The sequence below is a fragment of the Platichthys flesus genome, chromosome 7, assembly GCF_949316205.1.
Source record: "Platichthys flesus chromosome 7, fPlaFle2.1, whole genome shotgun sequence".
Classification (NCBI taxonomy): domain Eukaryota; kingdom Metazoa; phylum Chordata; class Actinopteri; order Pleuronectiformes; family Pleuronectidae; genus Platichthys; species Platichthys flesus.
In genome coordinates this window covers 16,421,846-16,490,677 of record NC_084951.1, presented here as the reverse complement: position 1 = coordinate 16,490,677, position 68,832 = coordinate 16,421,846, and the positions used below count along the sequence as shown (strand labels likewise).

General features: G+C 41.9%; 7 protein-coding genes and 1 long non-coding RNA gene across 19 annotated transcripts; 6 read left to right on the top strand and 2 right to left on the bottom strand.

The window, feature by feature from the left end:
* Positions 1-14,234: 14,234 nt before the first annotated feature.
* On the top strand, positions 14,235-18,726 carry zgc:174906 (uncharacterized protein LOC571548 homolog). Of its 2 annotated transcripts, none has more exons than XM_062392367.1 (4): positions 14,235-14,370; positions 17,302-17,637; positions 17,740-17,811; positions 17,902-18,726. In XM_062392367.1, exons 2-4 carry the CDS (start codon positions 17,322-17,324, stop codon positions 18,180-18,182), a joined length of 669 nt encoding a protein of 222 aa, XP_062248351.1. In that variant the 5' UTR covers positions 14,235-14,370; positions 17,302-17,321; the 3' UTR covers positions 18,183-18,726. The 2 variants fall into 2 exon arrangements, with proteins under 2 accessions (XP_062248351.1, XP_062248350.1); XM_062392366.1 differs by lacking the exon at positions 14,235-14,370 and adding an exon at positions 16,366-16,500.
* A 620-nt stretch (positions 18,727-19,346) lies between these two features.
* csad (cysteine sulfinic acid decarboxylase) lies at positions 19,347-23,780 on the top strand. Of its 3 annotated transcripts, none has more exons than XM_062392363.1 (14): positions 19,347-19,505; positions 20,259-20,407; positions 20,499-20,625; positions 20,718-20,808; positions 21,087-21,309; positions 21,426-21,505; positions 21,924-21,978; positions 22,112-22,228; positions 22,356-22,420; positions 22,535-22,616; positions 22,705-22,904; positions 23,017-23,068; positions 23,169-23,258; positions 23,379-23,780. In XM_062392363.1, the coding sequence occupies exons 1-14, from the start codon at positions 19,481-19,483 to the stop codon at positions 23,550-23,552; spliced, it is 1,530 nt and encodes a 509-aa protein (XP_062248347.1). In that variant the 5' UTR covers positions 19,347-19,480; the 3' UTR covers positions 23,553-23,780. The 3 variants fall into 3 exon arrangements, with proteins under 3 accessions (XP_062248347.1, XP_062248348.1, XP_062248349.1); XM_062392364.1 differs by having other exon boundaries at positions 19,360-19,505; positions 20,262-20,407; XM_062392365.1 differs by lacking the exons at positions 19,347-19,505; positions 20,259-20,407; positions 20,499-20,625; positions 20,718-20,808; positions 21,426-21,505 and having other exon boundaries at positions 21,168-21,309.
* Positions 23,781-25,100: 1,320 nt separating this feature from the next.
* Positions 25,101-31,752, top strand: znf740b (zinc finger protein 740b). 2 transcript variants are annotated; one of them, XM_062392233.1, is made up of 7 exons: positions 25,104-25,223; positions 27,118-27,269; positions 27,451-27,672; positions 28,071-28,205; positions 28,302-28,431; positions 28,651-28,769; positions 29,119-31,752. In XM_062392233.1, the coding sequence occupies exons 2-7, from the start codon at positions 27,225-27,227 to the stop codon at positions 29,266-29,268; spliced, it is 801 nt and encodes a 266-aa protein (XP_062248217.1). In that variant the 5' UTR covers positions 25,104-25,223; positions 27,118-27,224; the 3' UTR covers positions 29,269-31,752. The 2 variants fall into 2 exon arrangements, with proteins under 2 accessions (XP_062248218.1, XP_062248217.1); XM_062392234.1 differs by lacking the exon at positions 27,118-27,269 and having other exon boundaries at positions 25,101-25,223.
* A 3,653-nt stretch (positions 31,753-35,405) lies between these two features.
* Positions 35,406-36,698, top strand: LOC133956239 (uncharacterized). The gene is made up of 3 exons (XR_009921107.1): positions 35,406-35,484; positions 35,893-35,972; positions 36,073-36,698. It is a non-coding gene; the product is annotated as an uncharacterized LOC133956239 (long non-coding RNA).
* Positions 36,699-43,351: 6,653 nt separating this feature from the next.
* Positions 43,352-47,597, bottom strand: copz1 (COPI coat complex subunit zeta 1). Its single transcript, XM_062392537.1, has 9 exons — positions 47,475-47,597; positions 46,999-47,067; positions 46,200-46,281; positions 46,018-46,109; positions 45,162-45,217; positions 44,974-45,051; positions 44,786-44,837; positions 44,661-44,699; positions 43,352-43,942 (listed from the first exon to the last, which is right to left on the bottom strand). The coding sequence occupies exons 1-9, from the start codon at positions 47,490-47,492 to the stop codon at positions 43,895-43,897; spliced, it is 534 nt and encodes a 177-aa protein (XP_062248521.1). The 5' UTR covers positions 47,493-47,597; the 3' UTR covers positions 43,352-43,894.
* A 5,425-nt stretch (positions 47,598-53,022) lies between these two features.
* Positions 53,023-57,876, top strand: nfe2 (nuclear factor, erythroid 2). 2 transcript variants are annotated; one of them, XM_062391718.1, is made up of 4 exons: positions 53,023-53,221; positions 55,102-55,180; positions 55,284-55,406; positions 56,425-57,876. In XM_062391718.1, exons 2-4 carry the CDS (start codon positions 55,133-55,135, stop codon positions 57,688-57,690), a joined length of 1,437 nt encoding a protein of 478 aa, XP_062247702.1. In that variant the 5' UTR covers positions 53,023-53,221; positions 55,102-55,132; the 3' UTR covers positions 57,691-57,876. The 2 variants fall into 2 exon arrangements, with proteins under 2 accessions (XP_062247702.1, XP_062247703.1); XM_062391719.1 differs by lacking the exon at positions 53,023-53,221 and adding an exon at positions 54,895-54,946.
* hnrnpa1b (heterogeneous nuclear ribonucleoprotein A1b) lies at positions 57,867-62,029 on the bottom strand. 6 transcript variants are annotated; one of them, XR_009921162.1, is made up of 11 exons: positions 61,884-62,029; positions 61,245-61,361; positions 60,558-60,704; positions 60,258-60,468; positions 60,078-60,170; positions 59,930-59,983; positions 59,775-59,843; positions 59,417-59,692; positions 59,275-59,336; positions 58,055-58,118; positions 57,867-57,967 (listed from the first exon to the last, which is right to left on the bottom strand). XR_009921162.1 is itself a non-coding variant. In XM_062391720.1 (10 exons), exons 1-9 carry the CDS (start codon positions 61,896-61,898, stop codon positions 59,284-59,286), a joined length of 1,035 nt encoding a protein of 344 aa, XP_062247704.1. In that variant the 5' UTR covers positions 61,899-62,029; the 3' UTR covers positions 58,801-59,107; positions 59,275-59,283. The 6 variants fall into 6 exon arrangements, 4 of the variants coding, with proteins under 4 accessions (XP_062247704.1, XP_062247707.1, XP_062247706.1 ...); XR_009921163.1 differs by having other exon boundaries at positions 59,429-59,692; XM_062391720.1 differs by lacking the exons at positions 57,867-57,967; positions 58,055-58,118 and adding an exon at positions 58,801-59,107.
* An 866-nt stretch (positions 62,030-62,895) lies between these two features.
* Positions 62,896-66,960, top strand: cbx5 (chromobox homolog 5 (HP1 alpha homolog, Drosophila)). 2 transcript variants are annotated; one of them, XM_062392227.1, is made up of 5 exons: positions 62,896-63,053; positions 63,571-63,756; positions 64,210-64,462; positions 65,026-65,126; positions 65,999-66,960. In XM_062392227.1, exons 2-5 carry the CDS (start codon positions 63,626-63,628, stop codon positions 66,138-66,140), a joined length of 627 nt encoding a protein of 208 aa, XP_062248211.1. In that variant the 5' UTR covers positions 62,896-63,053; positions 63,571-63,625; the 3' UTR covers positions 66,141-66,960. The 2 variants fall into 2 exon arrangements, with proteins under 2 accessions (XP_062248211.1, XP_062248212.1); XM_062392228.1 differs by having other exon boundaries at positions 62,899-63,060.
* Positions 66,961-68,832: the final 1,872 nt, after the last annotated feature.

Genomic DNA, 68,832 nt, shown 5'->3' with positions numbered 1-68,832 from the left:
ACGAGTGGCAACGCAGAGGGAGGAAGCCTGGAGATGGATGGAGACACAGACAGAGAAGGAGGGGACAGAAGAGGGGACGTCCATGCACTCCTCTCTATAGAGTTCCTCGCAACAAACAGCTTCAGCCCAGCCCTCCGTGAGCTAAAGTCAGACGATAGACCCAACACATACAAAAGCACTTATGAACATGAAGATCTGTGGCGCACGTGCCAACTCACATACATACACAAGACAAAGTGACACACACACAAGTGCCAAATTCCGAAGGAGACAGGGTATCGTTGGGGTGTTGCCACGCCCTACACCCAGAATCCCATTCTCATCAACACACCTCATCAATGGAGACTAATCATTAAGACTGATTAGGAGACATCTCAGTGTGAAAGGACCCCCACACAACCCATTTATCATTACATGCACACAGGCACACACACACACACGGATGCAGCCACACACGCACACACTCTAACACGTACACACACAAATATACACACTCGGGCTTCATCCATCACCCCCTGTGGCTGGTCTATCTGAGGTCTTTGTGATTAGTTGTCCTGCCTGGCTGAATTATGATGTTAATAAGTCACCATTAGTTCCCGTATCCACACCCACTTCACACATGTGACTGAGTGTGCATGCACGCACATACACACACACACACACACACATAAACACCCAAATCATTCAGCTCTAACTTCTATTTGGTCTGGCCAACACACATACCCATTCAGAGAATTACAAAAGCGTTCACCCTGTTGACTTTTTAAATTGTTTCTTGTTCAACAAAAATCTTCTGAAAAATAAATGAAATTGATTTTAGGTAGCAGGCTAAATGTGAAACTGAGGCAGTGTTAGTCATCATCAACATTGAGACTCACGGCATTAGTTTGTAAAACATTATATTTGTTACTTCAAAGACCTTTTCCGAGGCAGACTTTTGCACAGGAAAAGCACTGTTGTCATAGATAACATATCAGCTATTTATAGGTTAGCCAGTTTCAGTGCTGTTGTATTGTGAATGCTGGCTCGCTGGCATGCTTTACTTGGACACCTAATGTAACTGAGACATTGCACATGATATTAGTGACACCTGTTTGTTCTTTGTATGACAATTCAAAATGTTTATCATGAATGACCACCCAGCAGTCCACATGATATGGCGTACATGAGTGCAGACATTACAGTTGATGCAGGGTTAGGGTTAATTTTCCAGACATAAGGCAAAGCAAATAAAGAACTATGCCGCTGTTCATAGAACTGAAACAACAGTGGGGAGTTTTTTTGCTCGACATATTATCCAAATTATGTGCAGTCAGTGTGATTTGAATTAGCTCTATGCACCTGCCACAGAGAGAAGATCTCCAGCATTTAGGTTTGATGATGAAAGGTTGCCAACATAACTCAAATACGCAAATCCAAAGCTGAGGGTCTAGAGAGTTATTCAATATCAGCCAGAACACCAAGCATCAGTGCAACAGTGGCCAAGGTCAAATCACTGCGACTCGTCTGCAGGTAAAATACACTTTTCATAGCCACCGCTCACATCAAGTTTTAGCTTCGGCAAATGGCATATACCTGCCAACACAAACCTCAGTGAAATAACTTGGAGAACAACGAACAGTTTTTAAAACCTTGTAGGCTGTAGTCTCCTATTCCTATGGCCTCCAGCTTTGCAAATCCATTAGACTTTGTCACAAATGTCATGACTACCTAGCTCACAGTAGTCATGACATAGGGAAGACAGACACCGTCGGGTAACGTTTTAACAATACTTCAAGTTTATTAACAAAAATAGACACAAAAGACAGGTGCAGGCCGCCTTCCCGCGTCAGGCCAGGGCAGAGCAGGAAAAGAGCAACTCTTTTAGGTTCCGGGACACCGTTTATATAGTGATGGCCACCACTGGTGGCCCTCACCTGGAGCCCCGCCTCTCAGTAACCACAGCCTGCAATCTCCAGCTCCTCCTACATGTTGAACGGAGAAAACAGGAGACATGCACACATAGAAACCACAGAGCCTAGTGTCAAAGCCGGGGCGTCACAACATCAACAGAAATGATGACCAAACAATATATTAAGATGAAAGAATTATTCATGATAAACCTTGAAGTTAACTGTAGTATTACAGTTTTATAATCGGATCAGCCAGGGTTGCTGTTGCGGGATCCACAATTTAGTTGGATGCAGTGAAAGCAACTTTTGGGTTGATTTCAGCCACAGGTTATATTTCCATGCATGTACTGTAAGTACACAATGTATTCATAAAATATGTGAAAGATTAGAAGACAATTGCCTAGAGTCAAACTTTATGTCAGGCTGGGTGATGTAACGATAAAGATAATTAACGTAAAAATAACTTTTTTTTTATAGAAATATAAGACGACGTCAATAGAGCTCATTCTATCCATGTTTTGACGGACAACGCGAACAGCTAATGATGATGAGAATAGCACCGAGCAGAATCATCCATGTGACTGGAATAGAGTCCGCAACCGTGAACACCAGTACGTCAGGATTGGGAAAGAAATAAGAGAAATTGACGACAGAAAATGTTAACGAAAAGTCGTGCGACAGCGTTACTGAAGAAGACAACCCAACGGACACAGCCCAAGTCTCAAGAGACAAGGACATTGTTGTAAAGAAGGGTCCAAGGAATTCGGTAGTGTGGCGATATTTTGGTTATTTAAAGTCCTACGAGAAGCAGAGTAGCGTGCACTGCAAATTGTTTCGAAAGAATGTTCCCAAAAAGACAAGTAATAACCCTTATCTCTTTTACAATCTGGAGCAGAAATGACAGAAATTGTGATTTGATATGAAAAAGATTTTCTTCCATATTGCCCGGCAGTAACTCAACGTCAGAACTACACAAAACTGAAGTATAGATCCAAATCAAATGTAACAGTCCGACTGTATGGCACCGACACAACTGTGAAACACTTGAAAATCTTTTGTTTCAACAAACACTAAAAGAAACCAGGCCAACACTGGAAGTCAGAATACAACCCACACAATCCCAGGGTTTTTCTGTAAGACAGAGAAATTCACAAACATTTAGACCTGATGATGGCAAAGTAACATCCTCATTCAGATGTTTACATAAAAAACATTTTGAATATACTTGCTGCAAAAACCAAGGCTATATAGTGGAACCCTTTTCTGATATGAATACAGCTAATGAGAGCACTGCAGTAAAAGTTGAACTGTGGCCACAGCCTGATCACAACAAACCCATCAGCAGATTAAACACAACCTCCACAGAGGTCACACCAAACACTGCACAGGCACAGAGGCCGACACACAAACACGCAACATCATGAAGTAACTTTCGCTCACAGTTTGCAGAGCTGTATTCATCGTTCTTGTGTTGTGGCAGGATTGTAGAAGTACTCCACGTTGGGTTCACCCCTCACCATTATGACCTTAAATTCAAAGTTATTGAAATCAATACAAAGAGTTGGATTCAACCACTTCAAAAATAATTTGTTAAATCTTTTAAAAGCTGAAAAATATCACTGGTACATTTATTTCCTTCACGCCTCATCACTTACCTGCTAGCTGAGCAGTTAGCTTAGCTAGCAGGTGTGAGCTAGCAGATGTTAGCTAGCAGGTGTTAGCTAGCAGTTGGTTCATTTTAGCTAAACAGATTTAGAGAATACAGATTATACAGAAATAATACATTTCAGGCACATCAGATTCACCCAATCTGAACAAAGGGCTTCTCAGTTTGTCTCAAAAGACAATAATTATCATTATTATTATATGTATTATTATAAGTAGTAGTATTATTATTGAAAAGCAGCCTACCCTATCTTTCAATGTTTAAGAAAGTGAAAGGAAATTCCTGGATCAGCTTTTAGATCTGAGTCTGCACCAAAAGTGGCCCATTCCACATCCTTCCACCAAGTCTTAATGGTAAAAATAAATATGTGTGTGACTTTGCTTTCTAGAAAGACAAACAATGACAAACAATTATTCAATCACAGATGAAAACCCAACATTGTTGGTGGAGATAATAGATAAACAATCATTTGTAACATATAAAACCTACAAATAAAAGTTTTATGAAGGGATTCAAAAGGAACAAGATAGTTACTCTGTCTAAGTTTGATGGGGAGTGAATCCCATAATGTGAGGACTCAGGCAGCAATGGCATTTTTAACTGATTCATTTATTCATCTGTCCAGATGCTTCCCTGTTTGATACAAAGCTTCAGCCTTCTACTTCTACTACTTCTCACCACAGTTAAAACAATAATCATCATCTTCATTGTCATATCTTTGTTTATTTCCAATTAAAATATTCATAATTTGCAACAGCAAGCTCTGGCTAAGTCTCTATCTGAGAGAGACGGAGAGACAGATAAGCCAGGAATAATAGATCTGGCCATTGATGGCAGAAAAACACAAAGATATGGCCACGGTCTTGGGGCTGAATAATTGATAAGGATGGGTCAATGGTGATATGTATCACTGTTGTTTGATAAGCTATAGCAGCATGTGAAGATAGCCCCAGAGAAAAGCTATAGGCAAGGGTAGACTATTGATTGGCATATATCTTATAGAAGGTTACCCTGATGACAACTTAATGTGTGTCGGAACAAATGTACAGAAAAATTGTATTCATCAGAATTAATCGATAGGGGTTTCTCTTACGCCTCATTCAGTTTAATCAAAATGTTTATCTCAAACCTGGTTGAAGTGAATCTTGTTTGGAGTCATGTTAGTAAAGGAAAATTACTTTCCTGAGATTTTGTCGTTTCTGTGCAGGGAGACCGTTCGGTTGCACATCAATTCATTGGTAATGCTCTGGCTAAGCCTGGCTCTATTTTTCTGTAAATGATACAAATAATAAACTGTATTTCATAAAAAAATGTATATGTTTAGTCCAGGGTCATTGAAGTTGTGTTTCCATTTGTATCCAATTTTTAAGTCTTAAGAGTATCTAAACTTTTCTCCCAGGTTTTGTGTATAAGTACAAGGAGCCTATTTGAGCAGATTGACTGGATAAACAACAACAATTCATTCTTGCTCAACAAAACACCACATGAAGTGAATCCAACATATTGCTTTTTAAGCAAACATTCTTATCATCTCTTTTGCTTTAAGTTACCCAAGGGTCATTAGCCTGCAAAGTAATGCATCAGAACCACTACATACAGTGCATGAGTTGTGAGAGGCACTTTCCATGCAGAGCTGTAGGAGGGGACCATCTGCTCTTGAGTTCCACCATAATGACCAGCTTATGAAAGCTCAGGCCTAAAACTTGGCTCAATGTATGTAGCAGCAGACAATGAACCATCTGCCATCTGGGAATCATAAGTCCGCTCACCAACGCACATATTCACTCTGTCGGAAATTAACTGAAGAGTTCATCAAACGACCATGCAACATACTGGGGAAGGCGTGCACTCCGGACACATCTATTGCCTTTGGTTCATACGTTTGGCACCAAAAAGAGGAAACCAAAGTCACTGTTTGACACGCACGACATTGAAAATAGCTGCATGGCTGTTTTTCTAATCTGACATCAGACGAACCCTGACTTTATTCTGCCTCTATGTTTTTTCACACTCTCTCTCTCATCAGGAAGTTTCGACTCATCATAGCGTGAACCTGTTTGAGTTTGAGCAAGGTGCTGAAAAAGTTTTTTTAAAGCCGTGAAGCCCTAGCTAAAATAGCTGTGTCACTGTAAAGTAAGCTAGGATCAGATCATTGTGCTCTGATACAGTGTTTGTAAGTTCAGCAGACCTTGTTGCGTGTGCATGCATGTTCAAACAAACACACACACACACACACACACACACACACACACACACACACACACACTCACACACACACACACTGCACTCTAGATAAAACGTTATGCTGCTTCAGTTTCTCTCTGGCACACAGAATTAGCTGAGGTTAATGTGTGCACCTCAGCTTGGAGAGAAAATGGACAGCAGTGTGCATGGCTGTGTGTGTGTGTGTGTGTGGAGGAGCACAGAGGGGTTGACCATTCTCTCCTCCTCTGTAACTTCATTAAAGAAATATAAAATGGCAGGCCATTAGGGCAAACGCATTCAGCAGCCTCTTATTGAGAGATGCTTTTAGGACAATCTAATCCACCACAAATTGTATGGCACTCCGACACTCCACACACACTCACACACACGCAAACACACATCTTTAATCTTCCAAATATGACTGAAGCTCTGTTAGCTCAGCGAGGGCTGTAGGAGGAGGAGATGGGAGGCACCGCTTTTCCACAGTGATAAAGTGGCACCTCAAACGTGGCCGTCTGTTCACCCTGCCTTCTTATTAAACAAAAAGAGAGAACGAGGGAGCAAGAGAGCAACAGAGATTGCAGGTCAGAAAAAAATTTGAATCTCACTCTCATATTTTTCCCCTCCCTAGCCTCTCCTATCCGGCGGCCTCCGTGCTCTCGCCCCTGTCTTCTTGATGCACGCTTCCATCCCTCTCCTCCTCTTCGGTGTGAGTTATTAGAGATGAGAGGAAGTCATTCTCTGTGTGTGGTTATTAGTATCGATCTGAGCGCCGTTCAACAGCCCTTTCCCGATGATTTCCTCTCGTTTGCCCTCCCTCCCTTTCTCACTTTATATGCTTTAATAGCCCTCCCCCCCTCCCCCTCCCCCTCCCCCTCGGCTAGAGCACCACTCCACTTGACCCCGCCCCACCCATCCATCACGGCTCTCTCGCTGCTGCACAGTGTAGTACTTTGTTGGCTGTGTCTGACTGATTTACCGGATATTGTGGACTAAATACTTTCACATACACTGGCGTGCACACTCATGCACGTACCAACTAACTGACCACAAAAACAATGCATTTACACTCAAGCTTAGGAATGAGAATTTTATTATTGACCGATAAAGACTACACACAGGCACACACACACAAATTATTGAGACAATTACTATTTACATGGAGGCATGTTATACTGGTTGGCTGATGCTAAGGCTGTTGTTTAGACACTTATAGTAAACCGAATGACATTTGGGGGATTGACAGATAAATACAATGAATCAGAAGAAGAAGAATTGCACTGTAACCCCTTGAGATACAGATACACTTTATTAGTCCCACACACGACATGCAAGGGAGGAAAATTTGTTTTCTGCAATGACCCCTCTGGTGTACACAGGAGGACACACAGAGCAGTGGGCAGCCATGCACGGTGCCCCGGGGAGCAGGTGTTAGCGGAATAAGGTGCCTTGCTCAGTGGCACTTAGACAGTGGGCTGGGGTAGGCACTTTGACAGTGTGGAACAGATCCAGGTGTTGTCCGTCCAGGTATGTTGCTCTTGTTGTCACTCCGTGGATTCGAACCAGAGACCACCGTCGGATTTTGGGATTTTTTCCCATAGTCGCACTTTCTGCCACTAGTCCACCGTCTCTCTGCTGATTTACTTAATGAAATGATGTCATCTTTTATCAGACTTTAGGATCCTGTGCATTTGAACGAACACACACACCCACACACACACATGCATGTATACGTACAAACACTCATATTGTAGACACAACGCGTGCTACTCATTTGTAGGTGCACTGGTGAAAAGCTCACGATCCGGTCCTCTTTATTATTTATGGGGCATTTAAATAACACAGGTTGAGAGGCATGTGTATTATTCATGGTATTAATATCACTTCTCAGCCCGCACAGTCCACACAGTGTGTATGCACACATGTGAGCCGAGACAAAGTCAGACACAGATTAAACATAAATTCTGTGTGTATATTCGGTCCTTGCATCAGCGGTTTACCTCCTTTCACTACTGGTAACCAGCTAACTGCGGCCACTAGACAATTCACTGTGGACGAGAGTCATTAAACACTATCAATTTATATCTGTTTCACCAGTGTTAAATTGTAACTCTAACCTCAACCTTTAGCCAGAGTGTTAATCCTGCCGCCATTGCGACATGTCATTAGGCTTTAGCATATTTAGTGCTATTGGCATGTCTGTCCTCTGTGACCATGTCTAATAGTCCTGGCAGCCATCAGTAATGAAGACACACTACACAGTTCCTAATGGCTTGTGGAAGGGATGTAAACAAGGTCAAAAGTAAAACCAGACAGAGCTTGTTACAATGATACAGAGGCTGAAAGAAAACCGACGCACAGCAGCAGTGACAACGTTATTTGTAAGAAGCAACTAAATTGCAGCGTGAGGCTTTTTCTAAGGGGAAATCATTTTTGCGAGTGTGTGTTGTCTCCGGCTCAACTTGGCCTGTCCTCTGGTGTCGAGAGAACACAGTGATTGTCTCTCCCAATCTATGTGCTGCTCAGGAGGACCAGGAGGACACGCTTTAAAAAAGGAACAACCGTAGAACTCGTAAATAGAGGGCAGCTTCTGAGGGGCACAAACAAGGACAGTCACTCTAAGAGAAAAAACTCTGACACAGTCCCAACCAGGCAGGGACTGACAGAGAATACTTCCATGAATGGTCTGCATTGAAAATGTTCCCTGTGCTAGTGGTATGGAAATGCCACAGTTTGAAGTATGTATAGTGAGAGTTCAGTCATGTAACAGATGATTCAGGGCTTAACTCTCAGGGTGGCAGATCACATCAAATCATGTGACTGGTTCAAGACGTCACAGTGTAAAAACAAAACCACCTGGAGTCCGGTTTCAACTTCTCTCGAAAGTGCTGAGGTACAACTCTATGATAGCTTTGTCTGGTTGTGATAAGCAAAAGGAAAATATGAGATATAATTTAATAAATGCAACAAATACCACAAAGAAAAAATATATATATGATTACACCTGCACATTTGCCACATATATTGTAAAATTTTCAGCTGTTAAAATGCATTGCGGAGCATATTTGGAGTTTCTGGTGTTAAAAATAAATTTCATGGAGCAGATTTTGTTCCGGGGTCCAATATGGTGATATACTCTGTCTAAATGACATTTAATTATCTGTCCGTATTGGCCAATTTTGTGCTGCAACAAAACACTGGCATGGTTACATTTGTATGTGTTATATAAACATAAAATCAAATGTATAAAAAATGGCCAAAATGGTCCCGAAGGGTTGAAGGGAATTTGGATTAATTTACTTGACCGAAAAGGAATAGTTCGAGAGATGTGTGAGGAGTCTGTGGTAATAAAACCCCATTAAGGCGTCATTATGTTCTGAGGGTTAGTTACAATATGATTTGTTTAACTTAAAAGTGTTAATGCCTTCAGTCAGATGATTGAGCACAAAATGTCTAAACATATAAAAGGTGATGAGACCAAGAGGGGGGAAATTAGAAAAATAGGCATGGACATAGTCTGATGGTCAAAATCTAAACTGTTTAAACGTAATCATTAGTGCAACTAGGTCAAAGGAAATCTGCTTGATATGGGCAGCATTAGAGGCTGCAAAATTTAGAGTAAATTCTCATTAAAAGAAAAAACATGGACCTAGCATAGGAAATTGTAAGGGGTCAGATATTACAACACACACACTCACATGCAGTCTGTTCAAATGACCCACTGGTGTGAATATCAATATCCAGAGACACATGCAACCAATCATCAAGATCTCTAGTGCATCCATGTTTAGCTGCGATGAGGAATCTGATGACAAACCTTCACACCAGCCTCTTGTGTTCACGGCAGCAAACCAGAGCAAATTGCTGGGTTACTCATCCGTCTCTCTCGTTTGTACTTGTTCTCACTCTCACCATCTCTCTCCCCCTCTCCGTGAGTGATATTCAGTTGCAGGTTAATCCGCCCTGGATATTAATTACAGTCTCCATTAACATTTAATAAATACTTCCCAGGTGGGCTTGCTGCTGAGTGAATTGAGAGCCTTATCAAATATTAGGCCTTTAATTGGCCTTTCACTCCAATGAATGGCTTTTTAATTAGCTTGCAGTTATCATCCCCTCACCGACCGCGGGGCCAGGCTGATCAGCAAGCACAGATGTGCCAGTTTTGCTGAGTGAGGGCATCTTAATGACCTGAGGTAGGCCACTCGTTGCATACTATATTCCTGCGGCCAGGGGAGGGACAGAGCAATCTGTGGGCTGCAGGCCGCAGCCAGACATTAAGTGATTGTCTGCTAATAGCATGGAGATCTGTGGGGATGCAAAGGTTACAGTTTTTCAATATGAAAGAGATATGGGTGGATGTAAGTGCAGTCATAAAACGGACACTCACATACCCCAGGCTAATATAACTGTAAGTAATGCCAATCACACACAGGCATTTATGCGAAGCACACGTTCAGAGCTTCAAGGACAGTTTCACAATTTTTCCAACCCATGTGCATTAAATAGTTTGTTTATTCCTTTTTATACTATCCATCTGTTGACAGATATAGTAAAATAAATCCACAATCTTTGCTCTGTGTAAAAATAATTTGCACAGAACAGCTGCAGCAGTTGAAACATGTTTTGATGCGAGTGAAGTCGTCAACCCCACAGTTGATGAGAGGAGAAGCAGGAAACCGCCCTGAACTGGTCTCCAGCACAGAGCTGAGGAATAGACAGACAAACACTCACCCTGGCTGCAGACCAGTCTACCTGACCTGCATGGATCTGCACTTTGTGGGAGAACAGGCAAAACAAGACACAAGTAACTGTTCAACAGCATCTTATGAATTCTACATGTATTCAAGAGTGAATGTAGAAATAAATGGAATAAAATCAACTATATTTAATGTTCAACAGTAACGTCTTTACCTGAGACAAAGTAATTGCTTTTAAACACACCTAAAGGAATCAAATTAAGAGTACTTGCCAAGTGAAGTATATTCCCTAAAGCAACAGACTACGGAGGTGGCCTCTTTCAAATCCATCTCAGGTGTTTCTTCACCATTGAGGCTGCTGCAGGAGGCGGGATCTAAGGTTACCTACCTGCTCTGTTTTGAGGTGTGGACCAATCCCCTCTTGTCATTGATTGCTTTCAAAATATATAAACAATGTCACAATGTAACTCCATGCATTGTAAAAATGTACATGAGTAGAAAGTACAGACATTTGCTGATATATATGTAGTGGCGTAAAAGTGAGAAGTCGCAAAGAGGAATCTAATCAAGTACAGATACATGAAAACTACGAATACAGATATTCACAGACAGATCCACAGATATTGGATTTTGTCATAAAACACCTGCAATCAGCAAACTCATCAAGAAATAGCTGCATCAGCAGTCAAAAATCAATACTGTTCGACTGCGAAAGTGAGGAGGTTCGATAGAAAAAATGTATACAAATATATATCAAACAATTCTTACACCACATTACATTACACCACACTTGTGTTCCTGCTGCATCCTTTTTGCAAAGCTCTCAAGCAAAGCGTTCAGCAATTGAATCAGTGAGGAGACTTCCACCCGCTGGGGATGTGATGTGTGATGCAACTCTCCAATGTGAATCACTGCCATATCCGGACTACCACCAATTATACACACACATTCACCCGGGTGCAAACACACACATATTCACACCAATATGCAGTGGAAACTCAGCAGGAGAGAGTGACGGCTGTCACAGACACTCAAAATCACACAGACACTGTCTCAGGTCTTTGGATGTACGCAGGACACTTTCCCCCAGACACAAAATCACACATGCGTAAATCAGTCAGAGTCAGGAGTCTCTCTGCTGTCTCCGACTGCTTCTATGAGCATGTGAGGAGCAAGATGATGTTAAAAAGCACAGGGAGGGAAACACACCCAGCACATATCCAGGGGACGTCTTTAACCCAGTCAGGATTTGCTGCTTTCCCACCACTAATAGGATTATTGGAATGTATTATCTGCACCAGAGTTGAGTGTACCCACTTTACACTGTAAGTTTAAACCAATGGGCCCTAAATGCATCAGCAGATGTTGGTTCAAACAGAGTCCAGAGTCACTGCAGTTCATCCACAGAGGAGCCTGAGTTTCGAGGAGCACCGACCAAACCCCAGAGCCGCCCGAGTTTGGGCCCATTTAGCCAACAGGTTTCTTCAGGGAGCTCAGGAGACCTGTCTCACCCTCTTTCCCTGGAGGGATCTTGTGTCATCTCATGTACAAAAACAGAGACACTCTTGGGTTGAGGGAGGTCTGAGCTGTATGGCTCCAACTATCCAATGTGCACACTTGAGGTTTAGAATGATAAGAGCTCCCTCTAGAGGTGCTCCTCACACTGCAGTTTGCTCACTCACATCTGTTTGCTCTCCTCCCTCATGGATTCACTTAGTTCCTTTTGTTTTCTGTTGTACCGATGTAGATTTTCCCTGTTACAGGGATTATGGCTTGAGGGATACTGTGAGCAGGGTCTCAGCGCAACACAGGCCGACAACCTAATATAATTACAGCAGGCGTGAAAAGCTGACTTCAGCTGACACCTGCCCCTCTTGGGGTCCGGTGACTTCAACTGTGATGATCTCATGCAATGAGAGCATCAGTTTGTGCAGTGACCCCTTTCGCTCTTCACCTCACCTTCTGCCCTCCTTTAAAAAGAGACACACACACACACGCACACATACACACACACACAAACTAACACACACACAGTCTCCCTTTTCCCCTGCACTCATCCATTTTCTCTGGCAGTTCCTCCCTGGCTTTAATGCAGTCTGAGAATGTGTCTGCTCCGTCAGTCAGACTCACTGTCTTTTCCACTCATTAGACTTAAAGGAAGGAAAATGTCTTTGTGTTTGCCACTTTTCAGTAACCAGTGTGCTGAGTGCACAGGGACACACACACACACACACGCACAGATACACACACACAGACTCACACATTAATTATTTACACATCTATCAGCATTAATGCACCAGTCAATTACATTACGGGCTGAACCTATAAGTTCTCTGCAAACTGTGTTTTTCCCATAATGAACAGCTTCATATACCGTATATATATTTGATCTGAGAGAATAATGACTTGCTGAAAGATATTGACTCGTCGTCTTGCCCTTGTATCAAATGAAATCCTTCCGAGTTCTAAAACTAAACATTACAACATCTCGCATGGCATTACTCAGGTGCTGTGAGCTGAGCCACACTCAAATCTCTCTTTGTGCTTATGTTCTTTCATTCACTTTTCTCTTCTTCTTCTTTCATAATAGCAAATCCAACCTCTATATGTAGGAAACCGAATGTTACCCGCCAACAACAGGTTGCTCTCCGCTGAGAACATTGGAGCGCCGGCCCTTTCTTTTGCCCTCTCCCTCAATCCCCTTCCCGGTGTCTGTCTCTTCAGCGGTGTCCCTCTCTCTCCCCCCCTCTCTCTCTGTTCTGCTGCCCTTCTCCCGTGGTCTTTTCTCCCTCACTCTGGTATTTCATATATAATGCATGTTAAACAAACAGACATGTCAGAGCCACTCAAATGCATGGACGTCCCCTCGCCGCTGCTCCATCCACCCTTGGTAGGAGGGTCACGTCTCAGAGGCCCTCATGTGACGCCAAGGCCCAGATGAACCTTGTGGTCGTCTGCATCGGACACAGGCCGTGCTTCGTACAGTGGGGGAATCGATGTTGCTCCTTTACTCAAAAATCCATACTGGTTCCGAGAATTAAACTTTTGTGCGGAATGCAAGTCAAAATTTCATGGAAGCATAAATCAAGCAGTGGTTTTCGAAGCTGTTTTTCAAGTGGATGCATGTTCAAAACTATTTCATCAGGGATTTTACATCAAAATGGGTTGTGTTTATGCTCATTTTCAATTATATATACAGTTAATTCCAAACTTCCTGTGGCTGAGGGTGAAGATTTGTCAGAAACTGTCAGTGTTACCTCAGCCAAGGAAGTTGTGTTTTGCCCCATGTCCGCTGGTTTGATTGTGCCCAAAAACTACAGAAAGGATTTTCCTGAAACTTGGTGGAAGAATGGGACATGGAAGAACCAATGAAAAGGACCCATTTAATTTTGCCATGGAACTGGATTGGACTCAGGAATTTTGTATCACTTTCTTTAACATTGTAAAATGGGGCGTTTTTTTTTTATCAATTTCCCTGGGAATAGTTCCAGGATCGTGATAAGAAATAAACTCTGGCATATTTAGGAGACTGACTTCTATTAGCGTGTGCAATTTCATTTGGCTTGGTGCGGGATGCTGTACTTAGGGCCATTCTAGTTTTACATGTAAATTGAATTCCTCTGTTGGGGATATGCTACATCTTTAGCTCCCTCACTCTCTCTCTCATAAACACACACATACACACTCCCACACAATCCAAATTTTCCAGGTGCAAAGGTCTGTGCAAAACCAGACCACGCTCTTACAGAAACTGCATTATTTTCCAAGAGAACTGCGGAGCGTTCGATGCTGTGCAACATCCACCAGCGGCGTGCACGTACAAATGGAGTTTGCCACTTGACAGAGAGTGTGATGGGGCCGGAAAAGCATGGGGCTACGAGTGGGATCATGCTCAATCGCTGGCAAAGTGAGCTCATTTTCCTTTTCCATACAGAATATGCACCACTTGTGTTGCAGTGATATAATGCAAAATGACAAAAGAGCACACTTCACAGGCGCACTATCCAGCAGTCGTACTTGAAAGCTCCCACAATGTCAACATGTGTGAAATGTCCTTAGATCAGTCGATCACTGCATTTCATCTTTGTGGAAGACTTTCACAATGAGTCTCCTCAGGATCAAATAATCATATAATGCAAATCCATCGCATAATAAAGTCATTAGAAGTACATAGAGGTGGATGAATTGTGCCCACCTGCGTAAGAATAAATAATATGAATAAATGATGCTTCTCTCCACTCTTTCTACCCACTGTAGGCAGAGGGAAAACTGGATTTACTCAGGCAGCTAATGCACACAGTGACTCAGAGTTTATACTGTGTGTGGATGAAATGTGCTGAAGAGGCTTTTCCTCTCACAGAAAGCAAAATATCTTTCCAGGAATAAGATATTGATTAGTCATTTCCCTGAGCTGAAGCTGAGTAAACAGGCTAAGCAGACATGTGACCGGCGCTTGTTGATAATTGTTGTCCGGTCAGAGGGCATTTCTCTGGAATAATAAAAACACACACACGTCATGTTTGGTATTCGTGTCATTGAATCTTTTTTGCAGAAAAAAAACAATCAAATAATTATTCCCATTTTTAAAGCATTCTACTTCCCGGGTATGAAAAGCCACACATCCCTTGACATTGACAATAATGTTTGAGCTGCTTGTTTGGAAAAGGATGCACCAAGGCTGGAAACAAAACATTTTGTTTTTAAGTATCTAAATGAACAACAAATGAAAAACAAATATTATCAGTTTTTAAAGAGCTTCAAAAAGAAACCAGTTGGGTTATGTAACATCCAATGACTCCGTGGAGTGTAATTAAAAAAGGAACCAGAATGAGTGTTGTATTGCTTATCCAGCTTGTGAGGTGGAACAGTGTTTGTTCGCAATCTCAAACAAGACCATGTTGATGAGTTGATCGGTTCTCTGTCAGCGGCTGAGTGAGTTAAAACTAATTATTATGGTTCATAAGATTTTTATAATTTCTCTGACTTTTATCCTAAGACTATGTTTGAATGCATTGCTGTAACTTGCAGTGGCCTATATGCCATGGAAATTATTCTTCTTCTTGGTGGAGCTAACTAGTAAGTTTAACTTTTTGCCATAGATCTTCTTGTTTTGAGAAGTGTAAACATTTCTTGGGGGTTCATTAGGAGACTGTGGCAGGAAAAACTAGAATATGGCCGGGCGCCACAGTCTGAATAAGTAATAGGAAACACTGCTTTGACATGACGAGATAGGGCATTAGCCTTGGCGGAGGTACAGTATATACTCTCAGGCATACATGCTTGAATGGAATGGCTCAAGATATGGAAATACAACAGCGCTGATCAACTCTGTCTTCTGCACCTGGCCACAAACTCTCACTCTATCAAACGTTATGTTCTGTTTGACAATATGACTGGGAGAGTAACCCCTCCCTGGCAATCCTTTGTGTATATCTATTTTTATTTAATATGTTAGTATTCTGTTCAGTTTATATCATATTTACTTCATAATGCTGTATTCTTACTGTACAGTATATGTATTAGTCACACAAATTAGTTAATTATATTATCATTATTATTTATTTATGTAATTATATCGTAGTTCACATTAGTTCACATGTTGTAGCTGCTGAACTTGTACCACTGGATTTTTGCATTGTTCAGTGATTAAGAAAAATTATTTACCATTTTAATTAACCGTCTCATCATATTTTATATTTTCAAAACTTTGAATAAAAGATCTCTGACACGCTTCATCGCGTGATGACGGAGTGCAGTGTGTAGTTAGTACCACCAGATGTCACTTAATCCTCACAAGAAGGGCAGATGGCTGCAGTGAAATCCTCCACCCACTAAATGGCAGCACACAAATAAAATGCTTCTTATAACAAACACGTTCCATGCATTTTTTTTTTTTCTGTGCTGTTTGAAAAGAAAACAAAGACGAAAACACAGCAGAGTTGAAAAGGAAATAAAGTCTGTGATCCACCATAAAAACACGGGAGATACCTTGAAATAGCGCGTGTTTTTCCACTGACTCCAGCTGTTCCAGTGAATGGTGAGAGTCTCATGAGGAGACATCGTGTTTGTTACATGAAGAAGTGTAGAGAGAGAGGAGAAAGAGAGAGAGAGAGAGAGAGAGAGAGAGAGAGAGAGAGAGAGCGCAACTTGGAGCAGGACAGATGTGAACGTGCAGCAAACCAGGAAGTGCTTTTTTGTTATAAGAATAGTTTTAATGAACTTAAACCTTATTCTGCTTATTGGTCCATCTTTTCACTTATTTGAAAAAAACCTTATGCTCAAACGTTGAAGTGGTTCTAGGGGCCTCTGGGAGCCTTTTGACTCACTATACGTATTAGTTTGGAGGGCTGATCATTCATACAATAAAAAAAACTTATCACAATATAAATCTTTACGATATGAAAATAACGTAAGTCCAACTGATAGATAGATATCATATCATACAGACTATGCTTTGACCTCTTTGCATTCTGTAATGTAAGGTACTCGGTGGAGCTGCAGTTAAATCTACTGTTAAACTTTCTTGCATCAAGATGTCCAATTGTATATTTTGGCAGAGAGGCCGATAAAGGAGGTTATTTAGTCTATAACATCAATATGCCAGTAGCTGTACCTTATTCTTTTCTAATTTAACTTTAATAGTCTTGCAAATTGCTTCATGCTCTCCGGAGGGACATTCATTTTGAAGGTTTTACCTCCAATAAATATAAGAATTTTATTATATTTTATGGCTGCAAAAGCTCTTCAGGAATCTATGTCTGTATATCTTAATGGAAAATAACTGAGTTCAGAATACAAATAGATTATATCTTACAATTTTTCCTTTTCTTCTTCTCAGGAGCTGATTTAAGTTGAGTCATGGTTGAAGAACCAGCAGCAGAAATGCAGCTACTGAGGAGCCTGAAGGCCAAGCTCATTGACATTCTGAGCAGCGACGCCGACTTTGTGCTGCAGCATGCACACTCCCGCGGCCTGCTGTCTGAACCTGGCTACCAGCGGGTGAAAGCGTGCCGTGTACCGGGTGAGAAGGTGACGGACCTGCTGGATCACATCCTCCAGAGAGGGCCTGAAGCAGCACGGGGACTCCTGGAGCTACTGAAGGACCAGGACCTGCAGGAAACCTTCCCACTGCTCTGTTTTGCTAAGGATCTGCGAGTCACTACAGTGCCATCAGGTAGTAACAGAATCTGCTCAATATATCTGAAGCAATCTTATTATTATATACTGTTAGATTAATATGATGACAATCAAATGTGTTCTCTGTTCACTTAACAAGAAGCAACAAGGAAGAAAAGGCAATCACCTGAAACAGAGGAGATCATTCCAGTCAAAAGGATCTGCAGCAAACGTGAGTCACACAACCCTCAAAGCTTTTCCCTTTAATGCACTGTTACATCATCACTGACTTTTCTTTTTCTGCCTGTGTCTTGTTGCACAGGCTCTCGCTTGGTGACAGAGAAGCAGCTGATGACCGTGGCCCGTGCCATCGGCAGATCTTGGCGAGAGATCGGCAGACTGGCTCTGGACATCCCCTCTGTGAAGCTGGAGCAGATTGAGGAGGACAAATCCCAGCACGTGGAGCGAGTGTTCGCCATGCTGGGGCACTGGCGCACCTGCCAGCGGGAAGAAGCCACCGCGGCTCGCCTGCACTCCCTGCTCAGTCAGGAGGACTGGGCCCTGCCACCGGAGAGAATCGAATTTCTGCTGGAGACTGTCTGATACCTTCACTGTCTGTGTGCAACCTGCTGAGACTGAAACACTTTCAAAGTGGAAGGTTTTTGCTGGAAAATCTGTTTTATTATTCAGCAAATAGACAGTTGGTTCCATATTAGTTACCATACAACACCTTTTTTATGCAGTGAATTTCCCAACATTTAAATGGATCATTTACTTTTAATGACATTTCAGTTTGATATGAAATGTTCCTTTTCTTTTCTGAAATGTGTTTTAAAAGGTGTGTTTTTAATGCCTGCAGCAGGGATTTTCATTCTCCTTTCAGTCAATGAAATACAAAAAAAAGCACTGAGCATGGATCAATTAATTCTATTGTATACAGGCTATCTCAGCTCATTACATTTACATTTTTACATTTTTCATTAAGCTGACGCTTTTATCCAAAGCGACTTACAATAAGTGCATTCAACCATGAGGGTACAAACCCAGAACAACAAGAATCAAGAGAGTAACATTTCTTCCAAAAAAGGCAAAACTGCCAAGTGCTATAAGATCTCATCATTTGATAAACATTCTACATGGATCTGAACTTGTCTTTTGAGTATCATTTAAACATTATCATATATCATAAACATTTCATATTGTATGTAAAACACTTTGAGCTGCATTTCTTGTATAATAGGTGCAATACAAGTACAGTTTAGTATTATTATTATATATAATGACAACATTGTCTTAATAGCACATTCTGAGCATGTGAACTGTCTCTCTGAGAGTATTTCTACTAAGTGACAGAAACTCATACAGTTCAGGGAGAGGCGGTGGTCTAGTGGCAGAAACTTGGACTATGGGCAGAAAAGGTCTCTGGTTCGTCTCTGGTTCGACTCCACGGAGAAACAACAAAAGACGAACCTGGATTGATCTGTCCAAAAATCCAAGAGAATTCTCCCTACCCTGTCTAGTGCCCCTGAGCAAGGCACCTTACATGGCTGCTCACTGCTCTGTGTGTCCTGCACCAGATGGGTTAAATGCAGAGGATAAATTTACCTACCATTGCATGAGTGTGTTGTGCATGTGTTTGGTATAAATAAACGTATCTTAATCTTAATCTACAGTAAGTCAGAGGTTATATTCATATCTTATGTGTTTTCTGCTGCACCTTCACTTCGTTTCATATCACATTAATGAACTAGATGTAGGACAAAGGTCCACCCCCCACCCCCCACCCCCTCCTGGTCCTCACACTCTGTACATTATTTATCTGTGCCCATTTCCTGTGCTCTGCCCTGTCAGTGCGGATTAACGAAGGAACAGACGCTCAGCAGCTTCTTAAATCTGCGAATATGTCCGACACGTTTCCCTCCTCGTGTGAGTACACGGTGCTTTGCCGCTTCTAACCCGGTTTACCCTGCAGTCAATGGGTTTCTTTTGCTGGTGTCGGATTCATGTGAAACTGCCACGGACACGCAGTGCAATGGATTGTGATGTGTTCAGGGACACCTTGTGCAAACTACGTGCAAAAAGGACGACCACAAAACAAGAATGGCTACTGATACTTGTTAAAGATAATTAAGATGAAATTATTAAATTGAAGGGTTACAATTTTAATTATCATTCAATTGCATGTTCACAAATATAATAATAACAACCATAATAATAATGGCTATTTTATGGCATAATATTACATAAATGTTAGGTTAATAGAGTATGATGTCTAATTCATTGGCAGTTGTTCGAGCTGTAGATTTAAAAATGTCCCTGTAAGGTGGTGCTTCCTAAAGGCCTAATTATAGTCCTCCTACTGCAACCGCAAAAGGCCATGCAGCTGCATCGACGGACTCGTTTTGGTTTATGCTTAACTCACCTGTTGCGCATGTTGCAACGCAATTCACCGCCAGAACACTAGCCGTGGTTTTTAAATGTACAGATTTAAATGAATGTTGATGGGTTTGATCTTGATAACAAAAATAAAAGAAAGTAAATTCATCTTTTAAAGGTCATATGAAATTTTAGGTGGATATCTTTGTAGTGGATGGTATGATCACACCTACTAATAATAACTATAATAATGTACTATTGAATAAACGTGAGCGTAAGTTGTTTATGTGTGTTTCATCACAGCAGCAGAGAAGCCGACCAAGGAACCAGACAACCTCCACGACCTGAGTGAGCCTCTCATCGACCACACAGAGGGACAACTGTTCCTGAATGAAACCCTCAAGATTATTATAGAGGAGGTGCTCAGCAAGGGCACAGACGTCAGGGAGAAGGTCTCGAGCTAATCCTACAAATTCACAGTACACTGTCAGATTACTGTGACAATTTGGGACAAAAACTCACAAATCATTTCCCCTCGGGCAGGTCTGTGAGTGGAAGGAGCCGGAGCAGCTGGCTCTGCTGCTGGACCTGGAGCTGAGGGCCGCGGGGGAGCCACAGGACCGGCTCCTACAGAGAGTCAAAGATGTCGCCAAGTACAGCGTCAAGACAAGTGAGACTGCAGGAGACGGTGGAAACAGTTCAACAGCTTGACCTTTATTCACCGGAGTTGCTCTGTCTTTCTTTTTCTTTTGCTCATTTCAGGTCACCCACGTTTTATGAACCAGCTGTTCGGTGGAGTGGACTACCATTCCCTGGCTGGACAGTTTCTCACTGAGTCGCTCAACACTAACCTGTAAGAATCAATAAAGCATAGAAGCACATGATCATACAGGGGATGAGATGCAACACTCTGATGGTAGTTTCATGTTAATCTGTTTTATAGTTTTTGTGTAATCTTACTTACAAACAAACCTAAAAGAAAACCTTAAGTTTATTGCTTGACTGATTGTAGCTTATTGGTTGCGACTGTAGGGTGTTTATTAAAATCTGTGGTAATTTTTGTGTAGCTTAAGTATTTAATATAAAAAATACAACCTTAAGATGATAAGACATCTTCTGTTTCCTCTGAAGTTTCACCTATGAGGTGGCCCCTGTGTTTGTGCTGATGGAGACTGAGGTTCTGAGGGGGCTGCGTCAGCTGGTGGGCTGGACCGAAGGGGACGGTATTTTCTGTCCCGGGGGGTCGACCTCTAACATGTACGCCATGAACCTCGCACGCTACCGATTCTTCCCAGAGATCAAAACTCAGGGGCTGTGGGCTGTCCCCCGACTCACCGTCTTCACATCTGCAGAGGTCAGAACGCAGCACTCAATCTCAGGGAGTGAGATTAAAGATAGAAAATGAAGCAGTTTTTGTGTTGAATTTACCATTATATGACAAAGTAAATTCCTATTTTTTTTGTGACCCAGAGCCATTACTCTGTGAAGAAGGGGGCTGGGTTTCTGGGTTTGGGGACAGACAACGTAATTTTGGTGAAGGTGGACGATGGGTAATGTATTGCTCATTGTAAGAGATGAGACAATTGATATATTTATACATATCTTGATAAATTTTATACATATTTGATAATCAGTTGATAATTTAAAATGCCAACACTTTCAGATTTTTAATTCTCAAATGTAATTTCTCCATTTTACAGCATTGTAAAATTGAATATCTTTGGGTTTTTGCCTGTTGGTCAGATAAAATTTGCAATTTGAAGACATAACCTGGGGTTCAACAATATTCCACTGTTTTCCTCCCACTTTGTAGACTACACCGTTAAAACAAAATAAACAAAATTAAAAACAATGATAACAAAATTTCTAAATGGCTTGATAGCGTTGGTAATACCCATATTAAAGGTGCCCCTGTTGATCCTTAATGATACCTTTGGTCTTGTTTCTCTTATCTTTCATACACTGCAGAGGTCGAATGATTCCAAGTGACCTGGAGGAAAAGATAACACTGGCAAAGTCTCAAGTATGTCCTCACATATATCAAATACGACCTGTTGTTCATTAAACATCCATAAAGTTTGTGCTTTTCGTTAATCCTACAAACCAGAAATCACAGGATACAGAATCACTATTCACTTTACATCTGTTTCCAACAGGGTGCAGTACCATTCCTTGTGAGCTGCACTGCAGGCACCACAGTTCAGGGAGCCTTTGACCCTCTGGACCACATTGCTGATGTCTGTGAGAAACACAAGCTCTGGCTGCACGTAGACGTGAGTCCCCCCCGGTGGAACATAAAATCCATGTCTAATGACAAGCTGTGGTTTTGTGAAAGCTTGTCTTGTATTCATTAAAATTGAAGAGCATGCAGAGGTTTGTTTGTTTTGTCATTTGTTTCAGGCCGCCTGGGGAGGGAGCGTGCTCTTCTCCAAGCAACACAGAAGTCTGATGAAAGGTGTCGACAGGTATTAATATGCAGGGAGATGCATTTTACATTATGAGGAAGGCAACAATTTCCCTTTAAGTTAGGAAAAATGTGGTCATACAATATGTTACCTTGTGTGTGTTTGTGTGATAAGAGCAAACTCCGTGGCCTGGAATCCACACAAGATGCTGGTGGCTGGCCTGCAGTGCTCCGCCCTGCTGTTAAGGGACACAACGGTTTGGCTGCAGAACCCCCTGATCCACATCATGATATTTGAATGGTTTTTATTCATCTGACCGTCGTTAATCTGCTCCTGTTCCTCAGAATTTGTTGAAGCAGTGCCACTCTGCAGGCGCCACATACCTCTTCCAGCCAGACAAGTTCTACGATATCAATCTGGACGTCGGGGATAAGTCTCTGCAGTGCAGCCGCAAGGTGGACTGCCTGAAGCTGTGGTTGATGTGGAAAGCTGTTGGCTCCGATGGTTTGGCCGAGCGTGTAGACAAAGCTTTTTTCCACGTAAGGTAAATATCCGTGCAGCTGTACCTCAACATACAAGCCTCGAGTTGAGTATCAAAATCTCATCTTCAAGAGGGGTATTAAAGTATGTGTGTATGTAAACGTGTTCTCCTGCAGTTACCTGGCGGAGCAGATGAAGAAAAGAGAAGGGTTCCATCTTGTGGGTGAGGTAAGAAAATATATCTCGGCAGGTATATTAAGAAACAGAATTTTCCTTTATCGGGGGCAAAATGAAGATTTGACTTGTCTGAATTTGTCTCCATTAAAAGCCTGAGTTCGTGAACGTGTGCTTCTGGTACATACCGCCCAGTCTGAGAGGGAAGGAAGGAGATGCCGATTATCCGGACAGGCTCGCAAAAGTAAATTTATCTTCTTAATTATTTTTGGGAAAAAACTCCAAATGGTGGCCTCAGTGTTTGTTTTTTTTGTCCACAAGGTTTTTACTTGTGCTCTTTGTTTGTTTGTTTTTTAAATAAAAGGTGGCTCCCGTCGTCAAGGAACGCATGGTGAAACTGGGCACGATGATGATCGGCTACCAGCCTCTGGCAAACAGAGTCAACTTTTTCCGTGCCGTCGTCTTCTCGCCCCTAATTTCTCAGAGAGACATGGATTTCTTTCTCGATGAAATTGAGAGACTGGGAAACGATATGTGACAGAGAAACACAATTTATCAGATTTGAACCCCCTTTTTCCATCTGATCTCATTTCTCATTTTAAACAGCTGTAGTATGAGCTATGAGTTCTGAAAGTCATAGAACAAAGTATTAACAATGAAAGAATCTAATTATAGATAAATAAGAGTCCTACTCCTTCCTAGCAAATGTTTGTGACTTGTATTTTAATTTTTTTTTTAATTGAATTAAACAACTTTTCTGAAATCAGTTTTCTTGAGACTTCTTTACGGGAGCAGTAAAGTACCAGCGTGATAACCAAATCAAAAATGATCGAATATAACAATTCAGTCCATATCTGCTATTGTTCACTTCCGAGTTTTCTCTTGATGTCTGTCTCTGTCCTCCATCTGTTCTTACAATCGATTCTACTCTGCAAACATTTCCTCACGAAAATGAACCTGTTCCTCATTAACTATCGCTAATTGTTCACCATTAACTTGTACAAGAATTAGTACAGATGTTCTTTTCCCATTATTCTTTAACATTGTCCAGACCTCTTTTAATTGGATTTCCCCTCATGTGCTTGAGCTGAATTACCTCCATGTATTTCTCTTTGTTGATTTAATAACTTCCTTAGCCTCATGTGTCTCTGGCTTTGATAAGCGATAACATTGTATTTAGATTCTCTAAATCTAAAGCTGCACCTATCTTTTCACCCAGGCATTCATTATTACTTTGATGCATGATAATATGTTCTACATTGTCCTCTGACACACTTTGGTTTGAGTTCTCCACATTATTATGTTACATGGATTGTGACCATAAACTATTTTTATTACTTTATTGCCGCCTTTGATGATTTATCTTTACCTTTAACAGTCAAATGAGCAGGCACCAAACACACTTTACCCACCCTTTGATCTCTTAAAGTCACAATGTGCTTCTCTGCATTTTGTGAAATATGGCTCTTTCATTATCATATGCTAAACATCTAACATTATTTTTTTATTATTTATTGTACAATATCCCCTCAACTGTCAGCATGTAAAGTATTTATAATAATATCAACTGCAACATTACATTTATTATCATGTGTAATACATACTTCTCATTTGTCACTTTCAAAATATATTTTCAGCTACTTTTCACATTTGCTCCACCACATTTCCAAACAGAAAAGAGGATGTCCCCGCCGAGATCATTGCATTAGGATATAGACTAAACACTGCTACTACTTTAATTTTAAGTAACTTTTAAAGCAAGTACTAACTTTGACTAAAGTAGAAAAGATAATGTGCTACTCTTACTTTTACATTAGCACAGTGCTTTGTTTATTTATTTGTACTTTTACTTCAATAAAATGTTTAAAGTTCTTCATGCAGCACTAGGAAAAATATCACTGTCACCCATCAGGCTTCACACTCCTCCACAGCAGGTGGCGCTACGTACATGTACACTGGCTTTGAAATCCGCCAGTAAACTCATTATCAGACAAAAGAAGAAGAAGAAGACCCCCCCCCCCCCTCCCTCACGATCATGGCCGCGAATGTGGGTCAGCGCGCTCACGTCACGTGACTACCAGTCCGCCCATTCAGCGCTCTCCCCCGTGGAGCACTTCCGGTGCTGTTTCCTGTCAGTGTTTGTAAACTGAGAAAAAAAAATTGGAAGTGCGACAAGAAACAATAACCGAGAAACTGTGAGAACCGGGAGGTGAGTGGCGCAGCTTCTAACATGGTCGGCTGGCGGCTCCGAGCGGGTTCTTATAATCCAGTGGCCGGGTGTTTGTATCATGTTTGGCCGGGGAGAGGGGGTGATTTGTGCTCGGCGCTGAGCCCGCACGCCCTGGCCGCCTGGCTGTTGTTGTGTTGTCCGGGCGGGGGGTGGGGGTGGGGGTCCACTCGCACAAGAGTTGTCCCTAAACCCAACCAGCTAGCTAGCTAGCTAGTTAGCCTTTTCTGTTTGCCCCAGCAGAGACTCTCCTCATACTGCACACTGTTAAACCAAGATCCGTGTCTGGGTACGTGCTCCTCCATGTGCACATCGGATTCAGCTCATCTGGTCGTGAAGGGCCACTATCAAAGAGGGTATTAGATCGTTTATTTTACCACGTTCGCTAACGAGAGCTGAAGTTATCATCGAACACGTTACTGCGGTTTAAAATATGTTTACGTGCAGGAGCAGAAACTACATGGTTCCCAATGAGCAGGGCTCACAATCCAAACCATCTTCATCTTTAAGATACTTGGTTTGATGAAATCAAAGTTATCCCAATGAATCAGTGTTTTTCAGTGTAATCAATGGTGTAAATAGATCCACACAGTTCTGTACAAAGCTGATGTGCTCACCTTTAAAACAGCACCAGTTATCTTTTCAGTTTCTGTAAGTTACGTTGCAGGATGATGCAGCATCGATTAGGAAATTCGTCATCTGCGACTTCAGGCTTTCTAAATGTCTTTCTGAAAATCCCAGATTACACTTTAGGACATTGAGCCATGTATTTATGTCTCTAGCTGTATGTTTAGGGTTTCTATGAAATCAACTGCTTTACAGAGCCATTGATGTAGCCACCACTAAGATTTTGGCCAGTCTCCTAAACTTCCAAGATAAACCCCTAATTCCCCCTTAAATGTTGTTGTTGTTTTAAATCTCAGCATCAGACGAAGTTGAAGCCCCTGGAAATATGATAACGAGTGTTTATCATCTTATGAAATCATATGTTTACATGATCTTGAAAGTTTCCAGGTCACTGGTTGTCGGTTTGTGTTTTTTTACCATATTGGTTTGCACACATTACTGATATACTGAGTTTTCTGTGAAGTTGTGTTAACAGATATATTTTATTATTAAATTCCTATTTTGATGTAAATACAAAATTCGAATAATTAGTTGCGAGTAGGTGTTTATACAACTTGAATTGAACAAAGGACATTTTTATCCCAGGTTCTTATAACTAGTTCAGTAGCTAGTTGAAAACCCAGGAAGTCAAACATTTATATTTCAAAAACAGGTTTTTGAACTATTTTAGACGCCCCAATAATCCATCAGTTGATTTGTGCCGTGAAACTTAACATGGCCACAAATAACCTGACTCACCCAGATGTTGAATCAGTCAAGCCAGAACAAAGCATTGAGGCATCTGTTAATTGGGTTTATTATTATATTTAACTATCACAAGACCAACTGTAACTTCAAATCACTTTGTAACATATCAACATTGCCTGTATTTTATTTTTAGATACCTAAAACAATACGGTATGAAACAACCGAAAATCTATTGCGTTTTATTTTATATTCACTGCTCTCAAACAAAACCAAACTTTAGACCCTTTTCTTTTGCACTTTTCATTATCCCTTCAAATATGAAGCATATGTTTGATGTTTTTTTAAAATTATCTTGATTTTGTTCATAAGATTTTTCTTCTTCTACCTGACTGATGGTGACACGTGCCGTGCACCAAACCACTGAGGCTGCCTATAGATATTAATGCAGGACCTAAATGTCTGTTTCAGATTTGGTCCTTTGTTAAATCAAAATATCTTGGTCTGGTTGTCCAGCTTTGAATGTAAAACCTTTAGCCTTATGTTGTCATGCCTCTACTTTCAGGCTTTGGCCCCTGATGATTTGGGTGGGTGTGGTCTTCTGTCACCCCTCATCCTGAGTGAAGCCCCCTCTGTTACCCCCCCAAACACACACGCATTCAAACCAAGGCGATGACACACCATTCCAACAACTCTGTCCGAGACCATATGAAATGGGTCAGTGGAAGTCTTCATCTCTAGAATCACCATCATGGTTTTAGTGTGTCCTGACGGCAGTTCGTTTGTCTTTTGGTCCCATTTCTCAATTCACCCTCGTTCTCCCCAACTCCTTGTCTCTGAGAGGAGTGCAATGGACCCGTCTATTCTGCCCTGACACGATGTTTGTTTGTGTTGACAGGCTGGGTTGCTGGGTTGTGAGGCGGTGCTCTCCAGCATGGCCCTGATGCAAGCCAACAGTATCCCAGGGCAGAAGAAGATGATGTCAAACTTGGGCCAGGGACACAGGGCCAGCAACGAGAGCCAGCAGAGCCACTCACACCACCACGGACACCAGGCTCACCACGGACAACCACACCACAGCCACATGGGCCATCCCTCAGGCGGGAGCTGTCCTCCCCTGGTGAGAGAGATACCAGATTAGGCTCTATGCTCAACACAGAAGCTTCTTTATGTAGAGGGATGAAAGTGGACATGGTTTCTTAGAAACTCTTTCAATAACCAAATTTCAGTTGGTAATATCCCTAGAAAATCTTAAAACTTGAGGTAGTTCTAATTCTGTGATGGACTCAATAAGACATATACATGTATCTTGTATGTGACTATATGTGATTAATTAATCCCTCCATTTAACATTTTCAAGTGCTATTTAGACTTAAATAAATGATTTATAACATACAAATGCAGTTGTAAGCATATATGAAGACATTTTAAGTTAATAAATGTCCAATAATTGTACTGTAACCTGTTCGATGCTGTGCAACTGACTGGTAACTATTTATGTTTTGTTTTCCTCTAAAGCTAATCCGAAAGGACGGTGATTATCACTCATCAAAGCTGATGGACGCAAAGGACATGCAGGCAAACCAGAATATGCAACCCAAGAAGAAGCACAAAAAATCTGGGTTATCCCACAAAGTTAAAGAGAAAGTGGAGGTAAGGATGGTTTCAAAGCTACACATCTCACTATACCTGCAGGGATGTTCTTGTGAGGTTTAGCTCAGATCTAACTCTGTTTGTGTCTGTTGGTAGCATTTACTTCCTGCAGTGAGTATGGATGACGACAGTTCCTTGAAAGTGCAGAAGAACTTCATCTGTGACCACTGCTATGGAGCGTACCGTAGCAGCTACCACCTCAAGCGACACATACTCACACATACAGGTGAGATCTCACAGCTCACTTCAGTGACACCTTTCTCTTGTATGTAGATGTAGGAAACATGGTGAAATAATTAGAGGTACACAATATAAACAAAGAAACTCATAAAATCTCTAGTAAATCAATTTAATAACTGCATTTGAATAAGCTGGTGATGAAAATATCCTGTGAAATATGCTATTGATAAATACTGACAGATGTGCCACCTGTGCTTCTTCTCAGGGGAAAAGCCATATGCTTGTGATGCATGTGATATGCGGTTCATTCAGCGCTACCACCTGGACAGGCACAAGAGAGTGCACAGCGGAGAGAAGCCGTACCAGTGTGATCGCTGTCATCAGGTGAGTCATTCCTTCTTTTATCATAGCCAGTATGTCGTAAGCTGTGCAGCAAAGGAAATGTTAGCTCGTGCTCTGTCGGGTGAACTAGTGGGAGCCCCATATTCTCAATTTAATGCCTAAGCTGTCCAATCAATAAAGGCAAAATGGCCAAAAGTTTTATATTTTTTAAAGTGTTGACCTACACTGCCTTCAGCCTTTCTCTAAGGCCACAATGTGCAACTTCTTAACTTCACATGTGCCTTAGGCTTCTGCATTTTAGAGTGCAACTAACAAATACATCAGTTTTTATAGTGTCAGTATTGATCTGCTGCTTTGACTGAAACACACTTGTTTCTTCATCTGGCCTCAGACCTTCTCACGGACAGACAGGCTGCTGAGGCACCGGCGGCTCTGCACAGCCGGAGTGAGCAAAGAAGAAAACCAGTACTCGCAGGACGCATCTGCCCACCCGGCCTCCTGGAGCCCGCTACAGCCTTCCAACAACCGCCTAACTGTCTGACCCCCAGACCCTCCCCCCACAGAGACAGTACATAACAGCCGCCTGAAACTCAGTCAGGTCGAATGTTGGAGCCCGACTGTTCTGTAACCTGAAAACAGCCCGGCCTGAATCTTTAGTTTGCTTACATCAGCTCATGCATTGAGTTTGATTGTGGATTTTTGTACTTTTTTTAATCTACTGTTACAGTCACAATACACATAAAAAGGGGGACAATTAATTCACAATCTCGGACAACAGTTAATGGTGTTTTGGCAATAACTTACTGACAAAGGCAAACATCTGCTTATATCTAAAAGTTTTTTTTGTTTTGCTGCCAAGACATTCTGAATAATTTGGACTGCATGGACCGTAAGTGCATCACCCAGCGCCTCCTATGTGTCCTGCTGTCCTGCAATCAGCCCCGGAGCTGCCTGTAACTACACATGGACAGTTCACTGAGGGACGCAGACACAGAACCATATTGCTTTTTAACTCCTGCTCATTTTATGTTGATGAGGTTTAGACTCATCTACCAGCCTCTGCTAACAAGCAGGAACATCACAGTTGTGGTCGATGCTGCGTCGAGGAAACAGTTCTCCTCCTGTCCCATGCTTCTGAACACCGGCATTATACAACACTAAAGACAGGTTATTTATGATGCTCCGGAAATGTTCATTTTCAATGGATTTTGGTGTCAGTTAAGTTGTGTAGGGACTTCTGGCACGTGTTCACTACTGTACCTTGTTTGAAAGAGGTAATAACCGAGCTGTGGCAGGTGACACGATTGAAACCGGGAGCCTGTTCAGACCTGGTGTAAACATCCGTCCTGAGTGATCTGGTCACATTGTTAAGTCCAATACGTCCTGAGATCTGATCACTTAAACCGGGTTCAGAGGTGGTCAAGGGCACACGTGGCTCCAAATGCATCCCGGGCCACATATTCAGGACCGCCTGCTCACCTGACGTCTCTGGCCCGCCGCCACAGTTTCACTAAAATGAATCAAAAGTATTTTTATGCTTCTCAGTGTCCATACGTTGATTTGTCTGTGGCCACGTCACAATATCAACAATGATCGACACATAAAGATTGATACTTTTTTCCCCACTGGGTACAATCTGTCTTAACAACTGAATGAGATCCGTTCGGTCCCTCCTGACCCTCTGTCAATAAACCTCTCTTGATCGCTTGTGCTGACACACACACATAGTGACTTAAACATTTGCTTGTGATTATTTGCATTCAAAAGTCGGAAGTGAAATCCGATCACAAGTGGTCACAGGAGCTTTCAAGAACATTCTTTTGAACATTCAGCCTAATGCTGCCCAATTGTGATCTGATTTCTCAGGACGGATGTTACCACTGGGTCTCAACAGGACCACAGTAGAAGATTTACAGGTTTTGTAGGAATAGCCCTGATTGTTTATTGGACTTTTTTTAATATTGTTAGCTGGATGTAGGAACCACCTGTCTGTGGCACACTCAATTTACTGTAAATTCAATATGTCTCTTTTCCTAGAAACCACTGTCAGTCTTATATTTCCCCCACTCTGCCTCAGATTCCTCTGACTCTGAAAGACTACCATCCTTTCATAGTGTTTCTGATAAGTGAGCCTGGGTCAGCATATTGTCGGTAATCCCTGAGATTTACCTGAGAGCCCATGAAATCTCATCAAAAAATAATTTTATTTTACTGTTTGCACACATCTGGATCAAAACTATCCCTAGACCCCAAATACTTATTCTCTGGAGTTCAGCAGTTTAATTCAGCTCTCGTGAAATTGCCAGTTCGTGCAGCTTAAAGTATAATTTGGCTCATCTGCAGATTTCCAGAGCTGATCTCCGTCTTGACCTCAGCGAATGTGATGTGAATACAGTGCCATGTCATTTCATCCCCACTCTGACCGTGAGCATCTTCAGTGAAGATGATAATTGTGGCTCGGCGGACTACAAGGTCTACATGGTGTTTTCTATGATGATAACCTACATTGTATTACTGTAAGTTCTGGCTCTATGTAGGATCAAATCAGTTTGTAAACACTGGACTGAAGATAGTAGTTCAGTAGTGAAGAAGAGAGGAGTAACATTTGTTTTCTGTTTAGACTAAGCCTGTTTTAAAGTAGACTGGTAGTTCTGTTGCTTTCAGACTTTTAGAACGTGGGGAAGGAGACTGACTTGTCTACTGTTTATGAAGTTAATATATATTTAAATTGTATTAGGGGTAGAAAATAGTATGTATGGGACCTACACTCCAAAAACAAATCAAAAGTATTTACAAAGTTATAAACCTTAGTCTGATGATTTCTTGTGGCAACTGAAAAGGCAGTAGCGAGTTATTGTTCATCTTGTTAGCTGGAGTAAAGTAAGAGCCGACACTCTTACCAATTTTAGAATAGCAGCCATGGCTGTCACCATATTTCTTTTACATTTTTCTTTTGCATGTATTTGTTGGATGAACTTGTACATATATATTTTGTTCTGGTAAACGTTTTTCTTTTAAAATGCCAGCATCAGTTTCTTTTTGTCATTTCAGGGGTGTGAAGTAAAGACTCAGTCAATCAAAACTGTAGTGAATTGAGTTTTAGGCCCCAAGTCTCAATAAAGCTGTTACATTTTTTTCAACAAGTGCAAGCTGCTCACGTATTGTACGCCGGATTTCCAGCTCTCGCTCGTTCTCTAGAAAGTAAGAACTGCAGTTTAATCGCAGAATATTCCCATATATCAACATAAAGAATTATTTGTTATAGTGCCTGGCTTCGGTTTTACAAGAAGACACTGAAGACTGTGTAATGCACCAATCATGTCAGCAGGTGGCAACCATGACCATATGAGGGTCTACAGGTTCTCTGTATAATAGAAATGAAAATTATGATATTCTTTATATATTTCTCTAAGATGGTGTTGATCAAGATTATGACTATAATCTAAAAAAACTGATAGTACACAGAAACGTCACTACACAATTACATGCTATTGAGAATCGTCTCACCTTTAATTAGCACAATAGTTTTGTGCCTTTAGCAGGACTACAAAGAGACTCATCCACCACAAGAGGGAGGTGTGTGCCAGGGTACTGTGTGTGTACAACCTTTCTTGAAGTAGTAAGAGTAGAGTGTAGTTGAACTGTGTTCTGGAGTTACCACCATCTCTGTTTAGTTCATGTTAAAGCTCTGACGGATGATCAAAACACTTAATGCACAAAGCTATCACTGATATCATACTTTGGAATTTGAAAACAGATCATCCACACAAGATGGACGTCTTGGGACTCGCAAAGAAATACAAACATTCAGGTAAAAGTAGTCCCACTCAAAACACATTGAGAGGAGATGATATAACACACAACAGTCAGTCAGTCCTGTATAAAGATGATCAGTTCAAATGTTGCTGTTAAGAAGTGATATTGGCAAAGTGGGCAATCAAACAGACATAACCGTCTGTGTGATCTCCACATTCTTCAGCCAGGAGGAAAGAATTTCTTCAAGTCTGCTTCCCGGTCTTTCTGCCTGTGAGGGTATTGCAACATCAGTCGTATGTTAGGAGGTTCAGATCATACCCTTTAGCACCTTCCTCTTTGCTATTGACCAGTTCTTTAATTAAAGCATTAGGAAAGGTAGGATGAGATCAGCCTGAAGGCTGCTGGGAGTGTGCGTTTTCCCCCATGGGAGACATCCTCTCCCTCCGCAGCCTGATTTACAGCACCCACAGGCCCCTGGCACTTAACAATGGACCTACTTAAGTGAGGTAGATGGGGAGGAGATCAGAGAGGGGAAGATAACACTCCATCTTCATACACAAAGTGCTGAAAATCTGGGTTCGAAATCATCTCTGCGAGACAGACTGATCATGGAGTCAGTCCAGAGGTAAAGTGTAGGAGTGCTGCCTTGTACTGAGGATGGCTCACTCCATCAGGGAGGCGAGCGCGCTCTAAGACTGATAGCCAATTCTCTACATGCACACCTCTCCTGTCAGAGGGAGGAAAAAAATAGGTCCTCCGAACAGAACTCTCCCCCCAAACAACCAGTAAATCTCCGCTGACTGTGCACACTGTTGCTCTGTCAACATCTGGGTGGTTCAGAGGTTTACCAAAACAAGCGCTCGGCTGCAGAAACATTCTGTCTCCTACAAATGTTTGGATGGCCCCTGATCAAATACATCACAGGCTCCCGGCGAGTGATTGAAACCCTCCCAACAATGGCTCCTGCTATCTCCCTCTCCCCGAGGTGTGGGAGAGCCTTTTCATCTCAGGGTTTGATTAATACAGGAATCACTGGTTGGTTGGAAGCAGCGATCTGCCCCCCCCCCCCCCCCCCGGAACATCCATCATGCACCCTGACAGCCAACCTCTCTGTGTTAATTAGCAGTGATATTTAAGCTGTCTGAGGTGTTCCATGGCCGTCAGCCTGCTGCTGCTGCTGCTGCTGCTGCTGCTGCTGCTGCTGCTGCTGCTGCTCATCATTAGAATTTCAATTCCGGGTTCCTCTGATTCGCACGTGATCTCAAACGGTCACTTAAAGAACATGTTCCCTGACAGTGGACATCAGGATATGAGCCCACAAATGATGCTTTTTCTTTGAGTTGAAACCGAAATTGAAAAAATCAGCTCGAGAGCAAATCTGACAAGAAATGACTTACCTCTGAACGCAAACCCTGCTGGTGCGCTCACTACTCATTTACATGCATTTTAATGTAAACCCAACTGTGGCTGCATGTTGTAAAAACTTCAATTTGACTTATCACACTTGCTCCATAATTATTTGACATTACGTGAAAGAATTTGCCATCAATTTCAGTGTCCTGTCAAACAGAACTGGAGACAGTGTGAATGCATTAGTTATTAATGATTGCCAAATATTATAATATTCTCTAATACTGGGGGCTATTATTCAGAAATAAATTATGCACGTGAGAAGAATCCAGCTCTGCGCTATAACCAAAAGGTGTCATGTGTTAATATGAGAACTTCAGTGGTGCAGAGTTACAGGAGGGCTGCGTATGCAGCCAAGGGACAGCCATTTTACAGGGGATGGACAAAATGGCCTCCAAAGCGCACACAAGAAATTTGTGTTCATACGATGCTGGTGTTGACAAAATGTAGAAACCACGTGGAGGTTCCAGAGGAGTCGTCTGCCTGCCTCACAGCACGTCTCTGATGGGAACTGCTCTGTCACATCGTGCTTCCACCCGTCCCACACTCGCACGTCTGCCACTGCTTTCTAATTAGTGTAACTCCACCAGATTAATTAGCCTGCGCGCATCATTCCCAGAACTCAAACGCTAACGCTGAGGAGGAGAGCCGTCAGCCACTGACTGGAACCAGGGGAAAAGAAAAGTTTGGCCTACTTACATGATTTGATATGTTACAAATCATGAATATTCATGTATTAAAATGAACCCCCAGTAAAGTATACAACCTGACTTTCTGAAAATGCAATTTGGCTTCATGAAGTGAATTCTGAGAGAGAAAGGAACAGTGAGTAGCAGACTGGCACTCAGTAGACACATACCTCCGCCATGGTCCCCTTAAGTTCAGTCATGCTGCAACAAATTGAACACACTCTGGATACCAGTTCCCTAAATGTCAGTTGCTTTCCATTAAAATCCAAAAATGATCACCTTTAGATTGAAAAGTAGGTGACCCAAAATGCCTGGATCCTCCTCTTTGTCCCAAGCCAAAATTGTGTTGTTTTATGACCACTGTCCCATCTGTTTACCAAGTTTTGTGGAAATCCTTTCTGTCGTTTTTGCGAAATCCTGCCGATAAACCAACAAAACACTTCCTCACCTCCAGAGGTAAAAATGAATAACGTGGTCTAAACTTTTTGAACATGTGACCAGTGGTGCCTCATACAAGTTATGTCCTACATGTCAATGGAGGAATAAATAACATTAGAACCATTGGTTGAATTATTTGGCTGCTTCAGTTTCAAGGTCCCCTGGGTATTGTGCACGTTGTTACGACCGTGGGTGTGTATATTTGATACTCTTCTGTTCCTCCTCCTAGAATGTGAGCAGTCTTCTTTGAGTGTGTGTGTGCATGATTGATAGCAGGTTGGACTGATTGGCGTGAGCCACCTGATTGCTGCTCCAGGATTGGCCAGAGTGAAGAGAGGAGCCTACTTGAAGCACTGACTCTCTCCACCGATTCAACAACTTCCAACTGGGACCAGTGTCTGGCGGAAGTATTGTTTAGTTGTGCAATATGGAACAATCCACTGTCTGAGTTTGTTGCTATGTATGTAAGTAGAAAACTGTGTGTGGTAGCCCTGTAGGAGGGAGAAGCCATTTTCTTTCACCCTTTTTTCTCCTGTGTTTCCTGGTTTAGGAGTTAGGTAAGCTTTTGTCTTTTTGTTCACATTTTTTGGTTTGTAGCAGGAAGGTAGGGAGTTAGATTGTTTTGTGTGTTGTGTTGGCCTTCTCTCCCTCTGAAGCGAAAATAAAAAGCTACCCTTAAATGGAAATACCTGGTGACACTTGCCTGCTTGGGAGTGGGAAGAATGGGGAGAAGCACCACATGTCACGTCTCTGTTTCCCCTAGACCAGGGGCGTAACAACGTAAGCTCACTAAGTCACTTTGTCGTGGTTCACTGGGACACTACAGGAGCTGCCTGCCTTTGTGACACCTGCGCATTTCCTCCTATGACAAGTCCGACTGTCTGCTGTTACACAAACGTCTGATGTGCAGCATCACACAGGACAACCAGGGTGTGCGGACTGGAAGACAAATGTGAGTGTCGACAGGAAATTAGCAACTTTGTGCAGTCAAGGGCGTCTGTAGCTTCTGATCTTATCTCACTCCAGTGACAATAACTCTTTTTAATTCACAGAATTTCTCTGCCGCCACTTGAAAAATGTCAGCGCTAACAAAGAGCCGACAGACAGAGGAGGCCCAGAGGCTGCGGAGCGTGGAGGGAGAGCTGCCTAATCTGCCATCTACACCTCTGCTAAGGGTCTCCAGCATGCAGGCATTTACAAAGATCAAGTTCAGTTGTTCCGCACCTTGTTGCTGAGATTTATCTGGCCCGGGAGTCATCCACATTCCCCTTGACAGGACGGACACTGCGGCGCCCTGCCAACTGTGTAAAAGTCACTTTCCAACCGAGGTGCGTTTAGCCTCGACAGATACATTAACATGCGTTGGCCTCATGCCACCCTATTAATCTGCAGCTTGTTGGATCACATGTGGACTGAGCTGCTTCTCCCGGGGAACAACCCAACCAGCCGTGATGCGGGTCCCTGAGTGTAAGCGCCACCTCAGACTTCCCCCCTATGAGCTTATTGGCTCTCCTCTAACAGATGTCATCTCATGGGGCGATCTGACATCTGTGATAGTCTTTTAAAAAGGGGCAACAGCAGAGTGGAAGGTTTTCTTTAACTTCATAAACTGCTCTCTTATCATGTATGATAGTCAAAGAAAGGGTTTTATTTAGTTCAGGAGGATTCTTCACCATCAGCTGCTCTGACACCAAAGTGTTATTCACAGTTTGAATAACCAACTGTGTTATTCACAGTTTGTTATTCACAGTTTTCACATATTGACTTTTCACTGTTGTCAAAAGTCAATATTTAACTGGTCAACAGATTCTCTCTTGAATCTCTTTGTTTGGAAAAGTTTACGTGTTTTGGGGAAACAAACCCGATTTGAGCCACATTTTAAGAAACTAAAATTACACTGAGTAGAGAGCACATCACGGCCAAGGCCCAACAGTCCCATTAAATTCAATAAAGCATAACAAATTTCCCACACTCATAGATATCAGTTTCCTATATATGTCTGATTTATTTTATTTCGAGTTTCATGACCTGGGAAAACCGAACAAACAACCTCACAATGTTAGAAAAAAAAGTGAATCCTGGATCCAGCCCTTTGTCCAGATCCCAAAAATCGAAGAGGTCCTTTCTTCCAATCGTTCTGCCATCTTTCACGGAAATCCATTCATATTTCTTTGCGTAATCCTCCTGACAAACAAATAGAGCGGGCAGAGGTGAAAGCAGTTGGCTCAATTTTCAGCCACACTAGTGACACGGCGCTTGGGACGGTAATATCAGTCGGTCAGCTGGTCCACCGCTTCCATCCAGACTGATATATCTCCACCTCTATTTGACAGACTGCCATGGAATCTCTGCAGAGACATTCAAGTAGCCCAAAGATTGAATCCCGCTGACTCTGGCGATCCCCGGATTTTTCCTTCAACACCACCCGCAGGTCAGGGTTTTCACTTAGCCTGTAAAATTTCTCAGGATCTCAGGATTGATCGGCACAGAATTTGGCACAGATATTCATGTTGATACTCTATCCCACTGACCCTGGTGATCCTCTGACTTGTATTCCAAGGCCCAAGTTAGGGTTGTGACATTTCTGGTTTTTAAATGAAATGTCTCAACAGCTAATGGATGGATTACCATGACACTTCATACAGATGTTCATTCCCCCCCCCCCCCCCCCCCCTGTGCTCCTAGAATGAATAATTTTAATTTTGGTGATCCCATGTAATTGTGAGTGTCAGAGAGTCACACGACCACAAGCATGGCGGCATATTCTTAGTCTTATTAAAGCCATGTCAACATTTAAACATAACAAAGAGACCAGGAGCTGAGTATGTTTTCTTTTCAGTTTTAGATCATCACAGTCTCAAAGGTGAAATTTCAGATTTGCTTGATACTGCACTGAAGACTTATTTATGAGGGAAGCCACAACCTTCTGTTCCCTGGACAAGAAACACACTGAGGGAGATATGAAAATAAAAATAATTTCATCTCCAGTATGAGAGAATATCAACTTTCAGTGACCTTAAAAAACCTGCTGAGTTGGTAAAATACAACAAAATCATGTTTGGCCAGTTCAAAAGAAGTCAGAATCACATGTACAGAAAAGACCTGATGTAATCAGTTACCTCTATGCAGGGATATTTGGCTCATCGTCTTCTAACGCGCCGCAGAACCATCCATCTTCCCCTCCGAGTTCAGGGGGATCGTCTCTCTTTCAGATGTAATACCTGTTTTCTTTCTCTTACATGGCACACTGTCAGAGGGCACGCTGCGTAACCCCGAATTATCAAGTTCACCAGAAGGTCTCTAGTCAAATTATGCAATCTCGCTTGACAAGGCAAGTCCAGGGCTTTCCTCTGCCTCTTCATTTTCAGACAATTTTCCACTTGAGCAGACGACCTCAGGTGTGAAGTGAAAGAGTAAAGAGAGGGACTTGATCTCCCGGGGAAGCGGCGCCTGGATTCACCGGAGGGTTGATAGGCAGGGCAGGGGCAGCCGTGCTATTTACCCTTAAGAGATTTCCATGGGTCAAGGCTGTTACAGGGCCGCTCTCTCGCTCCTCCTGATCCTGTCAGGATAGACTGTCAGGCTGATGAAGAGATAGGCCGCAGATGGATGATGGTGTTGCACGAACACGGGTGCTGCAGCGAGCAGATACACGAGTCAGACCCCAAAGTGACTTTGGAAGATTGCTGCTGGGGATCCGCTTTCATTTATCTTTTTCGAATTTAAATCAGGGGGACGTGTAAGACAGCTTGGACTAATGCACATGCACATTGAGGCAGAACAACCCAAACAGATCATGGTGGATGCGTGCAGATGTGAACAATCACACAAGCTTTCCATGTGTCTCGCTCGGCAACACAACTCAAATGCTCCCTTTGGTGTTGACAGAGTATTTTCTGAAGTATTCAAAGCATTTTTTTTTTTTTTACAGATACCTAGCATTTTATCCTATCACACATTTCTCCATTTTCCCCCTGTGCGCACAAGAAGGTCTTTTCTCCTCTCATGACGTCAGGACTATTATACTCCTGTGCCACCTCCCTTCAGGGATAAGATTTTACGATTGCAACCTGACACCGTTTCTGTGTCCTATAAGCGACAGAGCTGTAACTCACTTCAAAGGCAGGAGGCATCAAATCACAGTGCAGCCGTAAATTCACCTGTCAAGCCCCGGCCAATGGGGAGGCGGCATTAAATCTCTGCTGTCACGCTGGCGGCCAATGGAAAGACGATGGCAGTAAATCTGTCAGGCCAGCGTCTGTTAACCGGTGTTGTGGTGTGGTTGGGGGAATCCACTGGGAGGGAGGGGAGAAAGTGAGAAAGAATAGATGACACAGGGAGGAGGGGACAAAACCGAGGGTTCAGAGTTATGCCACAGAAAATGCTTTTCTATACATTCTTTAGCTGCTGTGACGGAAAAAAGCATAAACACAAACTGTGTTCAAAAAAGCTGCGAGGCATGCAGAGGAATTTTCTCGTGCAAAGCAAGACTAAACACGGCCTGAAGAAAGAGGAGGAATAGATGTAGTGGTGCAGTGGGAGTGGAACAACACCAACAGCAACCCTCATAAAAGCTTTACAGCAGCCAGGGCTGTGTCTGATCTCGACTCTGCAGTGAAAATGACTCAGGGCCCTACTTTAGTGCTCTTTTGCATCACTGCAAAGCCAGAACTTTAGTGTTGACAGCAGTAACCGAGTAACCTCTCGACTGTCATGACACTGCAGCGACAGGCGGCCCGGCCAGACGCTGCCCTCAGGACTGCAGCCAGTCTGTGAGGGGTTTCTGAGGAGAGGGGGGGGCGGCCAGGGTCCAGTTGAGACCATTCACTAACCAGATGTGACCCAGTTGTGCAGCCTCAGAGGGTGATGGAGTTCCCCCTGCGGCACAGCAAACCCGAGCAACTCGGTCCCAGGATTTTTGTTTTGCCACCTCACCATAAAGAAACACAATATGGCCCTGCTGCGCGTAACCAGCACCAGCTTTGAGCAGGGAGTATTTTCACATCCAGAGTTCCTCCTCGATCACTCTTCCAAAGTATGCTTTCAGTAAAGAGTAATGCACTGCACTGGTTCAGGAGAACTGTGGGGAAAACAGCAGAGGGAAAACACATCAGGTAGAATATTTCCTCGATTAACAACGCCCTTGGTGGTGCACTTTCATTATCCTATCAAAGTTGAACATTTTCATGTGATAAATCTTACAGGTATCATAAAATAACTGGACCTGCAAAGGCAATGCTATTCCAACCGCAAGAAAAAAAGCTTTCCCTTAACAAAGCCCACAATTTTCTCACCAACCTGTAACGACGTCCAATAAACCAGCCACATTTGTGGTGACGTTTTTATCTTACATCAACAAAAAAATTAAGCATTAGCATCAGAATTTACAGTCATCTTATGTGATTACTATGAATACTCAACCCCCCTCCCCCCCTCCTCTCTCTCTCTTCAGAAACATAAACAGTGGGCTGAATTATGGCAAAGGCAGGCGAGAGTGTGGTGGTGGAGGTGTTGTTTTTGGCTGGCTTTCCCTGGAGTGGCCATGATTCTCCATTCTATGGGAATCCATAAACAGACCCAGAGAGGGCAACTGGGGCCATAAACCACATCATGCTGCCGAGATGCTGCCGAGGCGAAGGGAGGCAGGCCCGGACCCATACCATCCTCTCTCAGCATGCACACACACAGCCCACATGCACCTCCAGCAGACTTTAACGACGTATTTTTAAAGGCTGTGTTTACAATGATTCTGAAGATATGGCTGTTTCCTTCATTTTTACTGCTTCAAGAGCTTATTGTGCTAAGTGTTAATGTCCTTTGATTTCCTTTGATATCAGCCTAGTTTCCCACAAATTACGATAATCTTAGATAGATCGTAGTACTGGGTGGAAATCTGAGCGCGCTGGAGATAAAAATGGCCCTTGTTAATTTTAATACACTAGGTCATTAAACATCATGCGGGTCTTGCCCTTTGTCCCGCTCCGACAAAGTAATGGCACTTTCTCTAATATGTTTACTGTATTGGATCCAACATACTGTCATTGTTTTCCCCAGCGTTGTTTCTCTTCAGAGGGGCAAGGCATCGGATGGGTACTCAGGCCCATTGACTATGACATAAAGACTCTGCAGGCTTACAGATGATGATAATTTATTGACTCTAATTCTCACACACACACACACACACACACACACACACACACACACACACACACACACACACACACACACACACACACACAAGCGACTCTTTCACTATATGCATCGATCAATTACAAGGCTCTGGCCCACACGTCTCTGACAATTTTACTGCGTGTTATGTACAGCCTATCAAGCCATGGCGTTTCAAACTGTTATACTCATTCCTGTATAATTAATATAAATTACCTTGCTGGTTTTTATGATGGTGCAACTGTAATTAGCGGATGAAAGAAAGTCACTGGGCTGCCGATGGCGCCGCGGGGCTATCTAGATGAAGAGTGAAGGTCCGGACAGGCACGTTGGGTGGAATCTTTTTTAACCCTCTCTCTTCCCCCACCCTTGCTGGGATCTAATCACATTTACTGCGGTCTACATGTGAAAACCTTGTCCTCTTTGACCTTCATGTTTCTCCCAACCCCCCCCCCCCCTCGCTGAAACCACACACTGAGACCGGAGACGTCCTCATTATACCAGTAAACTGAGTCCATTTATAGAGATTACCTTTGCCTTCCTTACTGCTCTTTCTCCAGTAAAACACAGAGAGCAAGGAGCATCGACACAGCCTCCATTCATGCTATCTCTGCAGCCATAAAGACAGAGATCCAAGGGCTGAATCAAACTGGAGAGAAGCCAAGACAATAGGGCCACAGGGCAGAGCCAGTAACACTTTCATAGACTACACTGCTCATTGTATATGTAACAGAAACACATGTATCCAGGTACATATATACACATTGTTTCCTTGATTGGTATCAAATTTAACTCCCAGCACTTAGCTATGATTGATACATAAATGCATATTTTAAAAATGCCACTTCATTTTTGCATTTGTAATTTATAGTGTGGCCTGGAGTTATTTAGATTTAATCATTATGAGTTACTGAAATCAATACATTCCTTGAACCCACAATACCTGTAATGTATTCTCCTTTAACAGAAGTTCTCTGCACACAGCGTATAGTGTGCACACAAGAGATTAAATATAACAGTATTTTTGTTGTTTTTATTCCTAAGTGTCTCAAGACCGCCATGACTGCATATCACACTGCGACAGCCATTTTCCCACAAGATTTAACCGATTGTTTGCCAGTGGAAGGTATGAAATTTCCCACAGGGCGAATAAATGGCCTGCATTCCGACATAACCGCTAATGTGTGCGATCTTTTTCCACAAACAGCTCCAGGCCATCGTCATCTCTACATCAAGAGCGCTCAGTTCGTCTCGTTCACTTTGATGTGTGAGCCAAAGGACGTGGTCAGGTACAGTTGAATGAAAGACATTTAAAAAAAAAAAATAGGGCAAACTTAATAAATATGCAGAATGGTGAAAAATGCAGCAAACGGTGCGTTAACGACTCTTAACCCTGGCCAACGGACATGTCAGAGCACGGCATGTTCATTGGGAGGAAGAGTCTGGATTGTAAGGACAGGGAACCTAAGAGAAATGAGCTGTAACAAGACCTGCTACCTAATATGGTTCAAATTAGCTATGGCTGGATCTGTCTGTAGCACAACCAACACAAATCTACCCACAAAAAAAAAAACACCTCTGAGTGATCAACATGAGCACATACAGGGAAACCTAACTTGAACAATGCAAATATATCCCCTCTCCTTTAATATGCATCAGGTACTGACATGATGTAGGGCCTATTCTCCCATCCATTTCTCTCTGGAGTGTATCCTTCATTTGCATTAAAATGAGTGCATGACATTTGTGTGTGAAGGTGGGGGGTGCAGGCGGGGGTGCGCACAATTCACGACGCACACAGTGGCGAGAAGAAATGAATTAAGTATGACTCCATAAAACTTATCTGCATGTGACAGCACAAATTATTGTGTGGTCTCCTGATCATAGCTGCACGAATGGGTACCCCCCCTCATTGTCTGAATGTATTTGCCTATCTCAGCCTTGGCACTTTGCTATAAACACCAGGAGATGGCGCCCTCGCTCTACCTCCTGCTGGCTCTCCCTGAGGTTTTGAAGAACAAAGAGTAAACAGCTTGGCAGCTCTGAAATTAGGAAAAACCATTGCATCAAAACCCGCTAAACTTGATTTAGGTATAAAAGCATCACATGCGCTGTGTGAGAATGATGGAGAAACCGTTCAACATATCACAGATGATCGAGTGCCAGTGTCAACAAACATTTATTAATAATATCTGATGACGGAAGATCTCCGGAGAAAGTCAATGCAGAACAACCTGTGATCAGTGGTTTGACAACTCGTTAAGAACAATATTCATGTGCATTGAGAGACGGAGATAAAGACTTGATACCGACTGCAGTGATCTGCAGGAGGTGACAGATGGATATCAAATCGGATACAGTTCTTGTTCTGAGGGATACAAGGAATGTCGTGGCAGAGTTTTACAGCATAAAACACTGGATTAAGAAGGTCCCAGGTTCTGTAATTAAAAAACAAATACAACAAAACAGGCCAGCCCTGAAACTGGAATGTACACCATATTTTATCATCAAGTGGATTATGTCATAGAATGCACGAAGAAAATAAAGGAATTGGAACATTTTAGTTTATAAACCCTCAGTTCAGGGAGTGTGACTGGATCTGCCAGTGGTACTCCTCACAGCTTTGAATGAAGAAGTGGAACAAAGGAAAAAGATCAGTGCCATGAAGACTGGGCTGAACAGCGGCTCACTGGTAGACTGGTCACTCTATCGTAGAAGCGACCACTTGATCTGTTCTTTGGCAGACTGAAGAACCTGTGGAGAAAAAACTCAAGTCAGACCAAGAAGATCACACAAAAAAACTAAACAATTAAGTATAAGACTAGAATGGCAGTCAGGAGAACAACCCCCCCCCCTGCCAGGGTGGTCAAGCTGTACCAGTTCTGACACACTCATAGATTTAAGTAATTAGTGTCGATTAAATCAAATGAAAAACAAGTTGCATCTTGTTGAGGTAAAAGCAAAGAATTGGGCGGAAAAAAAGTTTCAAATACTTATAAAAAAAAGTGAACAAAGACGGATGAACTGGTGATGGAAAATGAAGAGAAATATGATGGGCCTAATTAATCATCTTAATTCATCGAATGAAAGCTGAATCATAACCATAAAGCACGGGGATTGGGGACGGCTATTAATCAGAGCCAGAGGAGGGATGGCGGTAGCCAGTCTCAGGCCTCTTAAATGACAACATTAATCATGAGGAGCTCACACACAAAAGCAGGCTCCTGTGAGGAGTTAAGCTCAGGAGTCCCTGTTAGCTTCCTACTTCTCTACCACTAAATAATGAGCTATCATGTACACTGTCATGTATGCAAGAGAAGGCAATGTATGTGAACCGATGGGCCAGTGACAGAGTAGGGGTGAACAAGACTGATGGGATAGGTTCTGAAGTAAAGCGTTTCAATGGTCAATAAACCAATAGAGCTTCTACATGTTATAGAAGAGAGAAGATCAAGGCAGCCCGTTTTCTTACCTGTGTGACCGTCTGCTCCGTCAAAGGCACATCATCCCCCTGTAGGAACATTTGTTTCGTTATGTTACAGCAGACAAAACTAGATTTAAACATTGCGAAATATCTCAGAGAGGAGCTGATCTTACTCTGAGAGCCACGCGGTGCACAACTTGTTGCGGGTCACTCTCCAGGATCACCCTGCAGGAGGCAGCAAAGAGTCAGACCAACAGATCGTGAACCCAGAGAAATAGAAGACGCTGCATTAATACCGCAGTTCGTTTAACATGAGATGACTTTGCTTTACAGGTTCTCCAGCTGCTTCTTTCTGACTTACCCTCCGTCCACAATCTCGTCCACAGCCAGGAAGAGTCCCTCCATATTCTCCAACAATGCCCTCCTCTCAACATTTTTCCTACAGAGAAAGACAAAAACATACTGTAAACGCTAAGCTGAACTTTCTTAACGATAAGAGATTTGTAGAAGAAAAGCTTTTTGACATTAATAACAGCTGCCAGAACGTACCTCAACATCTGACTGAGCGAATCAAAGAGGCAATTTAGAACAGCCATGAGCATGAGCTGCGGAGAATAAAACAATTGATGAGAATCTGTTCGTGACTAATGGATCCACAATCAAGTGTCAGTATAAACTTGAAAAAATGAAAAATTACTTTTTAATGGTGCTCAACATTCTTGCAAAACCATTTAAAAGTACAACAAACTTTGTATTTTTATGTGGAGACGCAGAGATAAATATAGTGCAAAAAGAACACCTCAGTTTATAAAGGATCAAATCAACTATATTTTTTTAAAGTTTATGTTATGTACTTGTTCTATTTTAGATTAAATAATGTATTTTTCCAGCGCCAGAAAAATTGCACATGGTGTCACAAAGCTGAATACACTGCATATGAATAATTGAGCCGCTAAAACTGATGCAGAGCTTAACAGATAAAATACTTGCTGGATAAATCATTGCCAACACCTTCAGTTTAACTGCTGTATTCTGTGGGTATTTGTATGGAAATACTATAAAGAGCAAAGTTTCCTCCGGAGCCACATCGCTTATATTATTTGACTTCATAAATAACACCACTGAGGAAATGAGGAAGTACAAATTAAAAAGGCATTCAAATTCAAAGTTAAATGCACAGCAGGCAACAAAATTAATTTGTTATCTTCAGACCAAGCTTCAGTTGGTGAAAAGTAAAAACAAACACACAAATTACTAGAAAATGTACACAACAGTGTTAAATAAATATGAATCATGAAGAACCAGAATAACTTGTCCAGGTCCGTATGCGATTCAATACTCTTATTGGGCTTTAAATGTGCTTGTTGATCTCATATGACCATGAAAATCCTAACATTTTATTTACCTCATTTTCATGTGAGCTTCCAATCACATAAAAGAAGAGGTCTATGTTGCTCTTGTACACAACAGTAAGACCCTCGAGTAAAGCTATCTCACCTGAGGGCACACAAAAACCAACATGTTATGTAATTGGACATGTAATGAGGAAAGCAAAGCGTAATGATGTCTGATTTGAACACATCTTACTGTCTGTCCTGTGTGTTTTGTTGAATATGTTCTTCTCAAACGCCTTCTGCTCCTTCACTGTTGGGTATGTGTCATCATAATACTGCAGGAAGATTGAAAATGAAACCGTTATGACATTCAAACCCATGAAACAAACCTCACATCAACCTTTCAACTAGTTTCAACTAAGATCAGAAGATGAGGCTGGTGAGATTTTGTATTTTTTCATAAACTGAACAAATCAAATAAGAGCACATTAGTCTGTGTATCTGTACTTTCGGACTTCCCCGGCTGATCTCTGGTACTTTTTTTTTTACTTCATAATATACTCAACCAATAAGGTACACACTCTGCTTTTGTTAGAAAATTGATTCAGCTGTTTGTCTGATTGTCTATTGAGCAGCCGAAGCTATTATGTGGGACTGAATTGAAATAAACTATATGACTTAATAGTTTTATAAAGATGACGGAGGACAGGTCAATGGCGGATTTGGGCCTTTTTGTGAGATTTGACCTCAACAAGTATACAGAGTATTGCAAGACTTAGTGGAAGCAATCATTTTACACCCATTTTTTGTTGTAGTCAGTGTAAATATGTGTACAATCCCAGTAAATACAACCTTCTACCAAACTATAAACAGATACATTATTCCTTTCTAATAACTGCTGTTGTCTGTGTTACTATTAACATATACATAACAAACATCTGAGACATATCTGCCCTTTAACACAGCCCCAGACTAATGAAACAATGTTGAGTCTAACTCACAGGATCAGTAAAGATTGAAGATGATGTTATTTACATCTGTCTGACTCGTACCTTGGCATACAGCCTGTCTCCGTCGTTGTCCAGGATCAGAACTGCTTTCACGGTGTATAAGGACGGTTCCTGTTGAAGGTGGCCGACACAGACAATCTCATGTTAGTGACATTAAGTTCACTGATTGGTGCCTTCAGTCAAACATATGGTGTCACAAGCTGGGAAAGAACAGGCAGCGGGGACATTAATACAACAAACACGATTCAGTCGCTCTTCAGTGACACACTCGGGATTATTATGCATTTGAAAAGGAAGACGTGACACTTCCACATCATCAATAAACGCACGTACACGGAGCTAGCTATCCCGAGGCTAACAAGTTAGCCAACACAGCCAACAACAGTTAGCTCGAGAGCTAAACTAGCACATTTCAGCTGAGGAACAATTCTTAACGAACCGATCTAGTGAAGCGGTTATAAACATAACACCTGGTTGAAACGCACACTGTGTTTAATGGATACAGGCGTTAGCATTACCAGTATGGGAGAATCCATCTTGATAGCTTGGTTAGCAGTCCAGATAGCGAGCTACCAGCGGCCTACGTCATACGTACAGTCAATCAGGCTGTTTCCGATTGGCTGACACAGTCGTTAACGTGGTGCGTTCAGGGCAAAGAGCACACAATATCACTTCCGGGGGAGGACAAAAATAAAGTATCATTATGATTATGATTATTATTATTATCATCTGGGATAATAGTTATACAATATATGTAATACTTCCCCCTCCCTCCATCTTCTGACGTTACTAATGATGTGAGAAAGCTGCATATTAGAGTGAAAAATGAAAATTCACTCATTATTTACTCAGCACTATGTCAACGGAAGAGTGAGCAAAGGGTTTCAGTCCATAAATCGTGTTAGGAGTTAACAGCGTTGCTGAAAAACAATTCAATTGAAGTAAATGATGACAGATTGTTCAAACAGAAAAAAATCTTTATCACCACAGCTAGTAAAGGTGAAGTTTATTTAATATACTTTCTTGGTCTGGGTAGTTTAATCTTTAATGATACATCATACTCTTTTTGTTGCTTAGATTCCACATTAACAAATGATAAACTTTATTCATATAGCACATTTAAAAACACAGTTACAAGGTGCTTTACAAGTTAAACATGAGGAATTGAAGGCAGACAATATGAAACTGTTAAAAAGAAAAGAACAAGATACAATTTACAAAGTATTTTTGAAAATCACACAGCAATAGAGCACAGATAAAGAAATAAAACATGTCACAGATGAGAAAAGAGTAAAAACAGAATGAAACAAAGCATTATAAAACTATTTAAATAGTCAGTAAGATCAGATCTAGGAGATAGCACACCTATAAACATGTGTATTTAGGAGAGATTTAACAGAGGCTCCAGAAGAGGAGTTTGACATATGGATGTCATCAGGGAGATTGTTCCAAGCCCTGACAGAAAAGAACCCGGAACCTTTGGTCCTGAGCCCGAACTGTGGAATGGTGATTAGGTCCTACAACTATCTACCATAAATGCAGTGATATGTAGTTTAGTTGAAGTAAAAAAGAAGTACAGAAATTAACATACTTTACTTGATCTGATGTACTTTGCTACTATCTCCCACTGTTTCCTTATGTAAAACCAGGGTCTAAGAAGAAGGTATGTCTAAGGGCTGTACAGAAATTAAAGATCCTTTGCGATTTGTGATATTGGGCTACAATCACATACTTAAGGCAGATAACTGAGGTTCAGTTTAGAGTTGAGAGTCTGCTAAGGGACCTGCAGTTCAGCCATTGTGATGAATAATCCTACATTTGGTGATTTACTGTAAGGTGGCTGCAGTTCCTTGCGTGGGGACTGCTTGGTAACAAAGGATCTGTCATTTACGAGCCGTCCCATCTTTCTTTTACTCATCAACATCTTTTTTCAGGATCCTCCCACAGTTAACCAACTCCAATTATATTTCTTCCCACTTCTGGGAAGCCTTTGGAAACCCGGGCTGACGGGGATTTCCCTCTATCTCCCTCCACACAGTGACATCACGGTCTGACCTTACTGTAAGATATTTTTTGAGCTCAGGTTTCAGATGACACTGGAATATATACAGTTTTGAAAAGAAACGGTGTGCAGCTATTAATTCAACTGAATGGCCAAGCGACCCAAACTGTTTTGACACGCATTCGTAGCAGGACTGTAGGCGACTGTGAAATGTTGCAATACTACGCTATGTTTGCACAATTCAGCCACGAAGATTTCAAGATTACCCCGAGTGGAGAGGAAACAGTATATTGCCCTGGACGAGCTCATACTTCAGGTCATCAGTTTCTCAGATGTAACTGTCTTCATGCCACCTCATGCTAGAGGCCAGACATGTCGATACCCTTTTGTGTCTCCAAAAACAAATCACAGCCTTGATGATGGGGATGACTGGCAGAGATGGTGATGAATACAAGTTGAATGATGATGAATGAACGTAGATGATGATTGAACATAAAAAAAGTCGAAGCTTAACTTAGCTGAATGTGCACATGCTTGCAAACGTCATGCACAACTTCATGAACCCTCACGAATACATGAAGTATGAAGCATAAACTGACTTTTGTCCTGATGAATCTATGTAATAATTCCTCGTATTGATTCTCTGTTAAAGCTCAACAATATCTTCTATTTGTGTCCGCTACTCTCAAAGATTAAAAGGTTGAAAGTAATGAATACAAATAATAAATAACAAAGCAATAGTTATTAAATATGTTATTAATCTTTTTAATCTTTGAGAGTAAGAGACAGACAGAAAGAAGTGTCGTGCGAGAGCAGGGGCAGCTCCCCTCTCTCCGCAGCTAATGCAGCGACCACAGCAGTTAGCAGTTCCCTTCCTCAGAACCAAGTGGTGCTTTTATCAGCGTTAAGCAGAGCTTCCGTCAGCCAACATCCTCCTTCCTTCTCTGTCTGTACCACTAACCAGCCTGGATCTTCATTGTCAAGAACACACTGTCATAATTGCGTGTAAATAATCCCCCATGCATGTACACACAACCACCCAATGTTAATAATAAGAAAATAAGAATCTGCTTAATTTGCTCATTTGTTCCAACACCGGTTGTCATGTGAATGTGAGAATATGGAAATGAATGGGCGAATACAAATGTTATTTAAAGAATATATCACACTGTTGTTGCAAAATATCTTATCTTAACATCTTGAGATAAGCGTTATTGAGACACTTAGAAGAATGATGCGGCAAATTCAGGTTCCTCATTTGCTCTGTTTCAGGTGGCGATAACGTGTGGCCGTCATGGTTTTAGAAGGAACAGCGATGGAAACGTTTCTAAACCAGACAGAGAGGTGATTCAAGTTAATTCTATCTACAGCTCATATGAAACAAACATTAATGTACACGTTTGAATATGCATCATCAACATCATCTAAAAATATGTGATACAGGATATCAGTATTCCTAAACTCGTTCCACTGTGTTTATGCATATTATCGTTTTTATATTCCTGTTATTTTATATGCTGATCTTATTGAATAAAAACACTTTAACATTCAAGTTTACAAGTATCTAATCATTAATATGAGAACAAAAAATAATACTCCAAATGCACTCTCTATTTTTTCTCTGCTTTCCCAGAAACCAACTCCAAAATATCCCCTCTTTTGAGACCACAACCCAAGACACACACACTCATTTTGTTTAGTAGTGAGGTGGTTTTTCCGCTGAAGTCTGATATAGCTTTCGGGATGTTAAGACAAAAAAACAAAAATTTTACATTCCTCCATCTTTAATGAACAAGTGAGATGTCATGGAAACAGCAGGATGAATAAATGAGGTGGGTTACAAAAAAAAAACATGTTTCGCCATTAATTTCAGACGAGATTAAAATGTAATGTTCATTAGGAACATTTAAACCTATGTGAGTCAACAGGGGCAGTGGCCTGCCAGAAAGTCTATTTTTGAAGAGGAGTTGTTCGTGGTGCTGAGGTGCATGACGAGGAAAGACTGACAGCCCGGAGAGGTCCAGGCAAGCTGCAGCGAACACATGTCAAAGACTAATTGAGGCAAACAAACACAAACACGGAACGTGGGCGTTGACCTGGGAACTGTGTCCAGATTGGAAACCGCTGTGGTCACGGTAATAACAGGGTGCTCTTTGGCACACTGTGGCAGTGGTTGAGTCAGGGGCTGGGTGCTAGGAACTTGGGTTGGGAAGTCCCTTCTTTGATTCCTGGTAGACGTTCACCTTTCTTGACTCTGTCAGCCACCTACTTTTCCAACTTAGAACAATGGCAGAGAAAACATTTTGCTTTAAGTCTCAGAGGGATGTGATATTGGATTGGGTCCCACAAAGCCTTCCATGTTCTCATGGCTTTTGAACACAGTGTTTTACTGAATGTCGGGTTTTTCCTGGATGTATATACATGTATTTACCCCCCCCCCAAACAAAAGAGTCAGCATTCAAAGCTAACATTTACTGTATATAAAATACAGCAAACTAACTTTAGGCCTACTCACATTCCTTATTTTTAGCAATAAAAAAACTCTTTAATGTATCACAACTTTAAGTGTCAGAATTAGCCTTATCTTTTTCAGTGAGTCACATTGATGAGAATTTTTTTGCACACTGTCTAAAAATATAAATACGTTTCAATGTGTGGATATATATTGTGCATTTATTTATAAAAAATTATTTGTTGCGTAAACTTGCATGCAATGTGCTGCCAATTTGTTTGGATTTCTCCAAATGTTGTTACGGGTTTACAACCTGGATTTCAATTGATTTGCAATTCAAACAAAGTATTGATGCAGGCCTAAACAAGTCTGCAAAGTTTGTTGCCTTCCGTAATTCAAGGAAAGTGATTCTGACATCTGTTTCAAGTTTTGCACTTTCAAGAAAAACATGTTCTATGCAATTTGAATCTGCCTCATGCATTAGCAAACGTTTTATCCGCAAATTTTAACTCTTCCAAAAATATACCAAACAAAGCCTTTGAAAGAATTCATTTGCAACATATGTTGTTCCACAGCAGCTGAAAAAACACACATGTGTTAGCATCCATTCAGGGATTTCTGCTCCCATCAACAAAACCTTTTAAAACTAAATACCACTATGTTGTACATGAGTGTTTTACAGAGGGAAAGAGTCTCGACCATTTCATGTAATGCAGAAAAGTTCCCAAATCATCATTGACTCTGTGGGACAGACTGTCAGTGTTATCTCTCACACGTTGCTCAATGAAACAATAACTATGCGACATCACCACAATACAAACTCCAACTGTGTGAAGGCTGTTGCACAATAAGACGGGGCCCACAAAACACATGGGCTTTTGTGAGTTGACTGTGCACAGTGTTTCACATCAGGGCAATGAGGGGATTTTCTTTTTTTGTGAGGGATTTTAATGGTCACTTGCTATGTAAGACACGCTCCCCTCCATTCTCCCCCTGCTCCTCTCTCTCCCTTGGTGGTTGCTCTGCCAGATAGAGGAACAATGTGGTCTTTCTTACCTGTCGGAGGGTGTACATTCCAACCCCGACTAAACCAGGTCTCAATCCAGCCTCCAACCCGCCCCTGCTTGAACAGGGCCCTCACTGCGACGCCGGCTCCGACTCCAGGTGCTCCACATCACACTCCACATATACCTTTTTGTATTTTTTGGGAGGATTTGAAAAGGACACCAGTTTCTGGTACGGTTTGGCCCGGACAGAAGCAAAACCTCCAGCACACTCACGCTTACATCTTTAAACTGTTTTGTATTGTCGTGTCAAAATAAGGATAAAAATTGCTTGCAGTCTTTTGTCTTTTCTGTAATTTGTGAACATCTACCTACTTCACTGTGGACTGACAGAGTGACTGCCATGGTGTTTGCCAAACTGTTGGTCTGTGGTTTGTCATGTGGGGAAAAGGGAAATTTGGAGGTTGGGGTGCAAGTGTGCTATTAAGGATACATGAGTGCAACAAAAAAAAAACGCAGTGTGGGTGCTTTACAGGAAGACTGTGTGTGTCTGCACAGAGCCATCCCATTTATGCCGGTGACTGTAAGAGTGGCAGAGCAGACAGAGGCGGACAGTTGAATGAGAGATAGAGCCGGAGACCTTTGTGTGTTTTCTGTTCTTCGGATCCTTTAAAAGTTATCAGCAACACAACACATGTTAAAGACAACTTATCACCATTTGCTCTCATTCCACCAGGATTGTGCTTTATGCCGTGATGTTTTCATCTGTATTCATCACCTGTTGAAGACGCAGAGAATGCCGCTCAGGTATGTTCACTCACATCGGTCACCTCTACTCGTTTGTCAGATCCTTTTTTCTTTCTGTTGCACGACCACAGTGTGCTGAGTCTTTATAGCTTTACCACCTAAATTAAATCTTTACTCCATAATCTAACACTTACTTCTCAGACACTGACATTTCACATTATCATGTAATAAAGATAACCTGTTGAAAAGCACATATTTGTATTGTAATGTTGCTCAAACTTCAATTAGTTTGAGATCAAATTTATTTTCCAGCAAATTCATTTTAACAAATGATCACTTCAATGATATAAGTTTTCTTCATGCCGACATAGTTTTACTGACTGTTTTTACAACTTCTTTATTCAACAAAGTGATGCCAGTGAGATCTTAGAGTTACAGTGAATTATGATTCCTTAAGGTAAAGGAAACAACCGTATAAAAACAAAACTTACCACCATTACGACACCAGCAGGATGTATTAGTTATAACTGAATGTTTCAGAGACTTTAAATAGTGAAAACTATTCACATGTAGCAGGTGAAAGCAGAAAACCTTCCACTGTGAGCAGTCACCAGGATTATGGTAAATTAATTTTGCCATGAGGGGAAAGTTGTAGTTAGAGAAGTGAGTCTAAAGAAAGAGACGGAGAAACATTATGGCAGAATGTATCAGATGGATCTTTTCTTCTTTGTTTTCTACATTTGACAGTTGAAATGAAGTTGAATTGAGTTGCTGAGCATTAAAGTCTCTTCAGGGTCTAAACTGTAACCTTCAACACCTCAGCGTGACACAGCCTCTTCTTGGTACTTCACTCTAATGTTTTTGACTTAAATTGAAATAATTTGGAAGACACAGACACTTCAGGCTGTGTCAGGACATTTGTTCAAAAAGTACTAATTGAATCATAACATAATGAGGAATATATGCCGATTACTGAAGGGACCTGTACATTGTAATTCCTGAGAATAAATATGTCATTATGACCCCGATAACATGACTTTTGAGTGAACAACAGCAAAGTGTGCATGGATTCCTCATATTTATTTATTAATTACTTCATTGAATGCAGATAATTATTGTTACACTATGGGAAGCAATGCAACAGATATCTGCGTATATGAGTATACTTATATGTAAATGATTTGCCTTTGTATTATTTGTTAAACTGTTGAATTCAGGCTAAAATTATTGGAAAAGTATATAACAACAAATTAGAAAAAAAAGAGATTATTTAAATGTGTTTATACTTGTGTCTATATACATGTTTGTAAATGCACTGACATATACCTTATATAGTGTATATGTACAGTATGTACACGGACTTGTCTGGGAAAAGTAAAATTAAAAAGTTGTTCAGTGTTCACATCTGTTTTTTTAAGTCACAGTTCACTTATTATAATGAACTTATGATTATCCTCATAAGGCTAAAAAGTCTTATACATTAACTGGAGATGCTAAAAGTAGAAGACTGTATAGTTTAGAAAAAAATGCCTTGCTGATCTGTGCAGGCATGTTAGCCGTACACCATATTTTCCAGAGTAGCCATCGGGCCCCAGTCTGTCTTGTAGAGCACGATGTTTTCCCGCAGATTGTCTTATCAGGGGTTGGCATAGCTGCACCCCGGGACAGCTGAGGGGAGGAGTCAACTCAACTAAACTGAACCCTCCATGCGTTCCAAAAGAGCTCGCACAACACCCAAACAGTCGTTTATATCGCACCGGCAGCTCTACAGACATGTCATGTACTGTATGTATTAGATATGTGTGTTAGAAAGAAGGCTGGGACCTCACAGTTCACACTTAGCTTGATTGAATGTTTTTTTTTCCATTTATACTTCTTCTTTCTGGTCAGTGTAGAGAATGGGTAGGCCATAATGACTGGCTGTGTGGTGTCTCCTCCAGGTTCTGTATCTGCCGCAAGAGCCTGTCCTGAATGTGTTCGACAGCCAACTATGTTCTCCCACTGAGGAGAACCTGTGAGGTAGGTCTTTGCAAGAAGTGGGAAACCACAACACACATTCGCGCCTCACTCAAAACTTCGGAGTGAGAGTTTTAATAGAAATTATGTTCTTGTCTATAACAAGACCCAAGCTGCTCCAGGGAGGGCGTGTGGAGCGCCCACGCCTCATGGAGCCAGGGCTCATGGACCTCAGGACGCAGAGATGGATGCAGCTTGGCAGGAACTGATGGCCATCTCAGAGCTGCAGGTAACTGGGAAGAACTGAAACACTGGGAAAGTACCACTGGGAACAAATTAGGAATATTTGATTGTAGAATGATGAGTTGACTGTCCGAGTAAAGAACATTTTATTGATGAGCGGTTGGAAATTGGGTTTCGATACAATCGCTCCAGCCCAGGATAAATGTATAAACTAAACAAAACAAATACAAATACAAAATATGGGTAATACTATACCATAAAAAATTGGTACAAAATATCTGCAATATATTCCAATATGCTGTAGAAAGGATAGTCTTAATGGGTCACTGTTAAATTACAGAAAGCTAAGACAACGTAAAAAACAGAATCCAGAAAATATATAAAAAACGTTGCAGTTGCATGTACACCTTCATGCAAATTACACACAATTGTGTTTAAAAGTTTACACTCACTTATCATGGACATGAATGTCGCTGCAGCTGTGTACACGAAGGACTTCTCTGCATGAAAGAACTGATGAAATGTAATTGTGTGCATTGTGTATTTACAATTGAGTCAATATGAAAACAATATTTTATGTTAATAATTTAATGGGTGAAAAAGTTACATTTAAGGATCATGTTGAAAAAAACTACAACAGCCTTGGTTCATAAATAAAACACTGAATACATCCATATCTATCAATTCTCATGTGATGCTTTGTGTTGAGAAACTATTACACACTCTGTGGATACGGGGCAACAATGGCCTATTTGAGTAATGGCAGGATGGAGAGATTGTGAGGGGGAGCAAGTGCTGCATGATGCTGGCGGCCCCCTGCACCGCACAATAGCCATCTGTTTCCAGGTGAAACTTGATCACAGCTATGAAAGCCCCTCATAGGCCTGGGGTGGCATGCTGAAGTGGGGGCAAACTGTACTCTATGGCAAATAAGATTGTGTTGAATTATTTTTTTCACTAATAAATAACAAGTATCTTCAATCATTTGCTGTTCTTCTGTTGAAGTGACATTTATGTGTGCCCATCAATCATAGCTAGCCGCGGTCCTTGTGTGTCTGTTGCAGGAGTTTGAAGTCCCTGCTGAAGGCCCCTATGAAACAACACAGTACCAAACCATGGAGCCCATGGTCCCGATGGGAGCGTACGGGATGGCCCCATCTCACTCTGGGCGTCCCCACACCTGTGAGCTCGGCTCGGCTGACACTTACAATAGATGTTATTCTGAAGACGTGCCCGTGTGCCATCATCAAGGCAGCAACCAAGGGGCAGTGTACGGACCATCTGACTATCAGCTCAATCAAAGAATGCACCCCATCTCCTCTCAAGCACTGCCCTCGCTCATGGCTCTTAGGAGTCAGGTGAACGTGTCATTTGATGGCCAAGGGCACAGGAGAGCCAACACTTGTTTCTCTCAGGGTCCCAGTCGGCACATGCAGTGGACTATACACGGACAAAGTTCACACGTTATTCCAACTGATGATCTGGAGTCAGACTCAGGTCTGTCTCTGGGTTCCAGTCCACCTCTGGCCTCCCCTGATAATCCAGTCAGTGCTGTTCCAGGTTACCATAGTGGAGACACAGGCATTACATACAGAGATGGTGAACCTGAGCATGCCAGAAGAGCTCAACTCCATTACTCAGTCAACTACCAGGGACAGTCATATTTACACTCAGGTGCACATCAGTCAAATTTCTCAGCCGCGAACACTTTAGCTCACATACCACCTGAGACGACTCTGCGGCCGTTAAAGCACCAGAGCCAGGCTGCTGCTCTGAATGATATGTACACTGAGTCTGGAGCCTCCAGCAGAGGGAGCTCACAATTTCACATGTACACAAAACCACAAGGAAGCAGCTCCACTCATGTACAACTGAGCAGAGATGAGAGGCGGGCAATGTCTCTGAAGATTCCCTTCCCCATGGAAAAGATTATCAATCTCCCTGTAGACGACTTCAATGAGCTCCTGACACAGTTCACTTTGACGGATAACCAAATGGCACTGGTCAGGGACATCAGGAGGCGGGGGAAGAACAAGGTGGCGGCACAGAACTGCAGGAAGAGGAAGCTTGAGAGCATCATTCACCTTGAAGAAGAGCTGAACGAGCTGCAGGACCAGAAGGAGCACCTGGCCCAGGAGAGACTGGAGTTCCAGCACAGCCTGGCCTTCATTAAATGCCGCCTCACAGATCTCTATGCAGAAGTATTCACTCACTTGCGAGACGAAGACGGACAACCATACTCAATAGATGAATACTCCCTGCAACAGACACCTGATGGTAAAATTTACCTGGTACCTCACACTACTGTGCCAAAGAGAGGGCAGCGCTGAGGAACTGGCTCTAGAGTTTCATTACTTGTGCCTGAATGTGCCAACTGAAACCACTTCATCCAACTGGAAGTTGAACATTATTCATGCAAATGTTGTGTAAGTCCTTAATTGTATACATTTCAAAGATGCATCACAGGACTCATTAAAAAAAAAAAAGAAGACTGAAACCAAACAACTTCTTTAAAAAATAATTTATTTTAAAAATAGAAAAGACACTGCACAGCAGTTAAAAATAGCCTCCAAAAATCTTCAGCATCAGCCGGATTGTTCAAGAAACCTGTGGAAGAAAAAAACAAAATAAACAGATCAGGTTTCATTGTGGCAAAAGGATAAACTGAAAGTGTTGTGGCATTTGTTTTTGTACCTTATTGAGCGAAAGTCATTGAAAAAGGAAATCAGGACTTGGGGGACCATGTGTGGGGGTTCACCTAGAAAGCGGAAACACCAAATAAGTAAAATGCATTCTTTCAAAAAAATGTTTATATTATTATTAGCATGCAATTTGTTGTAGGACCTCAGTGCAAAATTAAAGAGGCCAATGTTACCATTCAGGGGTGTATGTCATAATAAAAGTTTGCACAAATGTTAAGTAGTTACTGGGCTACACAGCTTACTACCAGCTACATGACAAAAACATATTACTATCAGTAGTTGAGAAGTCTGGTCTTACCTACAGACAGCATTTAAGCCTTTTGGTAGCTGCTGCCTGCTAGCTGTTCTCACTCTCCCCTGCTTCAATGATCCTGGCGATGGCTTTGCTACTTCTCTCCCTCAGCTGGCTTCCATGGCTAGCCTCAAAGACTTTGCATGTAAGCTAGCAGCCTCCAGGTGATGTTTGCAGAACTCAGTATGTACCATGTGATCTTTGCAGAACTCAGTATGTACCATGTGATGAACTCTTTATGAAGATTGTGGCTTCTCATTCCTCAACCCGTGACACATTTATAGATATGTATTGACTATTGATTCATGGTGAATTGTGCAGTTCTTGAAGATCTTACGGAAATGACTCAGTATGGATATATGTGACCCCCCCCCCCCCCCCCCTCGTCCCTCCACTCCAAAGTGAACCCTCCCTTTCCCAATGCACTGAAGAGGCTAACAAGACTGTTTTGTAAAAAACAACTGAAAGTTGGTTTATTTCAGCTTGACTTGATGCAGTTACAAATAAAACCAGACGCAAACAAAAATCTACATAAAACCTCATTGGAATGCTTTCTTTCCAGACACATCTTGATAAACAGAAAAAACAAATCTTTAAATGAAGACCCTCCATGATACATCTATTGTTCATCTCTTGCAGCAGCTGTAACCTGCCACAAATGTTTGGCTGAGCAGATTTAGGATGTAAACCTGCAGCTGCCCTGTCACTTCGCTTGCTCTCCTCTCCTTGCTCTCCTCTCCTAAGTACTCAGTCCTGTTGAACAATATGGAACAACATTGTTAACCGTGTACTGACTTTGTATGACCTGAGATCCAGAGTGATTGTTTTAATAGTTATCTGCACTTAACCATTCCCTGCGACTACAAACTCTGGTTTTATCATACAAAAATACTGGGCAGGAATGCCTTTCAAGCTCTTACCAGTTCACTTTAAAATCGTCCAGGACGGCCATATCCACTGTTGGAGCCACCCCCGTAGCCACCTGAAGGCAACACAACATATGGGTTAAACGTGCAAGTGCGTTACAGCATCAGTGAACACAGATTCCATCTCCAATCTTACCGAAGTTCCTACCACTGCTGCCGCCACCACCACCACCAAAGTTGTTCTTCATCGGGCCGAAGTTGGACGCCTGGGGATCGTAGTGCCCCATGTTGTTGTAGTTGCCGCCGCCGCCACCTCCTCCACCACCACAGTTTCCATAGCCATTGCTGTCATATCCGTTTCCTCCATATCCTCCACCGCCGCCACCTCCGCCCTGGTTGTAGCCTCCTTGATTGTATCCACGGTTGCCGCCATTGTTATATCCACCAGGACCGCTAGGGCCACCTCCATAGCCTGCATCATAAATAACCTTTGAGTACACTGTAAAACGTCAGTTGCAAATATAGATACCCAAGAGAGAAAAATGTCTGCTTACCACCGTCGCCTCCATTGCAATTGTAAGGAGCGTCTCCGTATCTACCACCACCACCACCGCCCCTGCCACCTAAAATCAAACCATTTAAAGTTAAGTTTCAGACCAGCCAGAACAATTCAAATTACAGGGATATTTCACTGTCAATGAAAGCTTACCCTGATTGAAGCCCCGGTCATACTCGTATGGCCTTCCACCACCACTGCTGCGACCTTGACAAAGAAAAAAAGACACCATTACTCGGCAGCATTCACTGTGACAATTTGTTTATTAAAATCAGGGTATGTTGAAGAAAGGCCTTCATACCCCTCATACCCATGCCTGCTGTCTGCATCTCTTGCTTCGTAAGGGCCTTCCTGACTTCACAGTTGTGGCTGTTCACCGTGTGATACTTCTGGACTGTGGGACAAGAAAATGTATTTAATAGCCAATAAAGACAATCACTTAAATTTGACACAACATGCGACAACAAACATTTCTACTCACTGACAATCCGGTCGACTGAATCGTGGTCATCAAACGTGACAAAGGCAAAGCCCCTCTTTTTCCCCGTAGCACGATCAGTCATGATGTCAATGACCTCGATCTTGCCAAACTGCGTGAAGTAATCCCGCAGGTGACACTCCTCCGTATCTTCCTTGATGCCTCCAACAAAGATTTTCTTTACCGTTACGTGAGCCCCTGGTCGGTTTGAATCCTGTCACAAAAAACAGTTTATGCTTAATTGTGCCCTTCTACCTTTACATGCAGGACATATTCACTTGTTCATTGTTCAGAGAAGCATACCTCTCTAGATACGGCTCGTTTAGGCTCCACCACACGCCCATCAACCTTATGGGGGCGATCGTTCATGGCTTCATCCACTTCTTGCACCTGTGAGTATGTGACAAATCCAAAGCCCCTGGATCGCTTGGTGTTGGGGTCCCTCATGACCTGATGGAGAAGTTAAACTCAAGTTTAGTCTTACACACATATACAGCAGACACATGATGTGTTAATTAGGTTAAGAGCTTCAAAATGATGATAGCAAATAAGTACTCATTCGTGAACCATTTGTTCAACTGTAAATGTTACTTAGTCAATACAGCACATCAATGCTGGCACATCACCCACACTTTCGAGCCAATGTTTGCTCAGATCTTTCAAGCCTAAAGCTATGGGAGACTGGTTGAATTCCTCTTCACCCAAGACCAGATCAGCTACACTAAATAAAACATCTAAAACCCTGTTGGTGTCCTACTTTTCATGGAAAAGATAAGGCTGTATGATGGTGGATTTATGGAACTGTGGTCCTAGAATTGACTGATGTGCCAGTTAGAAATAACAATATATAAGGCAACGATACTATTTTTCGTCAACCAGCCATTTTATCGATGGCATAAAGAGCAGGTGCTTCCTGCATGTATATAAAAGCGACTGGACTTATGAAACCTTGATCACAAAGGATGAAGCTCTGAACGAACTCCCACTTACCACACAGTCTGTGAGGCTGCCCCATTTCTCGAAATGAGCTCGCAGACTCTCGTCTGTTGTCTCGAAGCTCAAACCTCCGATAAACAGCTTGCGGAGCTGCTCCGGCTCACGCGGGACCTGGCCAATGGACAAAGGACATCATCAGGCTACATTCAAAAATACATACAGCAAGCGTTGTGCATCCTCTGCAATCACTGGGTTCACATGGCGGAACTGGAGGATTAACAGCGTTATAATGATTTAATTAATCCATCCCAGCGTCACGATCAAACATCAGGACAGGGGTGGAGGAGGGAGACACCGCCGCCATTATCGTTAGCAGTCGGCTCGGGTGACTGAGCCCCTCTCGCTACCTCTGCATGCGACCACTTAAGCATAACAAACACAATGAAGCGGCGGTTCCCCTTGTTTACAAATTGAGGGTGTACGCGTTTGGGGAACGTCAAAACATATGCACACGAGTAACTGCATGAACAATAGGCCACGAGGCCCAGCTGCAATAAAATGGCGGCGCTAGGAAACCGCAGCCGCTCTGATGGACACGCAGTGTGCACGCAGTGTCCATCATAGCGGCTGCTTCTGCTCGAGTACATGGCAGGACGCGAGCTACACAACGGAACACAATGTGATAGTACTCACATCTTTCATCGACATGTTGCTGTTTGATGCCGTGAGTAGTGAGGGGTCCTTCCGTGTCGAGGCTTCGGCGCGTGTGTCGAGTAATTCAGGATTTTGGCGATGTGCGTATCGAGGCTTGTATTGATGACGTATGTGGTGACGTTTAAATGCTCGCGAAGGGACGTACCACGTGACTGAATCAGGAAACGGATGGCGGGTTTGGTGTGCGATTCGAAATACAAGGGGCAGCGAAACGCAATGGACCCCCCCCCCTCACATTTTGTGGACTTTATTGCGTGTTTGTTTGCAAAAAAAAATTCTCCCAATTTTACGTGTTACATGTTTTCCCTAGTAACACAAGCACATTCACACCACTCTGCCCAATTTGTTTCCACTTTCCCCTTTGACCCCACCCCCTCCATTGTATCATAAAAACAGACACCATATTAATAAGTTCATAATTCATGTATTGGCATCACAAACATCATTCCTTCATTTATTCAATTCAAAGCTTCACACACCAAAGCCATGGTGTCATTATAATCACTCTGCCTGTTTTAGCAGTGTACAATCTACTCCCCTGCCGCGCTCTGATTGGACCGAGATCCCTCAATCAACGCCAACATCCAATAACCAAGCGATAAGCGGACATTTCGCTACGATGGATGTTGTGTGTGAAAGATGAAGATCGTCTCGCAGGTGTCGCGCGGTAGATAAACACACAACGATGTTACTGCGATGAACGTGGCTATTTGAAAACAAGATGTAAGAGCACAAATCACCGATCGAGGGTGATTCTGATTAACGGGAGGATTTCACGTGCATTACATAAACTGGCTCACAATAAACTGGCTCACAATAACATCTGTTCCTTCGTGTACATAATGAATATATATATATATATATATGACTGAAAGAATTGAATAATCGTCGCGTTAAAAGCGCAAAGTGTGTGTGTTCGTGTGTGTCTGTGTGTGTGTCATCAGCTGACCGAGGGGCGGGTACCTTCATTGTGCGTCTTAAACCCGCGCTTTTTGCGTACAGGCAGGCGCACTACACCTCCTCCTATGTGAAGCAGGCTAGATGCTAAGTTAGCCGCAGCGTTGGCCTCACAGACTACACGTCCGCTAAAAGACACACGACATCGCTCTCGGAGAACCGGCCGAGCCCGGCGGTCTACACATCCCAAGGGTGAGAGGTATTTAAAGCACGAGAGCATCTCCGATACACTGCGAGGGTTTTGTTCACGTGTGCGTTTGTTTGATAGCGAAATTAGCTCGAGGGAGCGTTAGCTTGCAGGCTAGCGCTAGCAAGGTTGCCTTTCAAAGATAGCGGTTAGCTAGTCGCGCAGCTAACAACACACCGCATCTTTGTGGATGCGTGTAGTCGATGCTTAGTTTTCTGGTAACTATGTGTAACGTTTAAGTGTTTAAGTCATTTGATCGTCACATGAAATGGTTTATCAGCCTAACTAATGAAGCATGTAGCCAGTTAGTCCGTCCCTGTACCAGGTTGGATAAACGACAATGAAACGGTGCCTGTGGTTGAAATAGGATGTAGCTTAGCGAAGCGGCGCTGGCTTATGTTAGAACCCACCGAGCTGTAACTGCAAGTGTCTACCTTTTTATCGAATCTTATCTGCGTTGTTTGTCCGGAATAAATCCGCCTACATGCGTTTTATCGTGAGCTTTTCTCTCTTCTCTCACAGGGTAAATTGGATTCGGCCTGCAGCAGCCTAGTGTTCAACAACAACAAACCTCGCAATGGGCAAAAAGACTCGCGAAGAAGACGACTCGTCCTCCGATGAGGAAGAATATGTTGTGGAGAAGGTGCTGGACAGGAGGGTGGTGAAGGGCAGAGTCGAGTTCTTCTTGAAGTGGAAAGGATACTCAGAGTAGGTGTTCCGTTAACACCATGCTAACAGCATCTGCTCAAGCTCCAAAGCAGTTCAGAGCAACATCATCACACATTATAGACACACAGAACCAAAACATATGAACTTATCACCTATATGTGTGAGGAATTGTCACAAGTTACACTATTTTATGCAATTTTATCTTTTAATAAGATAGTAATCAGGAGATTAGCCAACATTATACATTAACTAATTGTAGCATAAACTGAGAAAATACTGTAATTCTGCTGTATAAGCCAGGAAAAGAAAAGGATAAAGAAGCTACAAGATACATTTCAATGTTGAATGAATATCGCAATTGATCAAGTTTGATAATTATTCTGATAATAATCTTATTAGAATAATAAGTAGGTTATCTATCTATGATCAGTGCCGTTGATTAAGATGTCTCACTGTACTGGCACTGACTTGCTGCACTGTAATCTTCCTCAGGAAGCACAACACCTGGGAGCCAGAGAAGAATCTGGATTGCCCAGAACTTATTTCAGAATTCATGAAGACCTACAAGAAAAGCAGCAGCAGCAGCACTAGCAGCAGTGGTGGTGGTGGAAGCTCCACACCAAGCAGCGGGGCCAGCAAATCCACCGCCGGCCCCTTGGGAAGGACCAAAGACTCCAGCAGCTCGAAGAAGAGGAGCTCAGATGATGATGAGGAAGGTGGAAGTAAAGCCAAAAAGAAAAAAGAGGTGAGGAATACCTGTTAGGTTTTGAATCTAAAATGTATGTAGATGCGGTAAATAACTGACAACTTGAGATGAATATATTTGGAAAGATTTTCTGATTCCAACTAAATGAACAGTTTACAGGACATCGCTTTTTGCATGTGTGAGATTAACACAAGTTCAATTGTGTTCTGCACAATGGGGACTCCCTAGCAGTTCCCATTATTGAGAGAAACTATAGTTTAGCTCTTGATTTAAAAGGTTATTGTGTGAATGTTAACAGTTGATTGGTAGTCTCATCTTTTGAAGAGAGAAAGGGTTTGACTTTTTGAGATTTCAACAGCTTTCATTGATTTTCTAAGACCGGTAACGATTATTTTGACACATCTAACAAAACAGTTTTGAAATAAGAGATTAGCAGCTTTTGTTCCTATGAAAGATAATTATTTACTTATTTTCAACAAGTTGAAAATGAATGCATTTATTTGCTTCTAAATGCAAACCTAATGATTCTACAGTGTTAAAGTATAGGGTGTTTTTTTTTTATATGTGTGAACTAAATAAATGGTTTTCTTGTGTTTTTATAGGAAGACATTTTAGTTGCTCGTGGCTTTGAAAGAGGACTTGAGCCTGAGAAGATCATTGGAGCAACTGACTCCTGTGGGGACCTCATGTTCCTTATGAAGTGGTAGGTGTTGATGATAAATTCCTCTCGAAATTCAAGGCAATTGCAAGTTTTCGGACAATGTAATTTTAATTAAGAAAAATTTAAATAAATGTCGCAGATACCAGAAACAAAATGAGGAACCAGCTTAATGCAAAAAATAAATCAGCATTTTGAGGTTCAGTGAAACTGGTTTGAAAACTCTTCTGGTTTTACACCTCTGATGCCTGTAATTGCACAATTGTTGGAAACTGCAGATCTCAATGTGCCACATTGAGACTGGCAAATTGCTAATTAGCAGCACAAATGGCCTACTTGTCCATTCATTTACAAGCAGTAAGCAACAAAACTCCTTTATTACACATTAGCAAATTGTTCCATGTAAATGGGGGTTTGCTTTTTCTTTTTTAAACTGTGTTTATTAAAATGTGCTGTTAAGAATGCAATTCTCTGTCTGAACCCAGCCAAGGCCATCAGAAAACAACCTGAACTTGATTCTCATTCTGTTTTTTCTGTTGGAACCTGATCTGAGCCGACATTTTCCTCGATTACAGGCACCTGCAGTATCAAGTAGACCAAGGCCAACCCTAACCTGCATCTTTCTAAAAATGTAGTTAAAACCGGGCCCAAAGGGTCGAGGCGGGTTTAGGTCGAGGCAGGTTTAGGTCGGGGTATTCACGATTTACACTGAACTACCAAAAACACTGACAGTTTCGTTCAAGGCCTATTACAAGAACTTGACGATGTAACAGACTTCATGCAGGACTAGCCTTGAACATACCTTTGTGATACATGCTGTTATTAGAAATGTTGCTCTTAATGTATGTTTAACTATTTCTACGTGCTTCAGGTAATACCGGTCCTAATTGAATTTTGCTGCTCTTCCTCTCTTTCAGGAAAGACTCTGATGAGGCTGATCTTGTGCTTGCCAAGGAGGCCAATCACAAGTGCCCACAGATCGTCATAGCCTTCTATGAGGAGCGTCTCACCTGGCATGAAGACAGTGACAAGAAGGAGAAGGACGCTGTCACTGCGTGAGGGAATCACCTCAGGAGGAAATGGGACCTCCTCCACTGCAGGGACAAGCTTGATTCAGACATTTTTCACAACCAAACCTCCCACCCTTCCTCTTTACCATGTCCAACAACAGAGCACAAGGGGCCCAGACTGCTGAGAATAGTCCACCAGACAGAAGGAGACGCTGACATGGATGGATGGATCGTATGCTACTGGGGAGGGTTTTTGCTGTTCTATCTTTGTATTTTTAACCCTTTTTTTTTTAATTTTTTTTTTTATGTCTTATCACATTTTTAGTGCTTACAGGATACGATTTTAAGTCGGAAAGATATTTTGCATCCACTTGTGCAGATGGTCATCTTTTAAAACTCAGAATATCGTCTTGGAAGCCAGGATCGGGACAAGCTGAGTAAACTATGAGCTTGTCCTGAGCTGGGTACACAAACCCCACCCTAATGTAGACAGCGCCGATTTTCTTTTGAAGAACCCAATGGTAATGAGAACCTAGAATTTGATATAGAGGAAGCAACCGCAGCAGCATTTTCCTCACTGCATAATCACTTCCTTTTTTAGAACTTTTTATCTCGTGTAGATGTCTCAGTTTGTTCTGTCTGCTGAGAAATAAGCGATTCGGTTTGTAAACTTACTGAGGAAGCCGGCCAACTCATATCTTTATTATATAGTGATGATACCCTCGTTAAAACTTTTTTTTTTAAATGTAATTGTATGCTTTTTATCTCTTGTGATATCCAAGTTCTAACATATGAATGTTGTGTTGTTTATACAGTTTCTTTATGCCACCACCATTCAAAGAAAAGGACAATAAAACGATTTTATGGAGTTTTGTACTTTAATTTTTGTTTTTATTTTTGTTTTTATTTTATTTTTAACCCCTGCTTTTAACAGAAGTGTTATGTTTTAACCAGACAAATCTTCACTTTCTCAATTTAACTAAATGGTGTTACCACCAGCCATTGAGCTCTGCCCCCTTGTGGCTAAAAGATGATGTTTTGGACAGTTGACACCAATCTATGCTGAAACCCCTGTGGTGGGTCACGCATTGATGGATGTACATTTGTTACCGTGTAAAACGTTTGCATTGACTGATTATTTTTGTCATGATTGGAAGCATCAAAAAAACAGTCTCTGATCGGGTTTTTAATATGGATTCATCTGCGACAAGTAACTTGGCTATGTTTGGCTAGAAGTATTCATTTTTCTGGGACATTGTTGGTAAATGGAGCTGAATTCTTATACACATCGGGGTACTGATATATTTAAATTTTTAAAGGTAGATCTGTTCCAACATGAACTCAGAGGACCAAGTTTTAGTTTCTACAGGTGAAATTTGCTGTTTTTTTCACCTCTTCCCCTTTTATTAAAAAAAAATTAAATTATATTAGACAGTGACTGGAGGTTGTGACCTTCTCCCGATGACATACAGAACTTCAATCATTTCAGCTAATATTTCTATTGATATTTTCCTTTATTAAAAATGAATGTCCTTTTACACCCTCTGGATTTCTCACTTAAAGTAGACTATTTCTTATGTGAATTAAATGTTTGAAAGTATGTGTTCAGTAGTATTCTTGAATAAAAAATGTCAGTGTTAAAGTCTGGCAGTTGGCTTATTTTATTTTGCGACTAGAACTTTAGACCTAGACCACAGGGATGCGATATATTGTTTTACATGAAACAAGAGTAATAAATAAATCCCACTAAACCTTGGCTTAACGTCATGATGTTTCATAATAACAAGTGGGAAAAACAATAAAAACCTCAGATCACAGTTATGATTGAAGCTGTTTGGTATGCTTCATGTCAAATTAAGGCGTTTGAGCTCTGCCAAGGAGTTTCTGTTTGCTTGTTTGTTAGCCACATTACACAAAAACTACTTGACTGATTACCATGGAATCTAGTGGAATGATGCAGTATGGGCCAGTGTATCCAATAGATTTTGTTGGGGATCTTACTTTTCTTTTTTACTTTTTGTAACATTTTAAGAGAGAGCATTTTTCAACATTTTCCTCTTATTTCTCGAAATCTCTCTCTCTTTAGGGGACTGATATTTAAGAGTCTTTGAAAGTTGGATGCAGTCCCAAATAAAAAATACAGATTTATTGAATTTTAATGTGGTTTCACGTGGGGTGTGTTGGGCCTTGGTCGAGGTATTCGCTCTCCTGAATGCACTTCTAGTTTAAAGGGTTTTCCATGTTGAAGAAGAGCACCAGCTGCTCTCCCCCAGCAGATGGCACTGTTAATTAACAGCGGTATAAAAGTCAACTGTTTTTATGCAAGTCATTCACAGTTCTAACACCTAAAGTTGCTCATTATAACAAGAGCTCTAGAATAACAAATGTTTGATCCATCTATTGTGACTCTTATCAGAGGTCAGTGTTTTTTTGTAATGTCCACTGAATGAAATCCCATCTGCTGAAGCCACCTCTAGGTCTGGAAACTCCTGTGACGCAGTTTTTTTAAACTCGTATAGATTTATTTTGAATTCTAAAGCAGTTTATAGAGGTACCACACACAGTATGGTATGTTAAGTCACCGCACTACTAATTATCCAGTCATTTAAGAAAGCGAGTGTAAGCATCACAAAGCTTTGGTGACAAACAGAACACACAGACTATTTCCGACTGCAATTTGTGAGGAAAAGCAATTTTCCTCTATTCTAAACTGACTCAAGAAAAATGAAGAAGGAGCTTAC

What these genes read in the sequence shown, in the direction of transcription:
- hnrnpa1b (XM_062391720.1), bottom strand. An exon ending in AGCAGGCATGGGTATGAGGG is followed by an intron (nt 59,984 to 60,077) that starts GTATGAAGGCCT and finishes TTCTTTGTCAAG; the next exon opens with GTCGCAGCAGTGGTGGTGGA. An exon ending in TTGCAATGGAGGCGACGGTG is followed by an intron (nt 59,693 to 59,774) that starts GTAAGCAGACAT and finishes TTTATGATGCAG; the next exon opens with GCTATGGAGGTGGCCCTAGC.
- nfe2 (XM_062391718.1), top strand. Translation starts at nt 55,133, where the DNA reads ATGTGTTCGACAGCCAACTATGTTCTCCCACTGAGGAGAACCTGTGAG. An exon ending in CACTGAGGAGAACCTGTGAG is followed by an intron (nt 55,181 to 55,283) that starts GTAGGTCTTTGC and finishes GTCTATAACAAG; the next exon opens with ACCCAAGCTGCTCCAGGGAG. An exon ending in TGGCCATCTCAGAGCTGCAG is followed by an intron (nt 55,407 to 56,424) that starts GTAACTGGGAAG and finishes TGTCTGTTGCAG; the next exon opens with GAGTTTGAAGTCCCTGCTGA.
- cbx5 (XM_062392227.1), top strand. Translation starts at nt 63,626, where the DNA reads ATGGGCAAAAAGACTCGCGAAGAAGACGACTCGTCCTCCGATGAGGAA. An exon ending in AAGCCAAAAAGAAAAAAGAG is followed by an intron (nt 64,463 to 65,025) that starts GTGAGGAATACC and finishes GTGTTTTTATAG; the next exon opens with GAAGACATTTTAGTTGCTCG. An exon ending in CTCATGTTCCTTATGAAGTG is followed by an intron (nt 65,127 to 65,998) that starts GTAGGTGTTGAT and finishes CCTCTCTTTCAG; the next exon opens with GAAAGACTCTGATGAGGCTG.
- csad (XM_062392363.1), top strand. Translation starts at nt 19,481, where the DNA reads ATGTCCGACACGTTTCCCTCCTCGT. An exon ending in GCACAGACGTCAGGGAGAAG is followed by an intron (nt 20,408 to 20,498) that starts GTCTCGAGCTAA and finishes CCCCTCGGGCAG; the next exon opens with GTCTGTGAGTGGAAGGAGCC. An exon ending in CAAGTACAGCGTCAAGACAA is followed by an intron (nt 20,626 to 20,717) that starts GTGAGACTGCAG and finishes TGCTCATTTCAG; the next exon opens with GTCACCCACGTTTTATGAAC.
- copz1 (XM_062392537.1), bottom strand. An exon ending in GAAGCTCACATGAAAATGAG is followed by an intron (nt 45,218 to 46,017) that starts GTAAATAAAATG and finishes TATTCTCCGCAG; the next exon opens with CTCATGCTCATGGCTGTTCT. An exon ending in GACGAGATTGTGGACGGAGG is followed by an intron (nt 44,838 to 44,973) that starts GTAAGTCAGAAA and finishes TGCCTCCTGCAG; the next exon opens with GGTGATCCTGGAGAGTGACC.
- znf740b (XM_062392233.1), top strand. Translation starts at nt 27,225, where the DNA reads ATGACACACCATTCCAACAACTCTGTCCGAGACCATATGAAATGG. An exon ending in TCCGAGACCATATGAAATGG is followed by an intron (nt 27,270 to 27,450) that starts GTCAGTGGAAGT and finishes TTGTGTTGACAG; the next exon opens with GCTGGGTTGCTGGGTTGTGA. An exon ending in GCGGGAGCTGTCCTCCCCTG is followed by an intron (nt 27,673 to 28,070) that starts GTGAGAGAGATA and finishes TTTCCTCTAAAG; the next exon opens with CTAATCCGAAAGGACGGTGA.
- zgc:174906 (XM_062392367.1), top strand. Translation starts at nt 17,322, where the DNA reads ATGGTTGAAGAACCAGCAGCAGAAATGCAGCTACTGAGGAGCCTGAAG. An exon ending in AGTCACTACAGTGCCATCAG is followed by an intron (nt 17,638 to 17,739) that starts GTAGTAACAGAA and finishes TCACTTAACAAG; the next exon opens with AAGCAACAAGGAAGAAAAGG. An exon ending in CAAAAGGATCTGCAGCAAAC is followed by an intron (nt 17,812 to 17,901) that starts GTGAGTCACACA and finishes CTTGTTGCACAG; the next exon opens with GCTCTCGCTTGGTGACAGAG.